The sequence below is a fragment of the Martes martes genome, assembly GCF_963455335.1.
Source record: "Martes martes genome assembly, chromosome: 2".
Taxonomy (NCBI): domain Eukaryota; kingdom Metazoa; phylum Chordata; class Mammalia; order Carnivora; family Mustelidae; genus Martes; species Martes martes.
The window spans coordinates 18,186,952-18,259,040 of record NC_137889.1 but is presented as its reverse complement, the minus strand read 5'-3'; the positions used below and the strand labels follow the sequence as shown (position 1 = coordinate 18,259,040).

Below are 72,089 nucleotides of genomic sequence, written 5' to 3'. Positions count from 1 at the left end.
CTCAGCGGGGAGTCTGCTTCTCCCTCTGAACTTCTCCCCTCTCATGCTCTCCATCTCTCAAGTAAATAAATAAAAATCTTTTATATATATATATATGTATGTATATATATACATATATATATACATACATATATATGGGAGAAATAAAAGGAAAGTAATAATAATATAATACAAAGGAACAAAAGGAAAAGACAATGAAGTAGACATAAAGTCCCACATGAAGGTCACAGCTACAAATGAAGGCTAATGCAGATGTTTCATATTGTCATGGAAAAGATCCCAAATCTGTGACAGGATTTTCTGAAATGGCAAGTAACTCTTAGTAAAGTAAATAAAATGAAATGATCTTCCCTCTTTTACATGGTAGTTGCATTCATGGAATTCAGTGTGTATTAAAACCACACAAAAGATATGTAGTGTTTCTGTGTAAAATGGAGTTGGGTTCTGGGCTCAGATAATCAAATACAGGGTGTTGGGTTGTTGGATTTTCTTACACAAATATCTGATGGGATATTCAAAAGTTGACAGAATTGTCCCATGCCAGCAATGCTACCCAAATATTGTGGTAAGTAATCCTCCCACCCATGTGGATTTCCAAAGCATCCCCTGGGATAACTTCAAAACATTCTACCTTTTAAACCACTGCTCTGAAAGGCAGACCTCTTACTCCAACAGGAACACAATGTGACTCCAACAGAACATAACGTATTTTATTCATTGACTTGAGATGGGAGTCAAAGAATAGAAGGCAAAGTTGCCGAAAATCAGACCGCCGTAAAATCACATGTAGTAACTTAATCACACTTCTGGTGGGGATTGAAATGACTAGTTTATTCATAAACAAAAAAAAGCTAGGTCTCTCCAAAAGCTTTTCTAAGCATTTTATAAATGCAGCTGGCCCCAAGGCCAGGTGATGCCTTTGAAGCTCAACCATGGGGAATAACGCTGGAGCAAATACAGGACCAGTGACGAGCTCCATGAAATGGGGGGAATGAGATGCATTTTTCTCAGCTTCTCCATCTCCAAACAGCTGCTTTCTGCAGAAACCATGTCAAGATGCCTTGAGCACAGCTTCCCTTCTACAGGGCTCAGGGCCTTTTGCTTATCTGGAAATAACATAAATCACAGGCAGGTCCTATATACCATATACCAAATACCAAGGGGAGATGTGCAGCATAGGAAGACTGGATCGAGAGGAAGGAGGCAAGGTGAACTTTCTCAATTCTGGCTGCACACTGGGATCCCCTGGGAAGAGATTTGGGTGTTCATCATCGTGGACCTCTTTTTCAGTAAATGCTAGCAACAAATGTTATTGGTTTTATGTCCTTATTTTGTATACTGTTTATCCCCAATGAGATTATTTCTGAGAATTAACTATCATTTCAACAGTTTTCTCTTTCTGAATTCATGGCTTAGGATACTTGTAACACATTTTGTTATAAAATCAAGAACCAGGGTGCCTGGCTGGCTCGGGGGGGGTGGAACATGTGACTTTTGATCTTGGGGTTGTAAGTCTCAGCTTCACGTTGGGAGTAGAGATTGCTTATTAAAATCTCAATTAAAAATTTTTTAAAAACCCTGAAAACCAGTGACTCTACATTTGTTTCATTATCTGCTACTCCATCCACTTAACCTCCCACCCATTGAAGCTAAAAGCTGACCGTGTAGTCCCATCCCCTTCTCTGTCTAGTTCACATTCTTTTTTTTTTTTTTTTTAAGATTTTATTTATTTGGGAGAGAGAGAAAGAGAGAGCAGGGAGCCTGATGAGGGGTTCAATCCCAGGTCCCCGAGATCATTACCCGAGTGGAAGGCAGATGCTCAGCCAACTAACTGAGCCACCCATACGCCCCCTCTCTAGTTCACATTCTTCTAACCATGAGTTCAAATTTACCATCACATTTTCAATGCAATGGTGGCCTCCTTTCCTCTTCCCATCTGAATCCATGCGGTTAGCTTAACTTGTTCTACAGTATCTACCCACGGCATTCTGACTTCAGTGGCTGGAAGTAGGACCACAGCATCAATTTTACAAAATCATCAGGTAATTCTAATGTGCAGTCAGGGTGGAGAATACAAACCTGGCAAATGGAAAGAAAAGAGGGAACATTTGTCCCTCTTGCCCGTGTGGAGTTTTTACCAAGTAATTTAATATATATGGATGCTTCTACAAAGGAGGTTTGGGCCGTGTAGTATGCATCCTGAAATATTATCTAATGGTAGGACTTTGGGTTGGTTAATTTCCCTAAGACTCAAGGTCTTAGAAAGAAGGTTATAGCACTGCCTGATGCAGGTGTGAGGATTAAATGAGATAAGATGTGTAAATAATACAGCACCATGTTGATAGAGAGTGCTCAATAAGTATTTCATCATCATCTTATTATCTAGTGGAATAAAATTTATTAGATTGAAGATTCATATACAACATATTTACCTCCATGAAGAAGTGAACATTTCAAGATGTAAGCAAAAACAAAAACAAAAAATCTTTAAATCATTTCCTTTGAACATAGATGGAGGGGGATTTAATAGATTTTCAGTGTCCATAAATGAATCTGTTCCCAGTCTTCTTTGGCATTCTCAGCCTTGAACCTCTCATTTCTGTCTATTTATGCTCTGCAAATGCCAGTCCCAGATGTGCATAGCCAGCGCTTTTTTCGCCCTAAGGGCTCCACAAAGTAGACTAGGACCTTCATGTATAATGCATAGCTTACTGGGTTGGTGTAAGGAGATAAGATGATCTGTGGTATTGAGATCGAAAGAACTGGGTGGGAGAGCCAGGCTCCTAATCACTTCTGTCCTTTCTTACATCAGGAAGAGAGAGAGAGAGAGAAGGAGATAACTAGATGGATGCAGACAAACAGATAGAGGGATTGGTGGGTCCGTAGAGAGGCAAGGGAGAAGGAGGGAGGGACAGGGAAAGTGATGGGGAGAGGCTTTTACTGGAAGCCTCTCAAGTGTGAGCTGGGCTAAATGATGTGGGTCTGGGCCAGAGACAAGTTCCAGGGGCTGCCTGTGACTGTGGGATGAGCAGCCTCTTGGGCCTCTTTTCCTCTAAGCCCAGTCCAAGTTGCAGCCTCCTAGCAACCTGATGTACCGAGGCAAATCTAAGGGGTAAAAAAGAGGAACGTCTTCCCACCTGAGAGCTACATCAGACTGCCTCTAATCCCCCCTCCCTTGCATCAGCAAGCATCTTGTTTGCAAGCAACAGAATGGCACCTCACTCATTTAGGAAGGAAGCCCATTACTGGAAGGCTATTTGGGAAAGCCAGTACAATGATGACACCGCCGCTACTATCGCCCATTGCGCAGTACTGAGGCAGGCGCGAGACTGTGCACCACCACAGGCATTACTGCCACCGCTTTGGGGGACTCGATGCTTCTCCCTCAGCTGCCACCAACCACTGATAGATGGTTTCACCACCACCCTGCTTCTTGAAGTGCCCCTGGATGTAAAGCTGGGTGGTGCAGTTGGTTAGGCATCTGACTCCTGGTTTCAGCTTAGATCATGATCTCACGGGTCGTGATCTTGGGGTGGTGAGACTAAGCTCCATGTCAGGCTCTGTGCTTAGCTCAAGAGTCTGCTTGAGATTCTCTCTCCATCTCCATTTGCCCCTCTGGTTCCTGCTCTCTATCCCTCTCAAATAAATAAATAAATCTTAAAAAAAAAAAAAGGAGGTTAAGCTTTAGTTAAATCCCAGCTCTATCCTTTTTTGCTGTATAGCCTTAGGCAAGTTACTTAACTTCTCTGTGTCTTATTTCCACATCTGTAAAATGAGAACAACAGATTTACCTCACTGGGTTGCTGGGAGAACTCAACGTAATAATTCATGGGTAACCAAGATGTTGGATAATTAAGAGTCAAGTGATATAATCAGAAAGAACCTTTATTTTGTTTCTCATTGTCTACTAAACATTTAGTCAGTGGGAGGTCTCTCTTCATTGAAAAATCCAACAGTTCCCTAATGTTTCTGACTACCTTTGGATAATAAAAAGTTATACAACCCCATTAAGTTGCAAAACCCAATCTTGTTTTGATGCTTACAAAGTCATGTTCTACATAATAATATGGAACATGTATGTTCCGGTTTCCTCCAAGTTCCCCGTAGCTGGGGTCCTCGACCAAGAAACCAGATACTGGGCACAAGTCTCCTCTACTTTTTTACCTTACCCTTCCGATCCTGCTCTCCCAATTTGATAACGAGGGTTTCTTATCAGCTGAAGTGGGAGGAAAGGTGAGGGGGTGGGCAGAAAAGTTCTTACTTAACTGATATTTTTGGAAGATGATTTTCTACTTTCTGGGCTTGGAAAATGTTAAAGGTGACTTTTTTTTCTTTTTTCCGGTGTTTCAGAGTGCCCCACCATGAAAATTCAACTGCACTTCCCATGTTGAGGGAAATGTATTTTCTCCTTGTTGCTCCCCCCTTGGCCACGCACGTGTGTGTGTGTGTGTGTGTGTGTGTGTGTGTGTGTTTTCAGTTGCTCACTCCACACAGAGTCTCTGCTGGAGACCAATTATTCCTCCAGGCACTCCCTTAGCCAGAATTCCAGAAGGCTCTAAGCCAGCCCTTCCTCCCTTCTGGTCCACATGTGGACTCTTTGTCCTGACATTCTGGGAGTGCAAGCTGATTTTAATACAGCAGCAACTCTATTCTGTTAATCGTACTCGAATCCACCCTCTCTCTTACCCTCTAGAAGCTCCAGATACCAGTCAGACAACCATCCACTCTGCTTCCTCCTTGCATGGAACACGTAGGAAGCTCTGGATGTTCCCAGGGGAAAGAAACCCTGCTTGACTGGAGATGAGGAAGGAAGCATCCCCACCATACTCCTTTGGTGCATATGGGAAAGGATCCAGAAAGTACCTCTCTCCAAATATATTTTATTCAAAATGTGTTCTCTCAATTTCAACTCTTTTATATATTTGACTTGGGTGACGTAGTCAAGGGTTGTATAACTAATTTTCAACTGAATCCTGGTTTGTTTTTTTTAAAAGATTTTATTTATTTATTTGACAGAGAGAGACATCACAAGTAGGCAGAGAGAGGGGAGAAGCAGGCTCCCTGCTGAGCAGAGCAGGGGCGGGGTGGAGAGGGTGGTGCCAGGGCTCGATATCAAGTCTCTGAGATCATGACCTGAGCTGAAGGCGGAGACTTAACCCACTGAGCCCCAGGCACCCTTGAATCCTGTTTTGAAAGCCCTTTAGGGTGGTGTGCCTTATAACTCACTTTGATATTTAATATCTATGGTCTTCATGCCTTAGTCAAAACTGGGAAAGGAAGAAACCCATTTTTATATCCTTTATGTGTACATAATGAGCATTTATAACCATGCTTAGTAAATATTAGCTATTACTACTATCCTGGATGGAAAACAAGAGATGTGGGTAGTTTCAAATAAATAAGTAGAACCAGAACAAAAGAATTAATCATATCGTCTTTTTCTAACAAATAGCCTTGGATAATCAATTTGATATTGTGGAGTATCTTTTCCAGTTTATTTTCAGAGTAGAAGAAATTTTCCTCTATCTGGAATGAATTAACTACAGTTTAACTTAAGCAGAACAATGGACTCATGACCTCTTAATTCTAGTCAGTGATGCTTTGAAATTGAACCACACTAGGCAAAGGTGTATGTGGTGGACTATGGCCAGTATGGGATAAGCAAGTGTATAGGGCTATGGTATATCATGCAATGAAGATGATGGAAAGATTGGGATCCAGCTCCTTTGTCAATACAGTGATTATCACTTTGGCAAATGTAGGAAGGAAATTGGATGGTGCTGACCATACTCTTGGAATCATTCCCTCATGGTTGACTTTTCTAGAGAAAAGGCTTACTGCTTTTTAAAATGGAAATATTTTCATAGATTGGGAAAGACATGATTTTTTTTTTGGTTATATAACTGCAGTTTCTTTTTTTATATTTTCTTTCCCGAAGAATAATAAAAAGCTTACTGGATTTGGAATAGGGGATATAGTTCTAATTGGACCAGTGAGCTGCCAGCTACGAGAGCCTGAGACAAATGTTCTCCGAAGCTCTTGGCACTTATTTTCCTCCTCCATCAAGTGGGACCACAGATCTGCCCTAACTCACAGAGCTGGTTTTTGTTTTGTTTTTTGTTTTTAAGATTTTATTTATTTATTTGACAGACAGAGATCACAAGTAGGCAGAGAGAGATGGGAACAGGGAGCAGGCTCCCTGCTGAGCAGAGAGCCCGATGCATGCGGGATGATGACCTGAACTGAAGGCAGAGGCTTTCACTCACTGAGCCACCCAGGTGCCCCTCTCACAGAGCTGTTTTGAAGGATTTGATTGGCAATATGTATAAAAATACCAACAGTACTGTTTCATCGTTACTGAAAGTATTTGCTAAGTACATCAAAGGAACAAGTTTTCCTGTTGTGTTTGGATTGAGATCTGCTAAAGATAAATTTTATACTGAACAGGGTGAAATAGAAAGCAAAGCCTCAGAGAGCCTGGAGTTTTCAAACTAACAGAAGCGCCGACATAAGAATATAATCAGTCAGTTGACATGTGCCTGGTGAGTTCATTTACCATAGTAAGCAAATTACAATTTCTTCAATCAATATAATCTACAGAACAAAAAAATTAATTCAATGTTTTTTATAACAGTGTGGTCATCGCTTATTTTGTGAAATAAGTGTGAAAATCACACTTCCAGGAGATTGAATGAGAGCTAAGTTTTTAAAAGTTAAGTATCCCATGGATTATTTTGAGAAGTTTGTTTCTTCTCAATAAATACAAGTGATAGATCCTGCAGGAGATAAACTTAAATAAGACAGCTGAGTGAGGAAACAGTAGGGCTCATGGAAATTGAGAGAGCATGGTGGGGATACAGGAATAAGCACACAGCTATATTGAAAATAATGGGAATGGGTTTTTGCCGTGGGAGTAAGAGATAACATATATGAGAGGGAGAGGTGAACTCTGAGGTGTTGGGGTGCCTGAGTGGCTCAGTGGGTTAAAGCCTCTGCCTTTGGGGGCGCCTGGGTGGCTCAGTGGTTTAAGCCTCTGCCTTCGGCTCAGGTCATGATCTCAGGGTCCTGGGATCGAGCCCCGCATCGGGCTCTCTGCTCAGCAGGAGCCTGCTTCCCCCTCTCTCTGTCTGCCTCTCTGCCTAGCTCTGATTTCTCTCTGTCAAATAAATAAAATTAAAAAAACAAAAACAAAAACAGACCTATTGTATTAAAAAAAAAAAAAAAAAGCCTCTGCCTTCGGCTCCAGTCATGATCCCAGGGTCCTGGGATCGAGCCCCATTGGGCTCTCTGCTCAGCAGGGAGCCTGCTTCCCTTTCTCTCTCTGTGCCTGCCTCTCTGCCTACTTGTGATCTCTGTCAAATAAAGAAATAAAATCTTAAAAAAAAAAAAAACAACTGGCAGTGTTGATGTGAACTCATAGTTTATATAGATAAAGATAGATAAACACAGAAATAGTTATATAGATTATGTGTATATCGTCTAGCTCTGTTCATGACAGGGCTCATACAGTGGAATCCCAGTAGAAATGAGTACATGGTTTCCAAATATTATTCTTCATTGAAATGAAGCAGGACTCTAATTTAGAGAAATGGCTCATTCCAAGGCCAGGGCAGGTAAATACATAGAGTACTTCATATATTTTGTTGCACAGAAGTTGGGAAAAACAATGGAAACATGCCAAAAAGAACAGAGAACTGGCTTAAAGGGAATCCTTTGGGCAAATGTGGGTCAATTAAAATTAATTAAAATTAAAATTAAAATTAAAAATTAAAATTAATTAAATTAAATTAAATTAAATTAAAAAGTTGATAGATTACAAACCCTTGAATAGTTGATAGTTGATAGATTACAACCCCTTGAATAAAATAGGAAGCCATGAGTTCCCAATGACATCAATAAACAAATACATCGGTTTGATACAGTCATGGAAAATAGTAACACAATATGGGTGTTCCTCAAGAAATTAAAAATAGGATTACCAAATAACCAAGCAATCCCATTCCTGGTTATATATCCAAAAGAAAAGAAATCACTATTTTAAGACAAGATGTGAGCGTGTCCTTGTTGGGGTACACATTGATGCATGGAGAAGTGCTGGAGCAGCTCCTCTGAAGCTTGCACTCACTGGCTCAAACACGGACTGAAGATTAAAGGGGGGGGGGGTGTCCCAGGTGGCTCAGTTGGTTAAATATCTACCTTCAGCTCAGGTCATGATCCGGGAGTCCCGGATTGAGCCGCAAGTTGGACTCCCTACTCAGCAAGGACTCTGCTTCTCCTTCTGCCCCCTCCCTGCTTGTGCACTTGTGTGCTCGTGCTCTCTCATAATAAAATCTTTTAAAGGGGAGGGGGGGATGAAGAAAGTGAGAGAAAAGGAGTGAAACTGGGGAATCTAGGTGAAGTGGAAGATGCTTCCTTTGCTTGAGCTTATTTGTTTTGATCTCCATCTTTTATGTAACAGACTCTCATCAGAAGTCTGGTAATCCTTTGTGGTCTAGTCAAGAGTAAGAGTGAGCACGTGAGTTTCACTATAAGGAGATGTTGGCGGGGAGGCCACTGGGGAAATCTTGATGTCGGAATCTTTAAATATTTTCTTTTTCAATGGCCAGATTCCTCCAGGTAAGAGTCTACTGATCTATCCCCTACAGGGTAAAGGTCTAACTGCTGCCTTCTGGGGATCAAGTTGGGGGAAAGCTCTCTTAATCCCCATCAATGAAAATAAGCATCCAGACTTCTGCCACTGTGAAGGAGGGTCTAGGGCTCTAACTTCTTCTCAAACAACTCTAACCTTGGTCTTCCTGATACTAGGTCTTCTCTCCATTTTACCTCCAGTCCTAGACTTGCCGTCGTAACTTAAGGGGCCTAGGAATTGTGCCCTTCGCGGATTTTGCTGTGTAAATACAGTTGGTTTCTCAGCTTTCTCATTGACAGCTTGGGATTTTGTTCTGTCACTTCCCAGTGACCCATCAGTTCTTCAGCTTCCAAAATTTGTTGCTATTGTTTCCTCTCCTACTTGCTTAATCCTTGTGGGTTTAGGTCTTAAAACAAAACACTTCCTATTTTTAATGTTTGCTCAAGAGGGAAGAAAATTAAATTCACATGTTCAAGCCACCACTGTAGCCTGGAAATTCAATGTGCCTACTCATTTTCTAAGGTTCAGTTCTTCTGTGAAACATTCTTCTCTTATTTGCCTTTAGCAGAGTTAATCCTGTCCTTCGCACTCAAATATTTTGTGTGGTACAAAACAAATTGGATCCTAATCCATTTGTTTACGTATGCCTCTTTCCCCAGAGAAAGTATAAATTGTAAGAGGTTAGGACCCCGTTTTTTCAAGTGCACCTATCAAAACAGCAAGCGCTCCAAAAATGTTTGCTATATTCAGGAATGTATAATTAGATTCCAGAAAGGGTAGTAATGAAACCTTTAAAAAACTTAAACACTTATTCCGATATATTTTCTACCAAATACATTTCAATTTCTCTTTTTTTGATGTCTTCCCAAACTAAAACTGAAAACCCTTTACCACCACCACAGCGTAGAAGCCGGTTCATACAGGTAGAGTAAATTTTGGATTGACCGCCCTCTGGTGGCATTTCAAGAAACTAACTTCTTTTACAGCCTGTGAGTCATCAAGAAAGTAGGAGGATGTTTGGTGCTATTGTTATTAACAACTCAATGAGATGCATGACTCTATTTTCTCAACTGAACATACATGAATTTTGTAATCAGAGAAAAGCTATAATTTTCAAAATAATATGATGAGTTTCTGATACAATATAAGGATATTAGGAAGTTAACAAAAGTACAAATCTATGTGTTTTTAGAATATAATCTGTTTCTGATGTTTACTATATTTTTATTATCTCTCAGTCTGACTCAGTTGAATTATGATAACCCTCAAATGAATTATTTATAGTTCAAATGGTAAACATCTGAAGTACTTCGTAATAGAAAATCTATTTTATTTTATATACAAAACACCCAAATTGATTTCCTTCTGCTCAATTTCAAAATAAATCTGAAATCTTTAATATGCATGCTTAGGCATGTTTATTTAAATAAAGACATTTGGGGCACCTGGGTGGCTCATGAGTTGAGTGTCCAAATCTTGATTTCAGGTTAGGTTGTAGTCTCAGAGTCTTGAGATTGAGCCCCACGCTGGGCTCTACACTCAGCACAGAGTCTCTTGGGGATGCCCTCTCCTTCGCCTTCTGCCCCTCCCATGCTCCCTCTCTCTCTCTTTCAAATAAATAAATCAATTCTTTAAAAAAAAATAAAGACATAAAATGTGCAATATAAACTTTCTTGTATGATCTGTTTAATAGAAGTGGCAAAATTTGTACATACCTCCCCTGTCACTGAGTTGTCGTGCAGGTCAGTTCTTGTCAGCAAGGATACACATCCCCATTCTGTGGGTAGAACAGAAGACCCTGTTTGCTTTGTACTCAAGATGAGACAGGACATGATTTATACCAGGTCACACAAATGCTTCTAAGTAATTACATGATACTATGCAAGAAGAAAAACGAACAAGGAATTAAACTATAAATTATATATATAAAAACGTGCATACATATATAAAGTATGCGTATGTATAAAATTATATGTTGTTTATGTACTGTATAAAGTAATTATAATTTGGGGTACCTGGCTGGCTCAGTTGGTAGAGCATGCAACTCTTGATCTAAGGTTTGTGAGTTCGAGCTCCATGTTGGGAGTAGAGATTACTTAAAAATAAAATCTTAAAAAAATATTTATTTGTCTAATAAATTATATAACTATATGCAATAATATATATTACATATAAATAACTTATAGGTAAAATATAATTTATTTGTATATACTATATATATGCATACATACATATTGAAACTGAATAAAATTATTTAAACTTCAAATTTTTTATATAGCAAAGGAGCTCTGTCAAGCAAATATAAGGAAAGTGGATATTATCAGATGGGAGTCACAGAAGATAAAGATAACAGAGACAACCCCCACCCCTCCCAGTCCTCCTAAGAGCAGAAACAGCACTTGCACAAGTTTAATCAATCTGGGCCCAGTTTTTCAGTTCCTGCACAGTCAAAATTGGTCATTTTTATGGCCCAGTGACTCTATGTTTTCCATTCTTCTTATTTTTCCAAATAAGCATTTTTATTCCAGTTATCCGGGTCTTGCTCCTACTGTTTTATACTGGAAATGGTCAGAGCAGATAACTTATCTTTTGGTTTTTAACTGGTTGAACCAAGTAGAGCCCCATCTGAGCCTGATAGACAGGACTGCACAACCCCCAGTCACTGTAAGCATTGAGGTGGATGCACTAGCTGAATAGGATCTGGGGGTTGTCTCCACTGGAAAAAAGATGAGTGTGCTTTATGTGCAAAGAAGGGTGTGCATGGATATGTGTGTTCACCAGGATTGTGGCAGAGACTATCAACTGACCAAATATTTGATCTCCTCTTTTTCAACAACCAAGACAATATTTTTGCCAGCCTCTTCTGTGACTAGTGTGTGGTTATCAACAGATGGCACCTAAGCATAAACAATATGCATGACTTCCCGTGTGACTTTAAAAGGAAATGCACACTCTCCCTCTCAATTTCTCCTTTTCCACTGGCTGGAAGGCACACAGAATACCAAGCCGCCTGGAACATGGGGATGAGGTCAACATACTCTGAATGATGGAGTAACAAGATAGAAGGACCCTGGGCCCTTGACATCTTTGCATTATAGAGCCAAGCTTGAACAACTTCTTCCCTTTTTTTTTTTTTCCTTAAGATTTTAGTTATTTATTTGAGAGAGAGAGAACATGAGTGTGTGGAGGGGAGGGGCAGTGGGAGAGGGAGAAACAGACTCCCCATAAGCAGGGAGCCTGACATGGGCCTCAATCGCAAGACTCCAGTATCACGACCTGGGGCCAGAGGCAGGCGCTCAACTGACTGAGCCACCCAGGCACTCCTTTGAACTTCTGAGAGAAATAAAATTTTATGTCATTTTAGCTACTGCTATTTAAGGTCTTTTCCTTACACAGTCAAATCCTTATTCTAACAAACATGCCAAGGAAGGAAGCAGAGCTCATAAAGGGAAGAATCTAACAAAGTCTGGAAACTCGTAGGAAACATTCTGGAGAGTGAAATTTAATCTCTAACCTAACGAATGAGAGAAATTAGCTGGAGAATCCCTGAGATGAGAATCAGCACAGAATACTGAGGTACTGAAAGAAGTTAAGTATGGGAAGGACAGAGAAGATATTTCATGCTAAACCTGCAGAGATAACCAGGTCATTCTGCGTTCTGTAGCCATCTTGATTAAGGGAGGTGAAGAAAATGAAAAGTCAAAAGTAAATCCCATGTTCCTGGTCAGAAAAACTGTGTGGATTGTAGAACCATTCATTGAGAAAAGAAATGACAAGAGAAGTGGCAGATTTTGGTTGGAAGATGATGAATTCACTTTTCGAAATGTTGAGTTTGATGTGTTTGTGAGTAGGTAATTAGTTATGTGGATCTGGACCTCAGAATTAAGGACTTGTGTAGAAATATAAGTTTGGGAATCATTGGCAAATGGACAGTAAATAAAGCTAGAAGAATGCTAAGAACACTTAGGGTGAGAATCCATACTGAGAAAGGAATATAAGAGAAAAGAAAAGGGCCTAAGATCCAACCCTGACAGAATTCCTGCTTTATTTCTTTAAGATTTTATTTATTTATTTGAGAGAAAGAGAGAGAAGGAACAGGGGGAGAGGCAGGAGGAGAGAGAGAAGCAGACTTCCCACTGAGCAGGGAGCTCTATGTGGGGCTTGATCCCTCTGGGATCAAAACCTGAGCTGAAGGCACTTAACCCACTGAACCACCCAGGTGCCCCAGAATTCCTGCTTTAAATAATTGAATACAAGAGAGGGGACTGACCAGGGATATTGAGAAGGAATGGATGGAGAGAAAGGAAGGAACCAGGCAAGTGAGTTGTCATAGAGACAAAGTAAGAAACTGTTTCAGTAAATAAATAATGGACAATAATTTTGAATGCTGTTGAAAGCTCATGTAGGATGATCTCCAAAAAATGCCTACTGGGTGGCTCAGTGGGTTAAAGCCTCTGCCTTCAGCTCAGGTCATGATCCCAGGGTCCTGGGATCGAGCCCCGCATCAGGCTCTCTGTTTGGCCGGGAGCCTGCTTCCTCCTCTCTCTGTCTGCCTCTCTGCCTACTTGTGATCTCTGTCTGTCAAATAAATAAAGAAAATCTTAAAAAAAAAAAAAAAAAGCCTACTGGGTTTAATTTAACCACAGGGCGAGAACAGGTGACCTCAAAGGAAAAGTAAAAACCCTAGACTATAATGGTGGAATCCAAACTCTGGAAGATTGTATAGTGAGTGGACAGTGTAGAAAGAGAGACACTTCTTTCAAAAGGTGTAGCTCCAAAGTGGGGGGGGGGAGAGAGAGAGAGAGAGAGAGAGAGAGAGCAGCAGCTGTAGGACTTCTCTGAGTTTGAGGAAAGTGTTTGGTTTGGTTTGGTTTGGTTTGGTTTCTAAGTTGGAAAATTTTTAGTTGAGTCCATTTAAATACAGAAGGGGAAATTTCACTTGCAAGGAAAAGATGGAAAATACAGAAGAGAGAATGGGTTATACAAAATTTAAACTTTCTGAGAATGGGTTATACAAAATTTAAACTTTCCTATCTCTGAGAGGAGGGGAATTCAGACAACACGTAGTGCTAATCACTCAGAAATTGAGGAAGGGAAGAATGGATGGATGGATTTTTCAGGGCTGGGACTAGGGAGAAGTAAATGAGACACTCAGTCACAAAATTTAAGGAAGCACCAAAAACTCAGTAATTAGGCTAAACATTATTTCAGTGTAATAAATAAAAATTAATGCAAAAAAATCTATGATGAACAAAATATCAAAATGTTAAATAAAGACAAGATCAGTTACGGTAGGTGAAGATTTGGAGGAGGAAAGCTAAAATTGTTTTCTTCAGAAGGTTTCCACTGTCTTTGCGAAGCAGGAGGTGAGCATAAGCAGGAAGTAGATTGGAGGTTGGAGGTGAGAGCAGAGGTTTACAGTAGGAGTTGTGAAGAGGAAAGGCAAGATGAGGTGAGAAACATGCTAGGGTTGCCAGGGAGTACTAGCACTCAGATGATGTGGCGATCCTTAATTTACCATAGCACTGATCTACCTGTTGTGTGACCTCTAAGGTATCTCTCAGAACTGAGAGCAAGTATGCAGAAGGTAGACAGATTTATCACCATGGGTTTTTTTTTTTAGGGAAATGAACTTAAGACATTGCAAAGAGATTTAATTGTGATAATGGACCACAGAACCTTAGGTGGCGAGGGAAAAAGTCAAAACATGAGAAATAAGCTAAACCAGAAGTGAAATTATAGCTCCAAAATAGAATGTAAATGCCATATGTTGTGGGCTGAATTGTGTATCCCCCAAATTCATATACTGAAGTCCTAACTGCTGTCTTTCAAAATGTAACTGTTTTAGGAGGCAGGGGTCTTTAAAGAGGTAATTAAGTTAAAAGAAGTTCATTAGGGTGGGCCCCAATCCAGTACATTTGGTGTGCTTACCAGAAGAGGAAATGTGGACATAGATAGTTACAGAGGAAGGACCATGTGAAAACATAGGGAGAAGATGGCATCTACAAGCCAAGGGGAGAGGCCTCAGAAGAAACCAAGCGTAGCACACACCTTGATCTTGGACTTCTAGCCTTCGGAATTATAAGAAAATATAGTGCTAGGGTGCCTGGGAAGCTCATTGGGTTAAAGCCTCTGCCTTCAGCTCAGGTTGTGATCCCAGAGTCCTGGGATTGAGCCCTGCCTCGGGCTCTCTGCTTGGCGGGGAGCCTGCTTCCCCCCCACCCCATCTTTCTGCCTGCCTCTGTGCCTACTTGTGATCTCTGTCTGTCAAATAAATAAATAAAATCTTTAAAAAAGAAAAAAAAAAAGAAAAGAAAGTGCTGTTGTTTAAACCACCCAGTCTGGGATACTTTGCCATGGTATCCCTAGGAAGCTAATACACTGTATATCTTAATATTATAGAAATAATGAAGTAGCTTCATAACTCATTGGCTTCCTTCCTTTCCCATGAACCCCAGAAAAATTCTAGAATTAAGAAAAATTCATGGATCTGAGAAATGAACAATCACAACTACAACAAAAGGAGAAATTCCTTGGGAGTCTGAAGGTAGTTTTGAGATGGTATGGGAGGCACATGTGTTTATTTGGTGTGGGGGGGCGTCATACTGGGGTACTGGGCAACTGGGAGCAGCCATGGAAGGCTTAGAGGACACCAGCAGCAACACCCTAAGCCTGCCCACGTCTTACATCAGGGTAGAAGTATTAGGGCACCTGGAAGGGAAACAGACTTGATGAAAAGAGGACATGCAGTCCAGCTCACTTGAGACATTGACTTTTTCACCCTTTCTTGCATCCCAAGTCCCAGAGTTGATGGATTATGAACTGGGGGGTTGGTCTCTCAAAGATATTTCTTCCCAAGAGATCAAAGGTGAAACTCTCAAAGAGTAGTTGCCCGGTGGAGTGGCAATAAGTGGAAGTGATTAGCACTAATTTTGTGGTGACTGGAGCTCAGTGACTTTCTTCTTATATTCACCTGGAGGGTCACACATGCCTCTTCCCCAACTTCACATTACCAGAAGTTCCCATGGGCACATGAGCTCACAAGCCCAAATAACTTGAAAAAGTTATTTTGGAGGAGCAAAGAGACCATAAAATGAAGATAACAAACTGAATCACACATACCAACTGAATTATAATTATTAGAACAGATGAACCAAAAATTTAAAATATGCATGATGAGTATACTTAAGGAGGTAAAGGAAGATATTAGCAATATGAATAAGATATTATTTGAAAGTGGAAATATAAGTTATGAAAAAAGAGAAATTCTGAAGAGGGAGATGGTGCAGCTCTGGCTTCGACAAGGTGGGGGTGCTGCCACAAAGACACTGGCAGGCATGACAGACGGCTTGGTATACACCCTCCTGACTCAAATTCTCAATGTTTTCTAAAAATCCATAAGCCACTAAAATTGTTCTCTTTGATTCTTCTATTGTTTTATTCAAGCTGCTGGCTAACCATATACCCCAAAACATGTGTACCAATCACTCTTTCCAGAATGTCTCTAGCCTTTTCCCTCTCTCTAGTATTTTAAGTTCAGTTTTTTGTTTCTTAGCAATAATCTAATGACTGCCTTCCTCATATAACTAAATTCCTGAAGCAAATTAACTGAAGGTCCCCCCCCCGCATTAATCTTTGACTAAATAGAATAATAGGAGGGAAAAAACAAAAATAGGAAAAATGGCAGGGTAGATGCAGCCGGAAAACAAGTTAGAGATTTGTAAAATCAGATTGAGGAGCTTTCTGAGAAGGCAGAGTAAAAATATGGATATTGAAAATGTAAAAGTAAAGATAAGAGATATGGAGGCATGGAAGTTCTTAGAAGCAGAATGCCAATATCCAGATATATTAGGAGTCCCAGACAGGAGGAAGGAAATGGATAAGAAGATAAATTTAAAGAAATAATGGAGGCTAGTTCTCCTAAATTCAAGAAAAATGAAAGGCCTCTGGTTGAAAGAAATCACAGAAAATGAAACAGACCAAAAAAAAAGAAAGAAAGAAAAAAGAAAAGAAAATCCTTACCTAGATTCACTGTGGGGGATTTTTTTTTTTTTTTAAGTGCTCCAGTGAGTGGTGGGTGGCAGAGGGGTAGAGGAAGCTGGAGAGAAAAATTTAGGCGGGCTCTACACCCAGCACGGAGCCATATTGGGTGGGGGGCTGGATCTCAGGGACTGAGCCAAAATCAAGAGTCTGAAGCTTAACCAACTGAGTCACTCAAGTGCCCTCATTGTGGAGAAATTTAAGAACATCAATGACAAAAAATAAAATATGTGAAGTTTCCAGAGAGAAAGAACAGATCTATTTAAAAAAGAGCAAGAATCATGTTGTTATTCAAGGCAACATTAGATGTAAGAAGAAAATAAAATATTATATTTAAAATATTGAAGGAAAAGACCTTGGAATCTGTAGAAAACATTATACTAAATAGAGAGGATTTATTTATATGCAATTCCCATGAGATCAGCACTAGTACCGTTACCATTAACAAATTATCAAGCCTCTGGCCAATGCCATAAGAAAAAGATAAAAGCAGTGCCAGTGTAGGACAAGTAAAGCTAAAATATTTTTTGCAGAAATAGTCATCCAAGTTAGAAAAAACCAATAGAATTTTGAAAAACTACTAAAATTCATAAAAAGTTTAGGAATTATAAAAAATTAGTAGGTTTTTTTTCACCACAAATGACCAACCCAAAGTAAAAAAAAATTATACCATTCATAATAGCAACAAAAATCATAATGTATCTAGGAATTACTTTAACCAAGAATGTAAAGACTTTAATGGACAAAATAAAAAAATTGTAAAGACTTATAAAATTATTTGAATAAATAGTTATCCTTTTGAATAGGATGACTTAGTACATCAGTTCTCTTCAAATTAATCTAGTGAATTCAATTTTAACAAAAATTTTTTGCTGAATTTTTGGGGAGCAATAAACTTGTCCTAAGATGTATGTAAAATATCAAAAATCCATAAATATCTAAGTCAATCTTGAAAAAAAGAGTAATTTCTTTTAGAAGATATTAAGACATTGCAGACCCAAGCCATAAAAACAGCATGGGAAAGGTCTAAGAACAGATACCACCAACAGAACAGAGAAGGGTGCTCAGATACAAATCTAAACATAGAACAAAAAATGTAACTTGTGGCACCAGGCAGCAATGGGCAAACAATTAATTCTTAGAATTAGAAACAATTAATTGTGCAAAGTTCACGTATTTAGTTCAGCCTAGAACAATTTATAAATTCCACTATCTAACAATACCTATACACAGATCTATCACTGACAGTGGGTAATCCAGGAGCAGGTACATTTTTTTTACTGGGGTTAATAAGAGAATAACCAACTCTAAAACCTCTCTTTTAGCTCATGCCATACCGCAAACATTCGGGGAGGCTTTCTTCCCTAGCTATCCAATATAGTGCATATCTTCTTAGGCAGAAGGCACTAGGATCACTGACATTTCTACCTCAGTGCTATGTGGAAAGTAACAGCAAAGTCAACATTTAAAAACATCTATGTCTCCTACATGCAGATATCATATAATCAAAGAAAAGTGTGGGACACTGTGGTATTTCTTGAACATTCCAGGCACATACTCAGCTCAGGGCCTTTTTACTTGTTATTTGCTATGCCTGAAATTCTCTTACCCAATATCCTCACAGTTCACTCCTTCATTCCTCACCTCCTTCAGGTCTTTACTTAAAAAGCACATCATCAGGGAAACCTCCCATAACCACTCTATTTAAAATTGCAATCACCAAAAAAAATAATAAAAATAAAATAAAATTGCAACCACCTCCTGCCCTCCACCCCAAGGACAACCCCTTGTTCCCCTTACCTGCTTAATTTTTTTCCATAGTGTAAACATTGTACTCATTTGTTTATTGTCTAATTCCACTCCTTGAATGTAAACTCCACTAGCGGATATATTTTTTTAATTTTTTTCAGTGCTCATTCCTGGCACATAAAAAGTGCTCAATAAATATTTGTTGAATAATTGAATGGTTATTGTATCTTATTCCCATACATACAGACAACTGTACTTAAGTATAAGCACCTCATTTGCAATGTAGATAAATTATTACTCCTTGGGGCACCTGGGTGGCTCAGTGGGTTAAAGCCTCTGCCTTCGGCTCAGGTCATGATCCCAGGGTCCTGGGATCGAGCCCCGCATTGGGCTCTCTGCTCAGCGGGGAGCCTGCTTCCTCCTCTCTCTCTCGGCCTGCCTCTCTGCCTGCTTGTGATCTCTGTCTGTCAAATAAAAAAAAAAATAATTATTACTCCTTGATGGTGAAACTTCTTAACAGCTGACATACATATTCCAAAAAGTTCAAGTGGAACAGTTTTAACTAGTGCTTATTAATGTTAATGTAACGTGGATCCTGTTTACTGCGTTTTCTTCTCCTTTGAGAGAAAAAGCATTTTCTAGGTGACAGAGGGATTAGTAATTTTCATCAATTTCTGCAGTTGTGTATCAGAACTCAAAAGTCATAATCTAAAGAGAAAATGAACAAATCTGGCAAAAGAATATTGGTTCAGTTGTATCTTAGACATCTTTATAATTTCTGAGTCTATAAACTTTAGCTTATAAACACAAAGGTAGATCTGCAGTCATGAGGAAAAACATGCAGTCCACGAAGGAGGAAGCTGGTGATATCAGAAATAAAACATTTGGAGTAGACTTCCAATAGTGTCCCTTTTTCTGTTAGGGAATTTTGTCTTCACCAAGGCCAAGTGACTTGAATTGATGCTGTACTTCAACTATTTCTATAATAATGCTGAATAACAAACCATCCCAGTGGCTTACAAAAAGGATTTATTTTTCTTCCTCACAGGTCTGCAAGATGGCTGAGATGACTCTTATTTCAGATGTGGCTTTCCTAGGCTTGTTGGAAAAAGTCTTTGTTTCACTCTGCTGAGTGTAGTATTCCAAGCTGACAGTTGGCTTTGTTTTTGCAATTTAAAGTTACCATTTAATTACTTTTGGTTTGTAGAGTTTCTAATGAGAAATCTATAAAAATTCTTATTGTGCTCTACACCTTTTTTTCTCTAGCTACTTTTAAGATTTTTCTTTTCATTACTGTTTTTACCAGTATGATTATGATGTGGCCTGCTGTAGTCTTTATATTTATCAGCACCTGGCTCGGGGGGGGGGTGGGTGGGAGAGGGTCCCAAACAGACCAGGTTAGGCCACTCACCACTGACAAAATCCAAAGGCAGAGAAACTAGCAGTGGTAAAAGAAGAAGGAAATTTATTTCAGTGAGGCCAACAGGGAGTCTTCCCAGAGTCTTGATGCCAGTGGACCAGCATCTCAAAGATGTCTTCCAAGTGCTGAAAATACTTCTAGGTTTATAAGGAAAATGTAGGACAAAGGTGGGCAGTGAAGGTCAAATCAACCACTGTCTTGGGGTCAATCATGGGTGGGGTCTTGCTGGCTCCAGGCAGTCCTGCTTGAGGGGGTACTTTCAGTTCCCACCAGAGAATAATTTGCCCTCAGGGTCTTCTGCCTGAGTTAAGAGGTAAGCTGGCAAGAACTTACTTAGAAGGTTTGAGGACAAAAGGGAGGCAGTTGAAGTCCTCTTCCAAAAATTATTGTTTTTTAATATTGTCCCATAGGTCACAGAGGCTCTGCTAATTTTTTTCCATTTATTTTCTCTGTGTGTCATTTCGGATTGCTTCTCCTGCTAAGTCTTCATTACTACTTTTTTTTTTTTTTCACAGTGCTAAATGTGCTACCCACCCTCTCTAGAGATTTTTAAAAAATTTCAGACATTATAATTTTCATCTCCAGAAATTCTATTTGCTTTAAAAACAACAACAACAACTCTTTCTCCTCCCATCATTTCCCCCTTTAAATCTTTGAGCATATGGGATGCATTTATAATAGATGGTTAAAGTCTTTGTCAATGCCACCATTTGTGTCATTTCTGGATACCTTTCTATTGCCTGTCTGATATATTTTGATTTATTTTCCTCCTTATTTGGGATGTCTATAAATTTTTAACTGGTGGATGCCTGATATTTTCAACTTAATGTTGTTGAGTCCTGAGTTTCATTGTAGTCTCTTAGAATTAGCCTCTGCTCAGGTAGGCAGTCAGGTGAGTTACTGAGCAGTTTGATTCTTTTGGGGCTTGAAGGGTCTACAACAGCTTTCACTCCAGACCCCAGAGTCTAAGGCTAGTTTACCTCACAACTAAGGCATGACACTTCTGGGGTCTCTTCACACGTATTCAACAGTTTCTTCACTCTGGCTGCGGGGCATTCAAACAAGTCCTAGTGCTGGGTGAGCTTTGAGACTTGTTTGGCTTACCGCTCCTCGTAACTGCTCTTTCTGGGCCTTGTGGAATGTCACATGACCTACCCACGGATTTTTATTCAGCTGAAGATTCAAGGGTATTCCTTGCTAGATTCTGAAGCTCTTTCTCCATGAACTCTGCCTCATACACTCCAACCTGCTTGGCCTCCCCCAATTCCCTAAACTCCGGTCCTTGTCCTTGTCCTATATATACACATATATATGTGTGTGTGTATATGTATATATAGAGGACAAGGACATATGTATGTATATATATATATATACACACACACACATATATATAAATAACTGGACTTAGTTAAGAAAAAATATATATATGTATATATATACACATATATATATTTTTTATATATGTATATATATATATATATATATATATTTTTTTTTTTTTTTTTTTTAACTAAGTCCAGTCCCATCTTCTTTTGCCAGATGCGGACGTCTTAACCTCCTCATGGAAAATGTAAAATTGTTGTAGAGATGTTTTTTGCCACGGTTAAAGTTCACCTCTCTCCACGGTACGCCTCGTTTTTCTCCTTAGGAAATACGGCGATGAGATCGTATACTCCGGCGGTATCTTACAGTGACTAGTCCAGGCTCTTGCGAAATGGGAAAAGACACTCGCGGGCTCGCCGCGCGGCGACACCAACACCCGTGCCGTCCCGCGCGCGCCTCCCTCACTTTCTTCCTCCCTCCCGCGTCGGCCGACGCGCGAGCGTTCCCCGCGCGCCTGCTCACTGCGCCTGCGCGGCGTGTGGACGCCACACGCTCCCGGAAGTGGGAGGTGTCCGCTCGAGTTTGTGTGGCCGCCGCCGCGGGAACGCGAGCCCGGTAATTTTTCAACGGAGAAAGGCGAGGCTTTCGGGCTTGGCCGAGTGAGAGTGAACGAGTGTCGGGCTCCAGCCCCTCTCTTTTTACGTGACAGCCGGCATGGAGCATGAGCGGAGCAAACAGCCTAGCAGCGAGGCCGTGGTTCCCGCGCGGCTGGAGTCGCCCCGGTCGGAGTGTGGGGAGGAGCCGCAGCATCCGAATCCCGAGGTGAGTCCGCCCGCGCCCGGCAATCGGTGTCCGGCCCTTCCATATGCCCGCGTCCCTGTCTTCGAGGGTGTCCCGCAGAAACCTCAGGCTGCGTGCCCTTCCACCCCAGCCCCGGCAGCTTTCCCTGTCCCCACCTCCGGTGCCATGGTTGTCACTGAGTCCCCTCTCGCCCGAAATACCCTCAGGATGTGAGGAAATAGTCAAGAAGAGAAGTGTGTGAACTGTGGTTTTATAAGTTCTGCTGGGAATTCCGCTCTGATATTCCGTGCGCACTGTTGCTGTGGTCATTCTCTCCAGCCTTATAGGTAATTGATAGGTTATATTTTAAAAAGCGCACCCTGTGCTCTTAGGTATGTCATTTCTTAAGACCTGAAGCCCATTGCCTCCCAGACTTCACAGAAGGTGGTTGTACCTGTTAGTTGGAGATTTTGCCTATTTGCTACTATTTCATATCGATTTATCGTATGACTTATTTTCCATAATGATTTTGACAACTCATTGGTAGATCTTAGTTACAGAGCAAAATTGTGAAGACCGCCTTAAAACTTACTTATTCGTCCTATTGGACAGAGATAAAAATTATTGTTGACCAGAGCTGCAGATTGTAAATAATACTAAAATTGGTTATTTCATTTCAGGAATGTATTTTGAGCACTTCCTAGAATGGGTAGTTGCTGGAGGCGTCCTTGTTCTTGCTCTTGGATCTAGTTAAGGTCTTCATATAGCGGCTAGAATGATCTTAATAAACATAAATCTGACTGGGTTTCTTCCCTTCCTAGTTTTCAGTTTGCTGTCCTGCAAGACCTGGCTCCTGCCCCCAGGGCTGAATGCATCTCACACAGTTCTTCCCTTTTGCTCTCAGAGCCCCTGGCTTCATTGCTTTTTTTTTTTTTTTTTAAATGGTGGATGGCCTTTTTCGTTAAGGATCTTTGTGTTTTCCCTTTGCCCTGCATGCTCTTTGGGATCTTTGCATAGTTATTGCATTCTCTTTAAGATACTCCTTTCAAAGAAGCCTTCCAGGCCCCTTCTCTCTAAAGAAACACTTTTCCAGCCACCTCCCTCTTCAATCTGAGATCTTCATCATGTAAGTTGGCTTAGAAGTAACTGACTATACTTCATTATATTTGAAAGTCTTAAAACTTTGAGATATAGCGACTTAAAACTTAGGTCTATGTTCCAAATTGGTTTTAGTGACTCATATTTGTTAAAAACATATTGTTGGATACCATTAATAAATGGTGATACAGGTTTTTTTTTTTTTTTTCAATCTCAGAGTGTTTTGTTGGAACTCAGCTAAGTACATTTTCATTTTCCCTAATATCGGTGGTTTTTGTAAAATAATAGGGGTTGCATTTTTATGTTTTTAAGCAAGTAGGTTCCAATTTCATCAGAACTCTTCTTTTGGAAGAATTTTAATCAAGCTAAATTATACTTCTAAGGTCTTTTTTTGTGTGTGTAGTTGCAGAAGTTTTTTTGTTTGTTTTGTAGATAATGCAGTTTTGGGCAATAAAATAATGAAAACATTCCCAAAATAACTATTTTAAAAATGTTCTTGCCACAGAGAAAAGTTTCTTTTTATCTTGTTATTAAAACATACTTTATTTCATGTTGAAATAACAAGTTGTGTTTGTTAAAAGGAATCTTCTGAATTTCAAACTATTAATCCCTTTCTCATCACAGAAAATGACAGCAATTTTGGAATACCTGTCTTGTAAATGAAAATATGTCACTTGAAGTCGAAAAACATTTTTAAGTACTTAAGGCAAGGTAGTAAGCCTCTTTTTGGTATAAAAGATTTTTATAATCATTTCCCATAATGTAAATATCTTCTTATTTGGGATAATATAAATCATACAGCCATTTACTTGAATACAGGAAAGTTGCAGAATGCCACAACACCGAAAGTGAATATTCCTCCCCATACTATGGAATCTGTCCACCCTTTCCTCATTGTATGTCCAGGACTTTATGTGAAGTGTTTCAGGTGGACATAGACATTGGGGAGTATCAATCTATGTATTATTTAGTATCAATCTATGTATTATCAATCTGTGTATTATTTAGTATATCAATCCATGCATTATTTAGTATCAATCTATTATTTAGTAAACTAATTATGCATTTTAGTAGATTAATAATACAGATGAGATTTTTAATATTTTCTTTCTGCTCCTTAGTGGATTGACTTGAGCACCTTTGGAAACCATTAGTGTAGACCTTAAATTTGGGAGAAGGCACTGATCACTGAGAACTGGACCCTGATGCCCTGAGCTTCACTGAAAGAGCTCGAGTTGGAACTGGGAGAGGAAGCAGATCTTCTGTTACAGAAATCATGATTTATAGCAAATTTACAAGAGGCCTTAGTGTTATTTGTAGGTAATTTTTGTAGCTACAATCTTAGATAAGAATTAAGCAGGTGAATCAGAGAGAGAGGACTTAGCCAAAGAGTAAATTTGCTTAAATTGACTGAGCCTTCTGTTTTGGTAGACAAACTGTTAACTCGCTGTTGACCTAAATTTTAACCTGACTGAAGATGAAGTTTAAAATTCAATGTAAATTTAAAGACACGAGATAAATTATCTTGATTAAATTCTAGTGATAAAATAGCTAGGTATTATAAATTTAACAGATCATCAAAAGCTAGTTATTTCCTCAGTTTTAGTCAAAGATCAGTGTAATAAAGTTTTTTAAAGAATTTGTCAACAAGGAACTTCAATATAGTTACTCTTATTTATGGACAATTCAGATATTGGGATTGCTGATATCTTCCTCTGACGAGATAGGAGTAATTCTTGAGTACTCTAGCATAATACCAAACATTGCATTTCTAGTAAATGTGTGTTATACTAAATTGAGAGCTTTGAGTGGGAAATAGTTCCTGACCATTAGGATTAGTGCTAAGTAGGGTCTTTGGCCTGTCTATGGCTATCCCTTCTTAATCTGTCATTAAAGTTCATGTGGGGACAATGTGGTAAATTATAACTAAGTTAACAAATTTTAATATGAATTAATGGTAAGTTCCAAAGTCTTTTTGAAAATTCTGAAACATACCTAATATTTGTGACGTTGCATTTGGAAAATAATTAACTTATAAATGGAACTCTGTTACTTAACATATTAATAATTTGGGACTACCTGGGGAGTGATTATAGTTGAGTCATGTTTTTTCATACAAAGATTTTGATTTAAGGAGAGAGGGAGGATTTATGATACAGTAACTAGTTCTTCTGAATAATTGGTACAATGTGAGTTTTAGAAATTGTGTTTTGAAACCAAATACATTTCCTCCTTTGCTTTGGGTTCTAGAAAGTTTTGAGCTAGATTTCTATCTAGCCCATTTTGTTTTTATATTGGGCAATTTCTGTTAAGTTAGTGAAATGAAGTCAGGTTAAAAAATTCTGTGGGGGCACCTGTGTGGCTCAGTCTCTTCAGTGTCAGGCTCTTGATTTGGGCTCAGGTCATGATCTTAGGGTTGTGGAATCAAGCCTGCATCAAGCTCTGTGCTCAGCAGAGGACTTTGCTTGATATTCATTCTCTCTCTCCCTCTGCCCCTACCCTTCTCGCACATGCTCATTCATGCTCTCTCTCTCAAATAAATAAAATCTTTTTAAAAAAAATTCTCAGGAAGTCACTGACTTACACATGCATAATGCTGTAAAAGGTCATTTAAAATTTTGTTTGTAAATTTTAGATTGTCATTTGTGAAAAGGTCTGTTCTATAGTCTATGATACGGTAATAAAATTTCCATTAATTGCACAGTGGGTATGGTGTTGGGAGCTGATATACATAATCTCATTTAATCCTTATAATAACCTTGTTTATTTTAAAACAGTTTTTAAAGATTTTATTTCTTTATTACAGAGAGAGAGAGAGCTTAAGGGGGAGGGCAGAGGAAGAGGGACTAGCAGACTCCCTGCTGAGCAGGACACAGGGGAGCTGAAGTCAGATGCTTAGCCGACTGAGCTACCCAGGTACCCCTATAATAACCTTGTTTAAATACTGTTTACCATTACCAAATGCCAAGTGCCACTTAGAATAGGTATTATTATTATTATTATTCTTTATTTTATAGATAAGGAAACTGAAGATCAGAGACTGATAAATAACTATCCAAGGTCTTGCTGCTAGTAAATGGTCAGCTAGGGCTCTGTTTTGAAGTGCTCCCAATACCAGTGCTATTTTTACTTAGCTTCATTTCCTTTAAGAAATCTCATGACTCAGAACAGCAGGGTAAATTGTATTGGAAACACGTCTTTCTTCTTTCTATGTACTTTTCATTGCACATGTAGCATGAATAGGCCTCAGGAGTTTGAATCTTTAAGTTGTTTGTATTAATTATATGCTGTACCTTTTTTTTGGTAGAAAAAGCAACGATGTAGATTTGATGGCCAAGAAACAAAGGAGTCTAAGTTCATTACCTCCAGTGCAAGTGATTTCAGTGACCCAGTTTACAAAGAGATTGCTATTACAAATGGATGCATTAATAGAATGAGTAAGGAAGAACTCAGAGCTAAACTTTCAGAATTCAAGCTTGAAACCAGGTAATTAAAAACAACTTTTTAAAAATTTAAAAGTAGTACATGTTCATTGTAGAAAATCTTGAAAACACTGAAAAACTAACAGTCATCTGTAATCCTACCATAAAGAGATAGTCATTATTAACAATTCAGATAACAGCTATAATTTACATTCTTAAAGTATATTTATGTGCAACTCTGATTACTTCTGACAGTCTCTTAGGTGATAGACTAAGATTGCTGAGTTGAAGTCTGAATATTTTGACAATCTACCAATAATGTGTAGGAGTAGCTGTCTTATTACTACATATATTTTAAATCTTTTTAGTTACTCATTTGGTTAATTTGGTTAATTTGGTACTCATTTGGTTAATTATATCTCATTAATGCGATTGGGGATGTGAGTGTGTGTGTGTGTGTGTGTGTGTGTGTGTGTGTATTATTTTGTGTTATTTTTATAAAGAGGGTTTCTTTGAAACCAGGTAATTTAAAAAAATCACTTACCAGGAAATATTTTTTTTCTGTTTTAGTTTCTGAAAGTATGCAGAATGATAGTATACTGTATATACTGTATGTTATATTTTAATATAACTGTATATTAAAAGAGAAAATAATGCAGCTTAGCCAATTTTTTGTGTGTGTGTGTTCAGTGAGATGTATACATACTCAGTTTTTTTTTTAAAGATTTTATTTATTTATTTGACAGAGAAAGAGATATCACAAGTAGGCAGAAAGGCAGAGAGAGAGGGGGAAGCAGGCTCCCTCCTGAGCAGAGAGCCCAATGCGGGGCTCGATCGCAGGACCCTGAGACCATGACCTGAGCTGAGGCAGAGGCTTAACCCACTGAGCCACCAAGACGCCCCCATACTCAGTTTTTAGTAATTTTTTGCAAATTAAATCACTTTATTTCAACTTGGGGCATGAGGTAAGAATGAGCTTTGGAATCCAGAAAAGCATGCTTATTTTTGATGGACAATTCAGTTGTCAGGCATTAATAAAAAAAATTGACCGCATGCAATAAATGTTATTTTTTATTGCATGCAATAAAAGTTATTGTTTCTGGGTCACCTGTATCCTTTTTCTCTTTTAGGCAAGATTCCTCTTCTTTGCTTTGAAATAGAGCTTCACTACTTTTCAAAAGAGCACACATGTACTTTTTTCCCTTTTAGATTGTCTACATGATAACTTGTGAAGAAAAATTTTACTTCATTTCCCCCTGACTCTATTATGAAGATATAGCTTGTGAAGATTTTCAGAGCAAAATTCTTGTCGTTCCTAGGAGTGAAGATCAGTTGCTTACTTGTGACCTTGCACGGCAGTTAGAGATCTAATCGTATGTTTGTACATTTATTCAGCAAGCACTTACTGATTTCTAAGCACTACACTGGGCATTAAAGTTATAAAAGTAACATGGATATGTATATCCCCCATTTTGGAAAGCAGACAGTCTTTTGGGAATATACACAGACAATCACAATACAGCGTGACCAGTGCTGTGTTGGAGGTCTGGTCAAGCACAGCATGCAAATAAAGAAGAGAGTCTGTCTTAGGAATTCAGGAGTGATGATCGAATTGATAGGCCATACAGAAAAGGAATGGAGGGTAATTGAGGCAGAAGGAACTCAAAACTAATTCCTGTAGGTATGTTTTCTGCTAAATAATCTTGCTTTTTCATCAGCTGTTGTATGACCAAAGTTACAAAACAAGAAAGCGTATCACATATTAGACAGTGGCTCATGCAGTGTTTTGTCTGCAGTGTTCGATGTACCACGGGGAGTGGGAGCATCTGAAGATGATACAGAAATGATAGGTCGTAGGCAAGTTGTGAAGGAACTGTATGCTGAAGTCTGTTTAATGTATAAGCACAAGGGAGCCACTCAGGGTATTATAGCAGGAAATTGGCATTAGTGGATAGTTCTAAAGTGGGGTAAAGAATGAAAAGAAGGGTTGTGGCATTACAAGCATTTGACAGAGTCCAGGGAGCTCATGGGAGCTACACCAGAGCCAATTCAGGAGAAGCAGATTCTGAATTTTTTTCTGAGTTAGAATTGGCAAAAGTGGTGATTATTTGGATGTGGATGGCAAAGGAGGTATTAAAGGTGACAAGTCTCTCCCTGGAGCACCTGGTTATTGTTCCTGTTGCTATTAGGTTTGTGGGCACCCCTTAAAGTAAGTGCAGCTTCTCCAAGAAATAGAGAGAAATTAAGATGAAGGAATCCAGAGCTGCCCCATGCATGACACAGAGGTCACTCACAATACCTTAATATGAAGGGGCTTAAGGGATTTCCCTCCTAGATTTTGGTAATTTAGAAAATCTCAAGCAAATAAACATATTAAAACGTTTTGCCTTAAAGCAAATATTGACAACTCTGGTTGTCAATATTCTCATGAATAGGATTCCTTTTCATGGATAGTTGAGAAAGGAAAATAAAAGATTAAAAAATTTTTTAATAGTCACTAATCAGTGATGTGACTAAAATTCCCGAGTTGTCGCTATGCACTAACTACAGTTTAGATCCTCTTATTTTTCCTGTCATTTTGTATTTGTGAGCTGTTAATATAAGGATTCAAACAAGTAACACTGAAAGAAGTCAGCACTGGTCATGGCTTTTAATTTTTAGAAGTACATGTAGTTTGAAGAACATGACCACCATTACCAACCATTGTTATCTATTTAGAGCAACCCTTTTTCCACCCACCAGTTGTGAAACATATATTTTGAAAATACCCATAATCTCCTGAATTAAATTCTACTCATGGTAAATGAAGAAACCTACCTCCAGTTAAGAAACTACGGAGTATGACAAAGTTCTTCTAGAAGTGGTTTACACTAGGGTATCTTCTAAATGAGTTTTCCTAGTTAAGTAGCTAATAGACATTCAACTTTACATACTAGGCTCGTAGAGCTTTCATATTCATATGGATATCTTAGTTGTATAACCTATAAAAGCCAAAAGAAAGGTATGAGACAACATAAATGTTCCATATACCTGAATGTTCTTACTCTGAAATTTGTGTTTGGCCCATAGAATAGTTCAACATTAATTTCAGTTTTTGTAATGTGTATATTATCTTGGTATATAAGGCAATGTGGCTTTATAGGTGGTGTATGCTAACAAGATTTATGGTTTGAAATACTAGAATAGGAGAAAGCTCTTATGTACTACAAAGACAAAAAGTTACTTGGGAAGGAAAATACTGATGCTGTATTACATTTGATTTTAATTCTTTGCTAATTTAGCTTTAAGTCTTGCTTTCTTTACATTTATTTTAGCTAATGTTTGCTAAATTATGCCGCGACTGCCAGTGGTTCATCCCAGTACCAGCAGGTAAGAGTTCAGATTCTTGATTGTAAAATTCACATGAGAGTTCATTTTCTTCTTCTTTCCTTAGAGGAGTAAAGGATGTGCTAAAGAAAAGGCTGAAAAACTATTACAAGAAGCAGAAGCTCATGTTGAAAGAGGGCAGTTGTGCTGACAGCTACTACGACTACATTTGTATCATTGATTTTGAAGCCACTTGTGAAGAGGGCAACCCACCTGAATTTATACATGAAATAATTGAATTTCCTGTGGTTTTACTGAATACCCATACCTTAGAAATAGTAAGTGAATTGTTGTATTTCAGTTTTATTCTTAGCAGCAACTATCCTGGGGTTCTCAGTAGAGCAGGCATCTCATTTGCTGTTTTAAAGCTAGAATGAGAATTCTGAAGTGGGTTGTTTGCTCTTGTGTACCTCATATCAGCTTGATTGATAGAAAAGCTGTAATGAAATAACTTCAGAGGCTACTTCTCTCCTTTTCCAATAGCTAAAATTATAGTGTTTTTTTTTTTTTTTCCTGTTTGCTTGGAACACATACTTGGCTGGCTGTAAGAATCTCCTAGGGAGGGGGGAAAAATGCCTGGCCCTCATCCCAGAGGTTCTGATTTAGTTGTCCTGTGGTGGAACCCCTGATATCAGCATGTTTTTAAAGCTTCTTAGTTGACATGCAGTCCGGGTTGAGAACCAGTGCTATAGATGACTGTATGCTGTGATCTCTAAAAATAGCAAATTACGGAAATCACCTGTCAACTTAGTACTGGCCATCTTTCTAGTGAGAAGTCTAGGGTGCGATGACACTCCTAAACCTTGGCCCCAAGACCTATAATGTATGTGCTTTACGTACTTGCTGTCACTGCAGTATTAGTTCAGGAAGCCAGCAGGAATTCCCCAGATACTACTCTTTGCCGTGTAAAATCTGAGCAAGGGTGTATCAGCATCTCATCCATCCAGAAGTTACTTCTGTGCTGTTCCCCAGTTGGCACCAACGCGTTGGGAGCAAGTATAAAAAGGCTTATGTATTAAAATGCATAGATCTTTTTCATAGTGTTGTTCAGAGCCTCTTAGTTATAATCAGACTATTAATGTAATTTCCTTGTCCAAAGAAGATTAAAGTCAATAAGTTAAAAGGAAAGATGACAGCTGTGAAAGTAATAGTCTTGTATAACTCACCAGATTCCACTTTCTCTTTCTTACTCAAGGACATTGCTCTTGCAATTCTTTTCTCTCATTTAGACAGTAGTGATTTACTGCTTTCTACTGTATTGTTCCCACCACATACAGACCTGTTACTTTTCACACCATGAAAAGCTTTCACTCTATCCCACTTCCCTGCCAGCTACGCTATGCGTTTGTTCTTTGAAAAAGGTACATACTGCTGTCTGTTTCCTCTCATTCTCTCTTAAATCCACACTGTCTTCAATCCCATCACTCCATTAAAATCACTCATTAGTGTCATCTTGGATCTCTACCTAAGTCCTGGTGTAAGAGACCACTCTGTCCTTGAAACATTTTTTGCAAGTGACTATCAGTACACCTCATTCTCTTGATTTGTCTCCAGTGTTACTCAGTTCAAAACCTAGGAATCATCCTTGACTCCTGTTTCTCTCGCATCATACATCCAGACCAACAGCAACTCCCGTTTGCTCTGCCTTCAGAATACATACAGAGCCCAGCCACTTAACTGCAGTGCTATGACTGTAGTCTGAGCCCCCATCCATAATTTCTTGTCTGGATTTACCTTCAAACCGGTCTCTGTTTCCTTCCATGTCTCCTACAGCCAATTCTCAACATAGTGGCTAGAGTGATCCTTATAAAAGTCAAATCATTTCCCCTCTCTGCTTAAACCCTTTAGTGGCTTTCCATTTAACTCAGTAAAAGCCATTTTCCTTAACATGAGCTATCTTCTCATTACCTCTGATCATGCCATATTGACCTGCTTGCTATTTCTCAGAAATGCCAGGCATGTTCCACCCCCTCACCTTCCAGGGCTTTAGTTCTAATTCCTTTCCTCCAGAGGTCTTGCTGCTAATTCCTCCCTTCCTCTCTTCCTTCCAGGCCTTTCTTAGTTCTCACCTTCTGCATAAAGGTGATGACCTATTTAATAGAGTAGCTGAACCACACCCCCATTTTTCTGATCCCACTTACCTGCTCTACTTTAATGTTTAAAAACCCTTATCACCTGTTAATTTACTATGTAATTTACTTAAGTTATTGCTAAATATTTGGTTAACAAGTGCATAGTTCTTCTCTATAGCATCATTCTGATAAAAGTGTTAAATACTGACTAAAGTTTTATTAATAGTGTGTTTAATATTACCTGCCTGCATTGGTAAGGGAAGTTGCATATTTTTGAAAGGTTTTCATTGAAAATTATAAAATATTGTATAAATATATAAATATAAAATATTATAAAATATTGATACTTAAAAAGATAAAGCTTTCATTTATCTGTGAAACTCAGTTAAGTAAAATTTTTCCTTCTGCAGTGTGTTTGGTAAGTAAAGAGCATCTGACTTGAAGTTCAAACATTCTTTGTTCTTTAATTTTGCTCTTTTACAACAATAATCTTTATAACTCATTGGCTTCATACACTTGTGTGAAGAAAGAATTTATTATTGAGAAATAATTAATAATCTTAATTTTTAAATTTTCTGTCACAAGAAATATTTTTTGTCTTTTTCTCTGCATCTACCTGGTATTAATGATTGCTGCCTTTAGGCTTTGAAATTGTCATTAAGTTTTAACAAGTGACTTAGCATGTTCTAGATTAGGGAGGCAGTATTAGGTTAGAGGAAAATTCGCACTTTGAGATCTGAGCTTGGTGATAACAGTACTGGCCTACGAGTTCATAGAGTTGTGATTATATAATGGGAAGGCAAGCGTGAAGGCTTCTCAAAGAGGTTAAAATTGCTACAAAAATATAATATTATCACCCTTTAAACTACTCCATCTCATGTTTAATTTTGGCTATTCAGTATTCAGTTTATTAGAATCAATATAAAAATAAGGAGTAGTCAAGAGAAAATGGGAGTAGTAATCTAGAGCTAATTTTTTATAACCAAAGATTGGCATTTCCCCAAAGAATTTATTATTATTTAAAAAGCTGTAACTTGAAGTTGAGGTTGCATTATTAAGCTTTACGATTTCAAATATTACGAGCAAAATTATTGACATTTTGCTCCTCAAGAAAATATTTAACCTTTGGTTTGAAGACTTGCTTTTAGATACTTGCCCTATCTTAAAATTTTTTTTGAGATTTATTTATTTTAGATAGAGAGTGCACCCATGTGCACACACAAGTTGGGGAGGGGCAGAAGGAGAGGATCTCCAGCAGGCTCCGTGCTCAGCGTAGAGCCTGATATGGGGCTCAGTCCCACGACCCATGAGATCATGACCTCAGCTGAAATGACGAGTCAGTTGCTTAACAACTGAGCCACCCAGGCACCCCATCTTAAGTTTTTTTTATTTTTTGAAGATTTATTTATTTGAGAGAGAGAGTATGTGCGCACGTGAGTGGGGAGAGGGGCAGAGGGAGAGAATCTCAAGCAAACTCTTCACTGAGAAGGGAGCCCCACTTGGGGCTGGATCTCATGACCCGTGAAATCACGACCTGAGGTGAAACTAGGAGTTGGATGCTTAACTGACTGAGCCAGCCAGGTGCCACTCTTAAAATTTTTTAAACTATAAAATAATTAAAATTAAAGTGTTTTGGGAGTAGAGAATTATCCTTAAATTGTTAAAATTCTAGAAAAGGCTATACCATGAGCACCTATGAAATTATAGTCTTCTGTAGCTTAATGTTTCATGTATTTTGTGTCCTGTTTCTGAAGTCATAGAAAATACTTGAACTTGTTCTCCTTGTTCTTCCCTTGTAGGAAGATACATTCCAGCAGTACGTGAGACCAGAGGTTAACACACAACTCTCTGATTTCTGCATCAACCTAACTGGAATTACTCAGGTTCTAATTCTATGTTCCTTTTTCTAGAGTTTGAAATAAGTTCTGAAATTAGATTTTATTTCATAATTTAAAAAATCATTATTATTGTAAACAAATTAATATGGTACTTTCCTTACTTGGTAAAGATTTTTCAGATTATACTATTAAAAAAGTAGAAAAGCAAATTTTATACCTGGTAAAATCTTTCTCAGCCTTTCCTCTTAAGGACTTGTAGTGATGAAACTAAAGGTTGCATTTATTTAGATCATTAGTAAAGCAAGTGTTACCCTGATGGACTTGGAGAGGAAGTTTGGAAATGTATCTCTTTATAACCTGACTGGATACATAGCTTAATGTTTTTTTAAGTCTCTGACTTTTTATTGTATTCTAATTGCTCTTTGTTCATTAATTTGGTTTCTTTATTCATTTACTCATTCACTCAACAAGTATTTCAGTGCCTACTACAGTAGTTGCCAGGGTACTGGGGATACAGAGGTGGTCAAGTCAATCTCCTTGGCTCACTCAACAATTTATAATCAGGAGGACAGACACACTAAACCAGTGGTGACAATATGGTTAGAAAGACTGACAAGTCAGTGTTTTATCTGGGTATTATGGGTATCTTATGGCAGAGGAAATGGAGAGCTGGCTAGTGTCAGACTTCTCAAGTTAGTGAACTTGGGCTGAATCATGATAGGTTAATGGGCAGGAAAGCATAGCTAGGCATTTCGGGTGTACACTACTGATGGCTCAGCTGTGTACGGGCTGGTAAGAAAGTGGTTGAAAATAAAATGGTAGGCAGAGGGAGGCCACACCATGAAGAGTCTGTGTGTCTTATCCTGAAAGCCTTGGGGGATGTTTGGAGGATTTTAAGTATGGAAGTGATGTGATGGATCAATTTAGGAAGATCAGTCTGGCAGCGGTGTGTCATCTGCTGTGGAAAGATCTGAGCTTTGAGATAGGAAGACCATGTTAGTGGGCCATGGCTTTTAGCTGGGAGATTTCCCTTTTTCCACTCTGGAGAAATAGTAAGCCACTGGATTGAGATCTTAAAAAAAAAAAAAAAAGAAACACCGGGGATGATCTCAGATCTTAATTTTGGGAGGATTATATACTTCAGTTGAAAGCGTCCCTAATGCCTGGCTGTGAACAATTTTTTATTATTTTAAAAATGAAATGTTAGGTGGACCTCAGCTAAGGAAATCATGTAGAGTTTAAAATATTATAGATAAGACTTTCTCTTACTTTTCCTTTCGACGTTTCTGTTTGGGTATTTGCAGGACTACATGTAGCTACTCTTATTTTTATAAATTTTACTTTTATATCCTCAGGATCAGGTAGACAGAGCTGATACCTTCCCTCAGGTACTAAAAAAAGTAATTGACTGGATGAAATTGAAGGAATTAGGAACAAAGTATAAATATTGCATATTGACAGATGGGTGAGTATTTAGGAAAATTATCTTTTTTATCTACTTTTTTTAAAGATGAAAGATGTTCATATCCATTTAACTTTTAGAATAACCACAAAGAAATATTTTCTGGTAATTCTGGGGTCTCCCACAAAAGACCATATTTTTCCTTTCACATTCTTATTTCTACTTAAACTTTGTGTTGTTTTCTTTTTTCTACTTAAGCTTTGCATCCTAAGGATCAAAAAAAGAGGAGGAAAAGAATGATAATAGTTTAATTCAGAACTAGGGAAAAATAAATATTACTGTGTAAAACTAAAATGACTTTACTAAAGTCAGTTTTTATCGTGTCACTTCCTTGCTCAAAGAAGTCCAAACTCTTCAGTCTGGCTTTCAGCATTCTCTCAGCGAATCCACCCACATGGGTAGCCTGACCCACCTGCCATTCTTGTCCACTCTGTGCATGCTGGCCATGAATCACGTGGTGTATCCTTTCTCTGCGCACGTACTCATGCTTTCCTCTCTACTGGAAGGCTCTCTTCCTTTCCTACGTCTTCATTATTATTCAAAGCCCTTCTTTTGTTTTACTCCACATACTACAACTCACACTGATCATCTTTTTTTTTTTTTTTTGATGTCTTATATTCTGTATATCTGAGCCATTCGTGCTGCCATCTAAGTATTCTGATATCTAAACTTTATGTAAGACTTGTTTGCAGGGAGATTAAAAATCCTTTCAGAGTAAGAGCTTCTGCTACTTGATTGTCTTCCCTAATGCTTCCTATAGTCCGGACTCAGAACGTGTGCTCAGAAGCATTTGTTCGATGGAAAGCTTAGAGGAAAGATCAGGAGGATTGAAACAAGGATTACAGGCACTGTGCCAGGGCAACTCCTATACCAGAATGCTATTAAGATTGGAGAAGGAAGTCCTGGTCAACTTCTCTGTCAAACTGTGGATACATTTATACACTAAAACTGAGATGTCACTTAAATCTCTTACATCACTTGCAGTTTAGTGACCCTTACATAGGAAAAAAGCGTTGAGTGTAGTCACATTATAATTGTGTTTAAAAATAGAAATCTGGGAAACTGTTGGTGGACCTCTTTGGAAATCTGTTGATTTTAAATGTGAATGAACAATGTTCCTGGTCAGGTATATAGGTGTTGCTGTCATAACACAGTATGTGTGATTCTATAAATTATGTATGTGTGATTCCTCACATTCTGGGACATAACTCATACCTCCAGAAATCATTTGGACAGCTCAGAGTTAAGGGAAGTTACCTCAGAGAATATTATAAATGCACAGAAGCAGTAGGATCCTGGAAACAAGCACTCGTTTTTAAATTTTTTTAAAAATAGACCTGAAAGTACTCTCGTTGGCACTGTAGAGCTGAATTGAGAACTTTTTTCTTTCCTGCGGAAGGTTATAATTTGTACGGCTGTTGTATCACTTCCCTTCCCTAGGAAAAAACCATGTATAAACCAACACAATTTCCATATTATACAATCAGTATTTTCCTACTTAACTACGTAAGTTGATTAGTGTTACAGAAACATAACACTGTAACAGAGCAAAGTGTATTCTCACCATTTAATACCAGCTACTTTCGTCTTTCAAATATTTTGTTCATTTGTTTTTTATTTGGTTTCAAAGCATACCCTCAAAAAACTTCCTAATACAATAAACCTGGCATTAAAAGTAAGCTTAACAGTGTTATTTTAGGATTGTGAAAAAATAATTAACAAGATAAAGGTCTGCCCAAGTAATCAGAACCTTGCAAGTGATCATGATTAGCCTAGTAAGATTTGTTTATGAAAAAAGTTTGATATACCTGACTTCTACTTTCCTTTGTTGTTTATTTTTGAATTAGTATTTTGGAAGTAGGTTAATTTTGTAAGCTTGATGATATGTGTGAATATCAGAAAGGTGACATGTAAATAAAAAACAATTAGAATGACTTAAAACAGTAGAACAGTAGAGCATTTATTTTATCATTTTTCTACCCCTGTTTTTGATTTTACAAGTTCGTGGGATATGAGTAAGTTCCTGAACATTCAGTGCCGGCTAAGCAGGCTCAAATATCCTCCTTTTGCTAAAAAGTGGATCAATATTCGAAAGTCATATGGAAACTTTTACAAGGTAAAGTTTCTCTATTTTATTGTTTATACTGCTCTTAATGATAAATTTATTACATTTTGCTTTTATGGTAAGTTGTGATTTACTAGGTGCTCTTCACAGGAAAAGGCCATATACTTCAGTTCTAAGTTTTTATAATCCAAACACGAGGATGATTATATGAATTTAGGAAGTTGAGCTATTTTTCTTTTAATCCGTTACCTTTATTTGAATAGGTTAACTGTTAAGTACATGATCTTCAGGAGAGGCTTGAAATTGTGGGGGTATTCAGGATGTGAATTGTTTGTGGAACAAACACTGAACTTTAATTTTTATCAAAGTTAATATATATGTATAGTGTAAATTTTTGAAGTAGTGCTACAAGGCTTATGAAAAAGGGCATTCATCCACTATGGCCCTCACCAGTACTGGTCCTTATTCTCCTTACTCTCCTGAGGCAAACACTTTTCAACTTTTTGTAGCTATTTCTTCCAGTATTTACCTTCATACTTCTAAATGATATGTTTATCCTGTTTCTTGAATTTTCAGTTTGAGATATATATGGAGTCCTACAATGGAAGATGAGATTTAGCTCTGTGTGAAAGCCATCATACCTGCATGTCCTTCCCCTCTGCGTGTCTTCTTAATTAGTTACATTATCTTTATAAGCAAATCATTATTCAGTACTTACATTCCTGTAGCAATGGAGAGTGTTCACCACTTCTCCCGAGATTTTTACAAGTGCCTTCAGTTGTTTTCTTATCCTGTTACTTTCCATTCAAACTGTAAATCTTTCTCCGTATTCAAAACACTCAGTGGTCTGTTTTCTTTCTTTCTCTTTTCTTTCTTTTTCTTTTCTTTTTTCCTTCCTTCCTTCCTTCCTTCCTTCCTTTCTTCCTTTTTTCCTTTTTCCTTGGAGGCTACCTTTCTATAGCTTTTAATCCTGTTCTAATCTGAACTATTTGTTCTTTAGGCTTCTTCTAAAGTCATCCTAAGAGATTCTTTTCTTGCTTCTCTGTCATGTTTTAGACTTTGTGTCATCTGCTTCCTTTACAACCTCATCTTGGTGAAGCAAATCCTAAAGTAATTTCATGAGAAAAGGTGCTTTCCCTTAAAAACATTTTTTGTAATTTTCCCATTTTTTAAAGCTGAGAAATATACATACAGAAAAGTGGAGTTTGGTTGTTTTAAAGTGAAATCCCTTGTAACTTCCACTCACTTAATTCCTTTCCTTTCCTCCAGAGCCCTCTGTGCACCCCGCCCCCCAAATGGTTCATACTTTCATGGAAATCATTTTCTTATCTTTCCTTAAAGCTTTAATATTTATGTGTCTATCTTATATAGTTTACTTTTGCTTCTTTTTGAACATGGTATAATTAACATTGTACTGGCTGTGTTGTTCATTTTGCTTTTTTTCTCAAGATTGTGTTTGAGATTCGTTGATGTTGTGTATGTAGCTGCGGTTTATTTTATTGCTGTGGAGAATTTCATTGTATGGATTTCATTGTGTGTTCTCCAGTTCATTGGAGAATTTCATTGTTTATCTGTCCTACTTTGGCCATTTTGGGGACTTTTAGGTACAGTGTTGCTATAAACATTCCTGCACATGTCTTCTGGCACCTTTGTGCTCATTGCTCCAGGGTATAAACCTACTAGTAGAATTGCTGGTTCATAGGATATGTGCATCATTGCCGTTAGGTAATGCAAAAATAGTTTTCTGATTTGTACTCTCCCCAGAAGAGTGGATGAACTTAAAATTGCTCCACATCTTTGCCAGCATCTGGTATTGCCGGACATTTTAAATGTTCATAAATCTGGTGAATGTGGGATGCCATCTCATTAAGGTGCTAATTTGCATTTGCCTAATTACTCATGACGTGGAGCCTGAGCTTGTTTTCTTAAGGTTCTTAGTCATTCAGATTTATTTTGTGAATCCCTGTTTAAGTCTTCCCATTTTAAAAAATTGGGTGGTCTGCCCTTTTGTAATTGTAGGTTACAATTTGTGATTGTTTATAGATAATTTATCTTGGATACTAGTCTTTTGATTATATTTGGTAATTTTTTTTCCTTTTTTGTGAATTTATCTTTTCGCTTATTTTGTGATCTTTTTCAAAAAAAAATCTTTTATGGATAATTACAAATATATGCAAAAGTTGACAGGTGTAATAAGCCCTCATGACCCAGTTTTAACAGGACAGTTTTTTTTTTTTGTTTTTTTGTTTTTTTTAAAGATTTTATTTATTTATTTGTCAGAGAGAGAGAGAGAGAGAGCGAGCGAGCACAGGCAGACAGAGTGGCAGAGGGAGAAGCAGGCTCCCTGCGGAGCAAGGAGCCCGATGCGGGACTCGATCCCAGGACGCTGGGATCATGACCTGAGCCGAAGGCAGCCGCTTAACCAACTGAGCCACCCAGGCGCCCCTAACAGGACAGTTTTAATAGGTATAAGTTCATGGCCAACCTTGTTTCATCTGCATCTCTACCCACTTTTCCCTTTCCTTACTCTTTTGAAGCCAATCTCAAATGTTATTTCCTATTTTTTTTTTTAAAGATTTTATTTATTCGACAGACAGAGATCACAAGTAGGCAGAGAGGCAGGCGGAGAGAGAGGGGAAAGGAGGCTCCCCACCTAGCAGAGAGCCCTCAGGGCTTGATCCCAGGACCCTGAGATCATGACCTGAGCCGAAGGCAGAGGCCCAACCTACTGAGCCACCCAGGCGCCCCTCAAATGTTATTTCACTTGATCTGTAAACGTTTCATTATGTAGCTCCAAAAAACAAGGAACCGTTTTAAAAAACATAACCATCACACTTAGAAAATAATCAACCATAATTCCTTAATATCATCAAATGGTTATAGCTTTCTTTTTAAATTTAATTTAATTAGTTAATTTTAAAAATTGAAGTGTAGTTGACATTTATTAGTTCCAGGCATACAACATAGTGATTGGACAGTTCTGTACATTATGCCATGCTCACCACAGTGTGTTACTGTTTGCTAGCATATGTTATTACAGTTATTGACTGTATCCCTGTGCTGTACTTTTCATTCCTGTGACTTTTTTTATAACTGGGGTTTATACCTCTTAATTCCCTTCACCTCTTTTTTTTCCCTTTTACCTTTTGTGATTTGAATCCGGATCCAAATAAGGTCCACACATTTAAAGTTGGTTGACATGTCTCTTTTAAGTTTTTTAATCTCTAAATTCGTTTTCCACCTCCTTTTTTTCTCTAGCGATTTATTATTATTATTTTTTTAAGAAATGGAGCCATTTTGGGATGCCTGGGTGGCTCAGTTGGTTAGGTGTCTGCCTTTGGTTCAGGTTCTGATCCCAAGGTCCTGTGATCAAGTCCCACAAAGTTGGGGAGGGGGGTCATTGCTCAGCAGGGAGCATGCTTCTTCCTCTGCCTGCCACTCCCCCTGCTTGTGTGCTCTCTCTCGCTCTCTCTCTGTCAGACAAATAAATAAAATCTTTAAAAAAAAGAAAGAAAGAAATGGAGCCATTTTTCCATTTTCCCAGTCTGGATTTTGCTAATTGTGTCCTGTGTTATTAATTCAAATGCCTCTACTCTGTTTCTTTCTTTCATTTAAGATTTTATTTATTTATTTGACAGAGACACAGCGAGAGAGGGAACACAAACAGGGGGAGTGGGAGAGGCAGGCTTCCCGCCAAGCAGGGAGCCCGATGTGGGCCTCAATCCCAGGACCCTGAGATCATGACCTGAGCCAAAGGCAGATGCTTTAAGACTGAGCCACGCAGGCACCCCATGTCCTCTGTGTTTCATGTAAATTGTAGGGGCTCAGTCATCTTTAGGTTTGCTTTTTTTTTTTTTTTGCTATACCTCCCAGGCAACAATGCATTCTTACATTAGGGTGTCTTTCTCAAACCTTTAACTATTTATTTTAAGGATAATTACTAATAATTAATAAAGCCATAAAATAATTTTTAAGTCTGCATAAAAACATCCACAGCTCACAATACATCACAATACATGGAGTGTTCAGAAAGTTGTAGATATATAGTAAGGCAATAACATTGTCAAGTGCTCTTTTGAGTATAGTATTTTTTTTGTGGATCTGTTTATGTTGACCAATTTATTAGGCTGCTCTTTTCTTTTTTAAAGATTATATTTATTTATTTGCCCGAGAGAGAGCGAGCGAGCAAGAGTGCACAAGCAGAGGGAGCAGCAGGCAGAGGGAGAAGCAGGGTCTCTCTGCTCAGTAAGGATAGGATGCTCTTTCTATATGGTTTTCCCGTATTCATAATAGTTATCAACTTTAATGCCAGTTAGTGGAAGTTGAGGAAACGTAACATTTTTCTTTTTAAAATGTTTCCTTCTTTTGTTTTGTTTTGCTTTCCTTATTTAAGTAGGCCTAAAAGTCTTAACACAAATTTTTTCTGTATAGGATGCTACCAGTGTATAGTCTGCAGTATGTACAAAAAGTATTCTTTCTCCTTTTTAAAACTAGAAATGACTTTTTACCTGCTCTTTCTTGGGAGTGGAGATAGATCATTAAATTTGAAATTATCTCTTTCCTTTTCATATGTTTAAGAAACTTACAGGGCAAGCATAATACTTTTCTCTTTAATAGCTGGCTTAAACTTACAGTGGGTTTGATTTTTCTGTAAGTAAGCTGAAACAATATGAATAAAAATACAGGTTACAGACGCAATTTTATACCAGATTTTAGAAAATAAACTTACTTATCTATGGCATGATCATACTCAAATGTAGGTTCAGCATTTACAAAATTATACAAACATGTTTATTTCTTTAGTAGTTCTGTATATGCATTAAAATGTCATTTTTGAAGTATAAATAAAGAATGAAATATGCTTTGGGAAAGCGAAAGATATGTTTGTTTTTGTTCTTTTGTTTTTGTCTTTTTATTTTCCTGTACAAATACTCAGTTCTGGGGGCGCCTGGGTGGCTCAGTGGGTTAAAGCCTCTGCCTTTGGCTCAGGTCATGATCCCAGGGTCCTGGGATCGAGCCCCACATCGGGCTCTCTGCTCCATGGAGAGCCTGCTTTCTCCTCTCTCTCTCTGCCTGCCTCTCTGCCTACTTGTGATCTCTGTCAAATAAATAAATAAAATTAAAAAAAAAAAAAAAAAAAAAACAAATACTCAGTTCTGGGTTGGATTTGAGGTAAGTTCTCATGGATTTCGTTTTCCACTGAAAATAGAGAACTTCTGCCTGTGCTCTTCATCTTGTTAAATAAGAGGCTTACTTACACATTCAAAAGATTGAAAGCTATGGCAAAATGTTCATTGCTTTTCGGTGAGTGACTAGACCCTCTTCTTTTGCAGAAATCTGTAGCTATTCTAAAGGCAGATCAGGAAATCTCATCTCTAGAGTATGAACAGACTGTACATTACAAAGCTCTTTTCAGAGTCAGGTTCTGTGGCTCAGCAGAAGATTTTGAGAAAGGTTTTTTTGTTGTTGTTGTTGTTGTTTTAAATTTTTTTTCTTTTTTACCTAGCTGTACTCTGTGTTCAATGGGAAGAAAAATCCTGTCTAATTTTCTACAGTTTTTCCAGATGGCTTTCAGTAGGTCTTGAGACTTGCAAATAACTTTCTCACTGCCAAGCCCAAGCAAAAGTGTGAACATTCCAGATTTTTTTTTTTTTTTTTGCAATGTGATTTTTCCAAAGACTTAATTTTCTTCAAAATCCAAGAATCTTGTCACTGGATGTTAAATGTTTTCTACAGGGTCTTACAGAGATTTCTGCAATTGGTTTATGTAATGAAAATGTCTAGGCTAGTTCTTATAGCCCTTCTTCAAACCACTCAGCAAATTTTGGCCTACTGTTTTCCTACCATTCACTTTTCAAGTCAGGCATCTTGCCGGGAACTTTCCCTTGCCAGGCCAGAGGAAGTGTGAAGTTCATGTGTTCTTTATCCAGGTTTTCACACAGCTATTAAATTTTAGACATGATTGAGTGAATTGGTCTTTGTTTAACAGAGTTAATCACTTTGCTGGCACTGTCCAGGACTTTTCATGTTAACTCTGATTCATTTTGTGGTAAAATATGCATAACAAATTTACCATTTAGCCATTAAGTACACAGTTTAGTGTCAAAAAGAACATTCATACTGTCATGGAACCATCACCGCCATTCATTTCCAGGGCTTTTTCTTCTTCCAAACCTGAAACTATACCTTTTAAAAAGTGACTCTCTGTTCCCCCTTCCTTTGGCCCCTGGTAACCACCATTCTGCTTTCTGTCTCTGAATTGTACCACTCTAGGTATCTCATGTAACTGGAATCATACAGTATATTGTCCTTTTGTTCCTGGCGTATTTCACTTAGCATAATGTCTTCAAGATTCAGACATGTGGTAGCATGTGTCAGAATTTCCTTCCTTTGTAAAGCTAAATAATAATTCCATTGTTTGAGAAGCTCCTTCCTTTTGAAGGTGGAATAATATTTCATTAGATTTATATCCCATTTTGTTTATCCCTTCATCTGCTGTAGACTCGTGGGTTCTTCCGCCTTTCGGCTGTTGTAAATAATGCTCCAGTGAATGTGGGTGCGCAAATAACTGAGTCCCTGCTTTCAGTTCTTTGGGTACATACCCAGAAGTGGAATTGGATCATACAGTAGTTCTATGTTTAATTTTTTGAGGAACTTCCGTGTCACAGCTGCAGCACCATTTTACATTCTCACCAGCACTGCACGAGGGTTCCAGTTTCTCTGCATCCTTGCCAACACTTAGTTTCCATTTGCTTGCCCCCCCCTTTTTTTTTTTTAAATAATGGCCATCTAATGGGTTTGGAGTGGTATCTCATTGTCGTATAAATTTGTACTTCCAGAATGATTAGTAATGTTGAGCAGCTTTTTGTGAACTTATTGGCTAGTTGTACTTATCTGGAAATATATCTGTTCAAGTCCTTTGACCAGTTTGAAATCAAGTAGTTTTTTTTTTTAACTATTATTGTTGAGTTTTAGGAATTCTTTTTTTTTTAAGATTTTGTTTGAGAGAGCAAGCATGAGCACTGGCAGTGTATAGGGAGAGGGAGAAAAAGACTGCCCACCAGGCACTGAACCTAAGGCCAGGACTAAATCCCAGGACCCTTGGGATCATAACCTGAGCTGAAGGCAGATGCTTAACCAACTGAGCTATTCAGGTGCCCAGGAATTCTTTATATATTCTGGATATTAATCCTTTTTCAGATCTATGATTTCCAAATATTCTCTTCCATTCTGTTGGCTGCTTTTCTCTATTGATAGTGTGCCCTTTGAGATACAAAAGTTTTAAATTTTCATGAAGTCCAGTTTATCTGGTTTTTCTTTTGTTGCCTCTGCTTTTGGTGTTATATCCAAGAAACCATTGCCAAATCCAGTGTCATGAAACTTCTCCTGTAGGTTTTCTTCTAAGACTTTTATAGTTTGGACTTAGGTTTAGGTTTTGATCCATTTTGAGTTAATGTTTTATTAGTGATTGCTTTGAATTTATAGATTATGTTAGATTGATAGCTGAACAATACTAAATCTTTCAATTTATGAACACAGATGTCTTCCCATTTATTTATACTGTCTAATTTCTTTCAGTAACATTTTTTAGTTTTTGATGTACAAGTCTTTCACATCTTTGGTTAAAAAAAAATTATTTTTTTTTCTACTGAAATGGAATTGTTTTCTTAATTTCCTTTTTGGATTCTACATTGTTAGTTGATAGAAATGCACCTGATTTCTCTGTGTTGATTTTGTATCCTGTGACTTTGCTGTCTTTTTGCTTATTAGTTCTGACAATTTTTTGATGGAATCTTCAGGACTTTCTGCATATAAGATCATGATAGCTGCCAACAAAGATCACTTTACTTCTTCCTTTCCAATTCAGATCTCTTTTATTTCTTTTTCATGCCTGCTTGTTCTGGTTAGAATTTCTGATGTTATTTTGAATGGAAGTGGTAAAAGTGAGCATCCCTATCTTGTTCCTGATCCTAGAGGAAAAGCTTTCAGCCTTCTTAACATTGAATATGATGTTCACTCTAAATTTTTTTATATATGGACTTCATTATTTTGAGGTAGTTTTTTTCTATTCCTGGTTTGTTGAGTATCTTATCATGAAAGAATGTTTAATCTTGTCAAATGCCTTTCTGCATCAGTTGAGGTGATCATGTGTTTCTTCCTTCATTCTGTTAATGTGGTTTGTTACATTGATTATTTTTTGTATGTTGAACCATCCTTACTTTCCAAGAATAAATCTTACTTGGTCGTGGTGTATAATTCATTTAATATGCTGCTGAATTTGGTTTGCTAGTATTGTTGAGGATTTTTACGTCAATATTTATAAGGGATAGTGATCTCAAGTTTTCTTGTAGTGTCTTTGGCCTCGATATCAGGATAATGCCAAGCTTATCAAATGATTTAGGAAATGTTTCTTCCTCTTCAGTTTTTTGCAAGAGTTTGAGAAGGATTAGTGTTAAAACTTATTTAAATGTTTTTGTAGAATTCACCATCGAAGCCATTAAGTTCTGGGCTTCTCTTTGTTGGGAGGTTTTTTTTTTTGTTGTTGTTTTTTTTTTTTAAAGATTTTATTTATTTGACAGGCAGAGATCACAAGTAGGCAGAGAGGCAGGCAGAGAGAGAGAGGAGGAAGCAGGCTCCCCGCTGAGCAGAGAGCCTGATGCGGGGCTCGATCCCAGGACCCTGAGATCATGACCTGAGCTGAAGGCAGAGGCTTTAACCCACTGAGCCACCCAGGCGCCCCTGTTGGGAGGTTTTTGATTACCAGTTCAGTCCTCTTTCTGTAGGTCTGTTCAGGTTTTGTTTTCTTCAGGATTCAGTCTTGGTAGGTTGTGTGTGTCTAGGAATAGTCCAGTTCACCTAAGTTGTCCAACATGTTGGAAAAGCACATTTTTCTAGGTGATACTTAATGAAAGGACCAGAATGCATTATGGTATTAAAGTTTAGGATAATTATTAATTTTTATCATGGTGCTTTTATATCATTTGCTTTGTGATTCTCCCAATAACCCAGTGAATAAGGAGTATAACTGTTAGTCTTATTTTACAGATGAAGAAGCCAAGACCCTAAGGTGTATAGGTGACACAGCTATACAAACTACAGAATGTAAAACTTAACATGTACAGTAGATAGAATAGTGGTTCTCAAAAGTGGAGGGGCATATTGGAATTTGGGGAGTGAGATTTTTACATTTACCAAATTGGATCAGGTGTTTAAATAGGTTGAAGAATACCACATGGTAATTTCTTTCATGCTGGATCTTCATTATCTTTAGTCATAGAAAGGCTGAAGTTTTGTTTTTTTGTGTTTTTTTTTTGTTTGTTTGTTTTTTTTGGTATATCTAAGGAGTCTGTCAATACATTATACACCATATATATATATATGGTGTATAATACATTATACACTGTAATACATTATAGTAAAATACCATGGAAAAGAATGTTTGGGTTAAAATGGTAGAGCTTTGGGGTGCTTGGGTGGCTCAGTTGGCTGAGTGTCTGACTCTTGATCTTGGTTCAGGTCTTGATCTCAGGGTTGTGAGTTCAAGCACCGTGTTAGACTCCACACTGGGCGGGGAACCTACTTTAAAAAAAAATGGTAGAGCTTCAACTTAGATATCCAGAACAATACATTTCCTTTCATAAATGTGATTTGTCAAATTACAGAACTGCAAACTCTTTAGATGTCTTGAGGATTCTACCTATTTATGTGTATTTTCATTTATAACTTGAGAATTTTTTTAAAATTCTGAAGGTTTAAATTACTTATTTGCTTCATTTGACTAAGAGTACTTGCCCTTTGCCTAACTTTAGCTGTTATCATTAATTTTTATTTTCTTCTTTTTCACAATGGCTTACAGAAAACTAAAGAATTATCTACTAAACTGTTTATTTTCCAGGTTCCTAGAAGCCAAACAAAATTGACAATAATGCTTGAAAAGCTAGGAATGGATTATGATGGACGGCCTCACAGTGGTCTTGACGACTCTAAGAACATTGCCCGAATAGCAGTTCGAATGCTTCAAGATGGGTGTGAACTCCGAATTAATGAGAAAATGCATGCAGGACAGCTAATGAGTGTGTCTTCTTCGTTACCAATAGAGGGCACTCCAGCTCCACAAATGCCGCATTCTAGAAAATAACAGCATTTTTGTCCTTTGCCCACAGATCATTCACTCTAACTGGAGTTGCTACAAAGAGGTAGCAGGTGGAATACTTATTGAATTAGTCCTGTGGTGCAAAATTTAAGCACCTTAAATATTTACAGTCTTACTACAGTTATATATAAATGTGTGTGAACAGATTCTGTGGGGAGGGCGTATTGAATTTTTTGTCACCAGCACTTTTGATATGAGCAGTATTTGTTACACAGTAACAGTTCCTGCTTAGAATTGACTTTTATAATTTAAGGTGTCCAAGACGTGTTCCTTTTGGTTTTAAAATGCAAAGGCTTACTGGCACTCTCCTTGAATGTAATATCTTATTGATGTTAAGATATATAATGTATTTCTACATTAACATCATTAGATCAAGTCATTTCTTACAGTGCAGGAAAGATTGGAAAGCCTTATCTAGGCTTTGGGTTTTAAGACTATCACAGTCCTTTTGATTTTTGAATTCTATATGTGAAGTTCAGATGTGCATGGTGAATTTCATAAAGTACTTGGTACACATATCTGCCTACATTTCTTTTCAATTTGTAGTTGGAAGACTTGTGGTAGATTTTAGGGTCTTGTTAAGAAATCAGTTACTGATGAGGTTAATGGAAAGTCAGAAGAAAATACCATTTAAAGGAATATAAGGGCTGTAGCTCAGACTTTATCATACATAAACATATCACTGGGGTTCTTTGGACTTCATTTTTTGATTCCCCTCCCTCTTGTGACATACATCTGCCCTAATTCTTAAATCTAAGAGACCGTGCTTTGAAATAGACTAAGAATAGGGTCGCCACTTAATTTTGCATTTGTATTCAACATTATGAGTAAGGTTAATAAAGTCAAATAATGCTTTTTAACATATCTTATGTTTTTATTACAGGTTGATATTGCATAGTGAGTGACCACTAAATCTTGATAGTTAATTCTTAACTAATTCTAAAAACATAAGTGGGTTTATGGAGTTGAAAAAGCAAAACTCTTACCTAGATGCTAAAAACATTTTCTGAATTGAATTTCCCCCTATAGCTTTCATGAACAATTTGCCTCTTCTCTTTTCCTTTCTATTAGTAGTTGCGATGCTACTTTATTTTAATGATTTACATAATAACTAAATGACTTTTATAGAGGCTTCCAACCCTGGTGCATAGGAAAAAAGGAGGCATTTTTCTTGGTCTGAGAATTTTCTCCCCAGTGCTGTAAAAAGAATGAATTTTGCCTTTGAGCGGTAGTTGTAGAATAAGAATAAAGACTAACAAGTGGATAACAGAAGACACAAGGGATGTGATGCCCTTAGACAAACTGATATGGATTATAGTAAAACAAGGAAATCTAGATGTTTTATATTTATGCAGTAAACTTTGGGGGCGAAGTGGATGTATGCTGAGATTTTTGTGAATCCTAAATAGCACCATAAGATATACTGTAAAGTATTGCTGTAAGTTTCAAAGAATTTCCTTCAAATCCTTACTGAATTGCTGGGCCAGGGCAGAGCTGTAGAGAACAGCAAATCACTGTTGAGATGTGGATGCCAGAAAGTCCACTGGCACTCTTTTTAGGCGATTTTTTTCCACGTAGCCACCTTAACCTTAGAATTCAAATTCATGCCTCAGCAAAACCATTAATTATCTGTTGCCAGCTTCTATCGTTGCTAATTAACAACTGAAATTGCAGTGGAGAAATGTGAAAATGGCAAGGAAATACTACATCTCATGTTGTTTGTTTTTAAATCAGACTTCTAATTTCTGCGCCAATTTGTCCTTTTTATGAAACAACCCAAGTACCAACACCCAAGTACCCAAGTCCTATTGTATTTCTTTATAAGATCTTCAGCCTTACAAGCTGTCAACGTCCTTTTGACTCCGTCAGGTATTTTATTTGGTGATGTTTTACTGTTCTCATTTTATAAAAAACTACCGAGGAATAATTGACAAATGTAAGTGTACATATTTAAACTATTTAAAGTGTAAATGTGATGATTTGAAGTACATTGTGGAATGATTATCAAGATCACATCACTTCATATAGTCAACTTTTTTTTTTTGGTGGTGAGAATGCTTAAGGTCTACTCTAGGCAACTTTCAAGTTTATAATACCCTGTTATTAACCACCGTCAGCATGGCTGTACATTACATCTTCAGAACTTACTCTTCTTATTACTGAAAATTTGTACCCTTTGCAACCACCATTCTGTTACATTTCTATGATATTAGCTTTTTTTTTTTTTTTTTTTTTTAAGATTCTGCATCCAAGTGACACCGTGTAGTATTTGTTTTTGTCCATCAACCTTAGTTCACTTAGCTCTCCAGGTTCATTCACACTGTTGCAAATGGTAGTATTTCCTTTTTCTTCATGGCTGGATAATAATCCATTGTATATGTACTATTTGTTTCAAGACATTTTTTGAGTTCTCTTGATTTCTCCTGTGATCCATTGGTTCCTCAGAAGTGTTTTGTTTAATTTCCACGTATTTGTGAACTTTTCCAGCTTTCCTCCTGTCATTGATTTGTAGTTTTATACCATTGTGGTCAGAAAAATAATTGATATGATTTCAGTCTTCTTTAATTTTTTGAGACTTATTTCATGAGCTTATATATGATCTCTCCTGGATAGTGTTCCATGTGTGCTTGAGAAGAACATGCATTCTGATGCTGTTGGTTGAAATATACTGTATATGTCTGTTAGGTTCATTTGGTCTAAAGTATCACTCAAGTCTGTTATTTCCTTATTAGTTTTCTGTCTGGATGATCTGTCCATTGTTAAATGTGGAGTACTGAATTCCTCTACCATTATTGCATCGCTGTCTATTTTTGCCTTCAGATCTGTTAATAATCATTTAATATATTTAGGTGCTCAATACTGTTATATATGATTGTTATATCCTCTTGATGAATTGGCCTTCATTATTATATAATAACCTTTTTTGCCTCTTGTTACAGCTTTTGAGTTAAAGTATATTTTGTCCAGTGTAAGTATAGCTATTCTGTTCTGTTTTGTTTTCCATTTGCGTAGAATATCTTTTTCTATCCCTTTACTTTTAGCTTATGAGTGCCCTGAAAGCTTAAGTAAGTCTCTTAATGGCAGCATATAGTTAGGTCTTGTTTTTATATCCATTTAGCCACTCTTTCTTTTAATTGGAAAATTTAAACCATTTACCTTTAGTGTAATTATTGATAGCTATGGACTTAGTATCTCCATTTTGTTAATTGCTTTCTGATTGTTTTGTAGTTCCTTTTTTCCTTTCTTCCGTTGATGGTTTTTTATAGCGGTGTGCTTTCTTTTTATCATTTGTATATCTATTATAGGCTTTTGCCTATATAGGCTTTTGTGATTACCATGAGGCTTTCATAATATACCTCAGTTACAACAACAGTCTTGTACAAGCAAGCTGACCACAACTGAACTCAGAAGTTAAACACTTCTTTAGCATTTCTTCTAAGGCAGATCTAGTGGTGACAAATGCCCTCAGTTTTTGTTAGTCTGGGAAAGTCTGTATCTCTCCTTCATTTCTAAAGTATTCTTGGTTGACAGGTGACAGTTTTTTCTTTGAGTACTTAGACTATATCATCCAACATTCTCCTGGCCTGTAAGGTTTTTGCTGAAAAATCTGCTGGTATCAGACTTTTTTCTTTTGCTGCTTTCAAAATTCTCTTTTTATTTGATTTTTGAGATTTTTTTAATTACAATGTGTCTCAGTAAAAATTTCTTTGGGTTGTATCTGTTTGGGGATTTTTGAGTTTCATGTACCTGGGTGACCATATCTCCTCAGATTGGGGAGACTTTTAGCATCATTTCTTTAAATCAATTTTCTATTTCTTTCTCTTTCTCTTTCCTTCTGGGACTCCCATAAACCAAATATTGTTCCAGTTGATATCCCATAGTTCAAGTAAGCTTTCTTTACTCTTTTTTTTTTAAACGTGTTTATATGAATGATAGTTTTTTTAAGGTTTTATTTATTTGAGAGAGAGAGAGAGTTGGGGGTGGAACAGAGGGAGAAGGAGAATCCCAAGCAGAGTCCCCACTGAGCGTGGAGCCCAACGCAAGGCTTGATCCTAGGATCCTGGCATCATGACCTGAGCCAAAATGAAGAGTCAGCTGCTTAACTGCCTGAGCCACCCAGGTGCCCCTATAAATGCTGTTTTTTTTAGAAGTGGGGAGCACCATTTAAACCTGGTGAGGAAAGCATTAACAGTGGTACTTGCTGAATTGTGAAGCTAAAGTGGCTGAACCAAAGACATTCTACTGTTTGGTAGGAATCAAATCCAGGTCTCCTTTTCCAAGTTTTAGGGCTTATAAGAACATAAAAGTTCCAGTCCTTCAGTCCTGTGGGCCCAGAGCAGGGGCATCCAGGGGTTGCTGGGTGTGGGTTGCAAAGAGAAGGGCAACTTGCACACTCTGAGATTGAGGGTGGAGAAGAGGCTCCCGCTTCTCCAAAGTCCTTGGTGCCCAGCTCTAGCAAAGGAGGTGGGGGCGGGACAGTGAGATCCAAATGGGAGAATCCCCAGTGCAGCAGCTTCTGCACCTTGTCCCTACCTAGCACAGTGCGCACACCAGTCTGCACGCCAAAGGGTTCTGCACTCCCACCACATTCTGCTCTGTAGCCCAGACCCGCAGGCCCTTGTACTGAGCTCAGGAGCCTGGAAGGGAGGACATCTGGCCCAAGGTGGTCTGAGGAGGGCAGAGCACTCTGCTCGGGTGCCCGCCTGGGTGCAGGGTCGCTGAGACGGCTGGTCCCTGGTGGGCAGTGCCGTCTCCACTGCAGGAGGAGGTGTAGGTTGCCTAAACTATGAACTCCAAGCATCTTTTCTCTCCCCAGCGGCGGTGGTCCTTGCTAACCTTCCCCCTGTGGGTGATCCTGCCATCCAGCCCACAGGTTCTGTCACCCTCTGCTGGGATGAGTCTGTGCTGTCCTCTCTCCACTCTTTTTCTGCTAATGTTTTTATTCTCTGGATAGTATCAGGAGACCTGTCTTCCAGTTTTCATTTTTTTTCCTCCTGTCTTACTGAGCCTGCTGTCGGAGTTCTCTATTGCATTTTTAATTTTATTCGTTGTGTAGTAGTCCCCCCTTTGTCCACTGAGGGTACATTCTAAGAGCTCCAGTGAATACCTGAAACCACAGATAGTACTGAACCCTATATATACTATGTTTTTTCTTAAGCACACTTACCTATGATGAAGTTTATTTTCTAAGTTAGGCACAGTAAGAGATTAGCAACAGTCACTCATAATGAAGTAGAAGGAGTATAACAGAGTACTCTAATAAGTTATGTGAATGTGGTCTCTCTCTAAATACTGTACTCACATTTCTTCTTGTGATGATGTGAGATGATACAATGCCTAAATGATGAGATGAAGCGAGTTGAGTGACGTAAGCGCTGTGACATAGTCATAGCCACCGTTGGCTTTCTGACAGTACGTCAGAAGGAGGATCATCTGATTTGGGTGATCCCGAATCATTGAGCCATGACAGTGTCAGTGGCTCGATGTCAGGAGCAGACAAGGTCCATGGTTGGGGATCCTCCATAGTTGAAGGGTTTTTTGCTGAAATCTTTTAGAAGAACATTATAATCAGAAATGGTTGTCTTTGTAACTCATCAGAGTATTGCTCAGAGGTCGTAATCCTTTGGTGATCATATGGGTGACTTGAATGCTGCATTCTGTCTGAGTATTGTATTCCATAATTTTATCTTTTAATGTTTGTGCAGTTCGATATACATCAGCAAATTTTGGGAATGTCTACATTGCTGGTTTCTGCTTCAGTTTCGTCTTCATCTTCCTCTTCTATACATGATTCCAGAAGTTCTTCTAATTCCTCATTTGTTAACCCTCCTTGATGGCCTTCAACATGTTCTTCCACTTCGTCAAGAATGTTGGCGGTTCCTCTCTCTGTGTGAATGATTCTCCTAACTTCTTCATCAACCCCTGGGAAGCCTTTAAAATTGCCCACGACTTCACTTGCTAAGTTCTAGGAGGCATATACAGTTTCTGGTTTAATTCATCCACTGCAGCTTTGATGAATGTTACTGCATCAGTAGTAGTGCATGATTTCCAGCCCTGCATCATGTTCAGATTAGGGTCTGCACCACCTGATGATTGAGTGCAATCAAATATAAGGCAAGTGTGTGCAGCTTTCACAAAGCAAATGATGCCCTGCCCATGGGGCCTGAAGCTGTGAGATATTTGGAGGTTACAATTCAACTTCAGCATTTTCATTTTTATAGCAAACAGATTCAGGGTGGCCAGGTACTGGCACTGTTATTAATAGGACTTTAAATTCCAGCCTTTCCTTTTCCAAGTATTTTTTCTCTTTCAGGATGAAGCACTAGTGGAACCATTCCAGAAAAAAGGTGGCTGTTACCCATGCTTTCTGATTATGTTGCCAGAACATGGGCAGATAATTTTTGTTTTTGTTTTTGAGAGTGCATGTGTTCTTTGCTCTGTACCCTCGGCCTGGGTGTATCATATGCCTTGTATCAGTGTACTAGGTGGGTACAGAGTTAACCTGCCCTCCTATGTTTTATGCCCTGGTGCCTCTCTTGCACTTTTAAGAAGGTACGTTCTTTTGGGCATCTTCTTCCAGAAGAGCCTGATTTCACTGCAGTTGAAGGCTTTCTTTGGGTGGCATTCTTTCTCTTTTTTGGGGGGGCGGGGTAGAGGGCAAAGGAGAGAGAGAATCTTAAGCAGGTTCCACGTCCAGTGTGGAGCCCGATGTGGCCCAGTCTCATGATCCTGAGATCATGACCTGAGCCAAAATCAAGAGGTGGATGTTTCACTGACTGAGCCACCCATAAGCCCCAACTATCCTTTCTCTTTAATCAGCTACTTCAACTCTGCCAAAAATGTAGCAGCTGCCTCTTCAATGGTAGTCTCAGCCTTTCTAGTAATTTTTCTATTTTTTAGTCCAAACCTATTCTTGAATCTGTAATAACCATCTGTTACTTGCAGTAAAAGGCTTGGTGTTACTTGTTTTAAGAGATCCCCCATCATTGGAGGGGCCAGGCTCCCGCTGTTCTTTCTACAGAGGTCCTGGGGGGCAGTGGTGGTGAGGGCTGCTGGGATCCTCAGAGGCAGAGGCTGCTGGGGTCCTCCAGGTCTCCTGAAGCCTTCTACAGGCTCGGTGCTTTCTGGTGCAACATGCCACCGTCAGCCAAAACCTGCTTTCTGTTCATGTCCTCCACCCATGAACTTGATGCCTTTTCCATCTTAACTGAGCACTTGTCGCACACCGTGGCCGCAACATCTGCAGTTTCAGGTGCAACAGCAAAACTAACACAAATTTCTTGTTCCTTCTTCACTATTGTACGGATGGAAGATTCACTCTTACCGTAGATCTTAGCAACTTCAGCATATTCTTTTTTCTCAAGTTGAAAACTTTCCCCCTTTCACTTAGGGAAGCACTTTACGGCTTTTCTTTGGCTTCTCTGAATTGCCACTGTCACTAGTTTTGCCCTTTGGGGCCCTTAATAAGGAAAAATAAGCACTACTCAGTGACTAATGGACAGGTAGGGTGTACCATGTGGCTACGTTGGACAGAGGGGTGATTCACACCCCAGACAGGACGGAGCAGGACAGCTCACGATTTCATCACACTGTTCAGAACAGAGCACAATTTAAAACTTAGGAATTATTTATTTCTGGAATTTTCCATTTCATATTTTTGGACTGTAGTTAACTGCAGATAATTGAAACTGTGGAAGCAAGACCACGGATAATGGGGGACTACTGTATTCTTCAGCTCCAGAATTTGTTTGGTCCTTCTTTATGATTCCCATCTCTTTGTCAAACTGTTGTTCATGTGTTCCTTTCCTGAGTACATTGAGTTACCTACTTGTGTTCTCTTGAATCTTGCTGAGCTTCCTTAAAATGATTATTTTGAATTCTTTTTCAGGTCACTCAGATCTGTATTTGGGGGGCTCAGTGACAGGAAAGTTTTCGTGTTCCTGTGGTGGTGTCATGTTTCTAAGCTTTTTCTTGTTTCCGATGGCTTTGCATCGAGGTCTGTGCATTTTGAAGGAGCGGTAACCTCTTCCAGCCTTTTTTTTTTTTTTTGGTGGCCGGTTTTGGTGGGAAAGACTTTTCACCTAAAGGGCCTATGAGCACCTGGCTAGCTGGGATGCAGTGTCTTTGGTTCGTGGAGAAACACAGTGCTTTCCCTCCATGCAGCCCTGTTAGCTGAGGTTAGTGTTGGTGTGGACTTGAGGAGGTCTTCTGTGGCCAAGACTGCAGAAGGTCCCGTGGGTGGCGAGGGCTGTTGGGATCCTCATAGGCAAAGGCTACTGAGGTCCTTCGTTCTCCTTTTTTGCCCGTGGGAGAAGTTTCTAGCTGAGGGGCTACCTCCTGGCACTTGGCCTGACATACTGGCCCTCAGAGCAGTAGTGAGGTGGGGTCCTGGGGTCACGCGTGTATGGAACTACCACGGTGCCTGGGTCTGCGGGCACGGGTGTCTGACGTGCAGATACAGGCTGCTCTGTGAAACCAGACTGTGAATCTCTCTGGCTCCTCTCAGTGACTCAGGTGGAGTGGTCGTGGGAAGATAGAGCAGCACAGGCCCAGGGATGACAGGGTGCAGAGTGGTTTAGGCCCAAGGGATAGTGTGCAGTCGCAGCGCAGTCTGGGGATGGGCTCTGAGTCCTCCCTCTGGTCCCGGGGAGGAGTCTCAGAATAGCAGCAGCGCAGTCCTGTGGAGGCCCACTAAAGCCACATGTCGGGACCCGGGGGGGAAGTTGCAGATGAGTGGGAGCTCGGTGGCGACAATGATGTTAGAGCTGTGAGTTGGGACCTGTGGGGACGGGTCTCGGTAGTGGCAACCTGCCCCCAGGGGTGGCAGTGGAAACAGTGCAGTGGGACTTTGAGGGCAGGGCTCAGAGCAGCAACGGGTGTCCCAGTAATGGTGGGACAAAGTTGTGACCCTCAAGATGGGGTTTGCACAGAGCAATAGCTGCTCTGGTCCTATATGTGACGGGTCACTGTGGCATCCAGATCTCTGAGAATGGGGCATCTGGGGACAGGTCTCACCGCAGCCACCACACCAGCCCCGAGGAGGACATGCAGCTGCTGGAATCCGCATTGGTCAAGACTCTGGGGTCCTCAGTAGCCAAGGCTGCAAGTGTCCACAGCAGTGAGGCTCGCTGGGGTTCCCCTCTCCTTCCTGTGGGGTGAAGACTCCGGGAATCCCTCCCGGCACCCCGCCGCTCTGGAGAGGGAGAGGAGCTGCAGCTGAATGTGACCTGTGCCTCTCCAGGCGGCTTCCCTTGGTTTTTCAGCACTGCAGGGGTTTTGCTGCTGTTTTGCCCTCCAGAGTAAACAGAGCTTTCCTATTTTTGTCATTTTGTAGTTGTTTATCATTTTTGTTGTTTTTTTTGTGGAGGAGATGAGCCTGGGGCTGCTCCTGGCCCTCCCGGCTTGCAGACACCACCCCTTCCGTAACCATTTGTAATTGCTCTCTGGTCAGTCTCCACCCTCCTCTCCGGTGTGATACTCCTCCCATCAGATGATCAGACGGACTTTGTGTTTGGATTTTGCTGAGACTAATCCTGCCTGTTCCGATGAGATGATCTTAAACACCAGGAGTACTGCTTTCCACTGTTTGAGTTTTGTTGTGTTCTGTTGTCTTTGAGGTATTCAGTTTTGCTAATTCTTGCAAGGAAAATGCTGAAGAGGTGAATGCCATTTAGTATTCCCCCAAATCAGCAATATTAGTAGTATTTTATTCTTGTCATTTTATTATTAGTAACATTGTTTTAATATATACTGTCATGATAATTAATATTTATTAATAATTATTATTTACAAACAACCCTGTGTTTTTTCCTTAATCATTAGCTATGTTAATTTCTTCACTTTCTGATTTCCACTTGTTAGGACATATTGCCATACTGGTTTCTGCTGTATTATTTCAGATCCACAGTCTTTAGAACTGAGATATATGCCAGAACAACTGTGTTTTGTGTTTTATTTGTTTCATGTTCTCTTGGATAAAACACTTCAAAACATATGCTTGAAAAAGTGTTTTTCTGAAGTGTCATTTTTGCCTAACGATAGTCCTGTTTAATCTGCCTCCTGGGGACAAGTTGTACCTGGACTGAAATGAAAAACCATAGGAGCCACTAATGCATTACCTATTAAGGGGGAGATGTATCATTGAAGACTAGGTTAAGCCATCATTTTTTATAAAGATAGGACGAGTTGACTTGCCTTTTTTAGCACATCATCATGACTGTTACCCCCAAAGTGGTCATGCAAAACAGTAACTTGGGGGAGAGGGAAGGAGTGCGTGTTGAAATTATTGAGAGGAAGCAGTAAAGACAAACTGCTGTTTGGTGTGGGCTGCAGGAGGGTCACTGAAGAAACTGCTTGCTGTGAGCGCTGATAGGATGTGTTGTGGTTTGAAGGCAGACTTTTGGTTTGTAAGCTACTGTGGAGAAGTACAAACTCCTTGAGAGCAGGAACTGGGACGTCTCCATTTTTGATTCCAACACAGTGGGAATCCCACAACTGTTCTGCACATAGTTGAGTCCAGTGTTAGCCAGTGAATGGCAGCATTCGTTTTTTTTTTTTCTTCTACTATACTTAGAAGTCCCCTCTTTCTTCTGCATCACAAACCTATGTTTCAAAACTCCTCGCCCCCACAAAGCTTCCAAAGCCCATAAACTTCTGAGCCTAGAGCAGGGGTTGGCAAGCTTCCGTCCATGGGCCAAATTCAGCCTGCTGCCTGTTTCTGTATGGCCTATGAACTGAGTACAGTTTTTACATTTTTAAATAGTTGGGGGGAAAATCAATATTAATTTGTAATGTGAAAATAATATGAAATTTCGGTTTCTGTAAAGCCTCACTGGAACACAGCTACCATGCTCATTTGTGTCCATATTCTCTCGGGCGGTTTTCGTGTTGCACTAGCAGAATTGTCAAGTAGCTGGAATAAAGGCCATCTGGCCAGGAAGGCTGAAAATATTACTGCCCGGCCCTTTGAAGAAGAAGTTTGCCAGCTCAGCCCCCCTGTTCTAGAGAAATGTGTACATTCCATCAGTCCATAAGAAATCAGCTGTGGTAACATGATAACCCAGAGCTGGATGGTCAGGCACAGTGAGAATCGCACCTACCAGTGACCACCGTGAAAGCACTTTAATCCATTGTTGATAAGAATCCTGTAGGGTAGGCTTGATCATCTCCATTTTACAGCTGGAAAAGTTGAGGTTTAGAGAGCTTACGTTGTTGGCCAAGACTAAGTAGCAGGAATTTCACACTTAGGCATTCCAACTGCCCCTCTCTCTTCTCTGCCACCTCCCCTTGGAGACCTCAGCTCATTTGAGACTCTAAGAACAGAAAGGTTATCCTAGATAGTATGAATGTCCCCTTGCTGCAGTTTAAACTAGATGTTTTCAATATTTCCTGATAAATATTACATGCCAGGATGGCATGTACGAAATACTGTTAACTTCAAAGGTAACAAGCTTCCAAGGCTTGTTAGGGGTGGGGGTCAGTGGGGGAAATTAAAGGTTTTATTTTGAAATTTTTTCAATGTGTTCTCAAGGTGAGGGCTGTAATGAGGCTGGTGAGGGGCTGAGAGGTAGAGGTAATTGTTTTTATGGATCCTGTATTAGTACTTGAGTAAAAGGCTGATGATTCTGAGACTTTAAGTTGAATCTGCTTCTGAACTTGTGAGTGAGTGTTATCAGGGAAAATTTGTCTGGATTTCTTTAGGTGAATATGGAAAAATCATTGTGGAGTCACATAGTATGATCCACAACAAATTTAGAATGAGTCATTTTTTCTCCTTTTGAACGAGAAAACAAAATAGGAGAAAAGGTATGCTTCTCTCTGTAGCCAGTGATGGCAGAAGAATCAGGGATTGGACCCTCCCCTCCGTGTCTCCGTTCCTGCTTGCTGACCCTGCTCCTTCGAACATAAACCTTTCCTTTAGGATTTATTGTTGTCAGTGGATCCATGAATCTCCCAGTCATGTAGGCTTGAAGCCTTGGAATTTCTTGTTTCCTCTCCCCACTTAGCATTATGTCCTTTGAATATTTTCCTGTCACTGTATCCTTACCCCAGTCTGCTTTCATCCTAGCCGCCCAGACTGTTGCTAAAATTTAACAGACCCTTCTCTCTTCCTTTCCCTTCCTATGTACTACTGTCATTAAAAAGGCTTCCTAAAATGTTGCACATTGGTCTCAGAAACCTTTCCGTGTCTCCTAGGGTACAATGCAGGTCTCCACTGGCATTTAGGCCCCTCCACAGTGTGGTTTCCAGCTACCTTCCAACTTTTTTAGCAGCCATCTGCTCTGGGCTAATCACTATTCTACTCACCATCATACCTGCAACACACTTACACCAGCCTGCTTCAGTCCCCAGCAAATGAGCCCATCAATCTTGTGCTCTCGCTTCTGGTTTTTTTAAAGACCTACCTTGATTCCAGCCTTCTCCTTCCCCCGACGACCCAGACCTTTGGCAATAAGTTCCTCTATTTGTTCCCTCATTGCACAGATTCGTATTTATCTCCATGTTTTTTTTCCATTCCTCCAACAAGATTATAAATTATTCAAGTGCAGATTCTTACTTATTATAGCCCCAGAACCTAACACATAAGGGATGCTCAGTTAAAAATAATGAGTGGTGGTAAACTGCATCCCATAAGATCAGTAACTTTTGCTGAAATTGCAAATGGTGGACAGTTTAAGTGTTGACTGTTCTCTGAGAAAGGAGTTGCCGTGTAGATGCAGACTTAGAGACATAAGCTGTTCCCTTCCCTGTTACTATGCACCAGAAATACATGTTCAGAGACCGACTCAGTAGCAGTAATGGTTAAGCCCTGTCTATACTCGGCTTTCCCTCTAGGTGCCAGGAAAAGCAAACGAATGTTAAGCTGTCCTTCCTAGTTCAGACCATGCACTGCTGATTAAAAAAACGTGCTCCAACTATCTTTGGCTTTGAAAAGGTCATTGCTTACTTTTTCCTTTGTCTGGAGCAGTGATTTTTCAAACTTTTATGCACAAGTACTCCCTAATACTTTTTTAAGAGCTAGTTTTAAAAGGAAACTATTAACACTGTATATTTAAATCTGTCCCTAACTTTAAATGTTGGCAAAGGGATATAATTCCCAATACAGTATAAATATTGACATTTTAAAATAAATGTTCATCACTCTTTCAGAAATGCCCAGTGGAGTGGAGACATAGAAATTCAGTACCATCAACCACTATAGTAAATACACAAAGGAAAATACACAAATATTTAAAATTTTAAATCTTTCTTTTTTCTTGAACATGTGTCTTCACTGCAATTTCCTCACAAGGTTTTATCATAATGCAACACAGCAAAACCCTACTGTAATACCTAGATGGGACCCCAAAAAATGGAATTGTGAAAGTGTGAGATCATATTATTGCAATAATAATGGTTGTGAGGGGAAGTGTATGTTTTAATCTGTACTGTCACACAGGACAAAAGTAAAAGTAATGAGACTTGTACAAACTGCCCGATCACTAAGCAAAGTCCCAACTGATCACAAGGCGATCACTTTCTAACCACCAGCACCAGCACATGCCTTCCCCAGAGCAGCTTACAATGTTTGGGAATAGGAGGCTGGTTTGAGGAACAGGGGTCAATTCCATTAGATCAGATTTTCATATTCCTGCAGTTGGTTGGTTGCCTTAGGATTTTACTATATATTCTTATGCTTGAAAGTCATATCGATCACACCGTCATACATCTTTGCAACAAAAATAAGTATATATGCTTAAATTTTTATTTTCTTATGATCTTAAAGCTGTGCTAAGTTTCTGCTGTATTGAGTTTAGTTTATGTAATTGATCAAAATATAAATACGTTTAAAATTTGATACTTATTTAATGTAAAGTTTACAGAAGTCCTCTTTTAAAAGATTATTTTTCTGATTAGTTTGTTTATCCTTGGATAAATGGCATTGCTAGAATGAAGGAGGGTTCACCATTAATTCTATTTCCGTCTTTCATTTCTATGTCAATGCTGAGAACAGCCCCTAAATAAAGAGATGTTCTGGAAATAAATTTCCGGAAGTAGCTTTATTAAAACAAAGTCACTCAGTTTTTAAAATTCCATGCCGAAAATCACATTGTGGTTTTATTTACTTATTTATTTTAAAGATTTTATTTATTTATTTGACAGAGATCACAAGTTGGCAGAGAGGCAGGCAGAGAGAGAGAGGGGGAAGCAGGCTCCCCACTGGGCAGAGAGCCGGACGCGGGGCTCGATCCCAGGACCTTGGGATCATGACCTGAGCTGAAGGCAGAGGCTTTAACCCACTGAGCCACCCAGGTGCCCCACATTGTGGTTTTAATCATCTTTCAGAACTGACAACATGATTAGTTTATTGTTCATTTTTTGTTGAAAACAGAAAATTGTTAGCTGCCTGACATTTAAAAGAGTTTGTTATTCTCAAATTTGGGGATATAAACGCAGAAGGCTTTACCAAGACTATCAAATGACTGTTAACTGTAATTTTTACTCTTTAATTTAGAAAAGCTTTATTTAATTTAGTATATTTAACCTAGTTGGGAAATCCAGTCTGTTACTTTCAAAACACCTTTCAGATATATTCTTTTGATAGAATTAGTGCTTTAAATATATTTTCATTTCACATTTCATTATGTTTCATTAAATAATATATGTTTCATTAAATATATAGTTCATGAAGACCTTGGGACTGCAGATTTGATCAGTTTATGGTGAATGTCTACTACATATAAATTCAAGTCAAAGATCTACCATTTCATCATTAAATCAAACAACCAAATCAGATTTCCTTTCTGTCTGGAAAAGTCTGACTTGAAAACTCAAATGTTGTATTAATGAATTTTGAAGACTGTTATAAAAATTATCAAGAACATCACTGAACACTTATTGTAAGAGATTACTAAAAGTAGCCAAGGCTTAAAATCATATAGATTTAACATAATGTTTAAGAAATAAGATAAATATACTATTTCTCATTATTTAACTTGTAGCAATCATAGTTATCTGTAAGCTAAAATTAAAAGTTACACATAATACCATAGCAAGGAGGGTGATAAGATATTCTTTCAATAAACTGTGTATATTGAACGAAGGTAGGTGTTTGGCTTTTGGTAGAATTAGGAATCAAAATGTAACATTAAATTTATTAGATAGGATCCGACCTCTCTTGTAAAATGTTAATAGTCTGCTAAAAACTAACTGGTGTGGCAGCTAGAATCTATTTTGTGTTATGGGTGGTAGGAAATAATAATCATCTCATGAGATTAAATAAATTGAGGTTTGACTATATTTGGAGTAAATATTTCATGATATGATCAGGAGAAGTTTTCTTTGCCGTCTTTTATTCAGTGCATTGTGAAAATTCTAGTCATCCTGAAAAATATTTCAAGTTATAATTAAAACGATCAGCATCACCAAACTATTCTTGTTTTGATTTCTCAAAGGTACTTTACTTTCCAGTCAGTGATTGTTCTAAAGGAGGGTATTTTAAATAGCAAGAAAGGTTACTCGTGTGAAAATCTGTAGCATTCAGCGTTTCTTACAGGTACTTCCTGCTTTGCTGGTGGGGCTTTCTAGAAGAATCTGTTTCTTCCTTGGCAAGAATCGGAAGATAGAAAGTGGCCAATTTGTTAAATCAAAATCCTCCTTATTTTCACTGTACCCCGCTTTTTACCACATATCCAAATTTTGAACACATTCTGATAATTACCCAAATGCTCTGTCTCTAAATCTCCAACAGAAATATAGAATAGGAAAAGTCAGGAAGCCCCAAGGACCAACACTGTGTATGTCTTAGACGTTAATGCCTCAGGGTGGTACAGCCTGATGTAGGTGGGGAAGGTGAGTGGTGTGCCTCTAAATGGAAGAAATATAGTGGACATAGTATTTTGTTGCTTTTCAGACTGCTCAGTTTGAGGGAAGGGTATGTATGAGAGGAGAGAATGTGGAAGAAGATTCCTTTAAATTACCCTTGCTCAAGGACCCCTTGAGAAGTTTTAGGGTACCCCTCTTCAGGTTAAACATAGCCCGTATGAAGGCCTCTGGTCCAGAGTGTTGAAAAGTTCTACCCTTATATCTACGTGTTTATAAAATGTTTCCATCAATGATACTGTGGGGTTTTTTTGAGTCCACATTTGATAAAAGTTCTTATTTAGGACTTCTTAGTGAGCCCGAGAAGACTGGGTTAATCTTTTGTTAGGGGGTGTAAAACAAACTAGCCTGCTTCTTGCCTCATTAATGTCATAAAGCTTATCCATCAACCAGCCAACACCAAGCCTTTTGAGTTCCCTTTATCAGATAATGTCAAGAACACCTGGGTTAGCGTTCTTCCCACCTCAGTCTAGTGCTTATTCAGTCCTGAGCTGTGTTGAAACTGCACACACACTAGGTAGAATGTTATGAAACAGTTTTCAGTGCAGACAGCTGAAACCCGATCACTTTCTCTGTTGAGTGTTTGAGCGATTGCACCGTGCTTCTGCTCGCTTGCTTAAAATGTATAAGGGGCCCCTCAGGGAACAATGACCATGACTTTTGTTCATTCTGTGTGTAGAGCGAGAAAAATGTGGGAACTACAAACAGTCACTTAATTATGATTCAAGAAATTCAGGAAAGACAGGTAAAATGTAATAAATTAAACATTAAGTCTAACATTTGTGCTAAATCCTGCATTCCTTATACAGGCGACTTCCTTGTGTTCTGTCAGGGTTTGGGGAGACATTATGGGAGGGGAGCTTTTTGAAAATTAGGTGTAGTAAAGTTCCAACTTGCAATTTAAAACATTCACGTAAGCGATTTTTTGCTCAAATTATAAGATCAGTGCAATAAGAATCTTAAACACTGTCTCAGATACCATAGTTCGTTCTTCTTGAGAAAGGTTATTAATCCATTCAAACACTGCCCTCTACTACAATATTTTTTATGGCCTTGCTGAGTAAAGTCAGCAAGGCTCTATTTGACTGTCAGGTTTGGGGAGAAAATTTACTACTATTGCTCAAGGTAGAAGGGAAGAGAATAAGAGAAGCATTAGGAATTTCTCAAGGCTAAGAGGAATCTCTATGCAAAGAAGAGGAAAAACTTGGGGACTGTACAACCAGAATGCCTCGGCCAGTGTCTATTTCCCTAAGCTTGTGTCCTTGGTCCTCACCTTGCTTTACTGCCTCCCCGAGACGCACAAGATTTTATCACCTCCCCGCCAAAAGTTCCTAAAATCTATTGCCCTGACCTCTCCTTTGAGTTCCAGAAGTTCTTTACCAGCTTGCTGGGTATTTCATGAGTGTCACCAGCATCTTAAATCTAATACATTAAGAAATAAAACATGGTTATCCCCCCATCTCTAGCCTCCAGCCTGTGCTCCTGTCACCTGCTTATCACTCACATTCCAGATCGGTGGCAAAGCTGCCGGTTCCCTGTTCTTGGTGCTTGTGGGGATGCTCCCTTTGTCCGCGCTGCGGGGTGCTCCGCCTTTCTGCCCTGGGAGGAAACCTAGATGTGATTTCCCTTTGCATCTAGAATGAAAAGTTTGCTAACGAAGCTGGAAGAAAATGTTATGCTTTTAGGAGGTGGCACCAGAGCCTACTTGAAGCAGCCCTTCCCTGTATTGCTCCCAAGTATACAGGGTCGTGTATCTGCCCCGTGCATCTGTCATCTCTACAAGGCTCTGGACTAGTTCGCCGTAGCCCCTGGAGAGAAAAGGCTTGGCCACGGGCTCCTTGCCACCTACGTTTCATCTCATTTGCTGGAATAGATGGGCTTTGTCTCTACTCCTTTTTTAAGTTTTTGTTTAAAGTCTACTTAGAAGCACCTGGGTGGCTCAGTTGGTTGAGTGTCAGACTCTTGATTTTGGCTCAGGTCATGATCTCAAGGAGGTGGGGGCTAGTTGTGGAATCAAGCCCTGCCTCGGGCTCCTCGCTCAGCGGGGAGTCCACTTGAGATCCTCTCTCTCCCTCTCCCTTTCCCTCCGCACCGCCCCCCCCACAGCGTGCACATGCTCTAAAATAAAATCTTTTTTTTTTTTTTAATTCCAGTTAGTTAACATGCAGTGTAGTATTTGTTTCAGGTGTGCTTTATGTCCAGTCCATCTCTTGCTTGAGCGTGGAGGTGGTACATAATTCTGATTAAACTTTCTTTCTACTTCCTCAGGTATAACTAGCACAAACGCTTTCTGATAGCCCCTAGATCTCTTGTGTCCTCTTCTCAATCCCTCCTTTAAGGCAAATGATGCTTGTGTTCTTGTGTGGGCTGTCCGCTGTGTGGATGGTATGTTTGGGGGACTGTGTATGCAGAGCTCCCCCCTGACGGCCCCGTTTCAGGCTTGGCTTGTGTGACTCTCATGAGTCAGTTATGATGAATCTTCTGAGAGTTGTCGCTAGCCCCGTCACACTGTCCTCATCCAGCACTCACACAGACCTCATGCAGACCCTGCCACGTGGGGGCCACACCTGAAAACCAAGAGCTCCGGGGAAGGAGGGCTTCCTTGGAGTTCCGTTGTTCTGTGGACAGCAGTGGAGAAATCTTCTCCTCAGCCGTGTTCAGCAGAAGAGGTGCAAGTAAGCAGAGTCTCACGTTTATTGGAAACTTTTAGATAAATACTTCTAAAAAATTATTCTGTACTTGATAATTGATAGGCTAGCCACTTTTTATTTAAGTTCAGATCAGTGATGTATCATCCATAATTGTGGATATTCAACCAACAAATACTTACTAAATATTTCATTCTAATTCAGAAAATAAGGCATAAACGTGGAAAGATAACTGACTATGTAAAATAAGTAACTAGCTAGCCAAGTGGCTAACTGTGAAATAAGTTTCAAAGGACAGCCTGGTGTTTAAGAACAGAAGGATTTGAGGGGCCAGATCTGGGTTTTGATCTTGCTTCTGACATTGGTGGTGTGGCCGAGGCAGATTACTTCACCTTTCTACTCCCAGTTTTCCCATAAAGCTTTCTTTGTAGGCTTGTTGTAGGAGTTAAATGAGCTAATATCTGAATCATGCCTAGTGAATTATGGCTGATTTAGCTCGAGTATCATGAGTAAAACTCAAATAAAGCATCTTTGGAATTCATGATGGTGCTTAAGGGTGTCTTAAGCATGGCCTACTGGATGCAAGGCTGCAGGTTTAGGGCTTCTTAATTTTCTGACTAAGGGATGAGTGATCCCAGAACCTGGAATGGCACTGAGATCGGCGGCTCTGACTGTTAAAATAAGGGGCATGCAAGGGACAGAAGGGAAGCCAGGGGCCAGATCAGCAGACACATGGCTACATCCGTTCAGTAGAGGCTGGTTCACACCAACCCCCAGAGAAGTAAATTTAGTAGCAGACTTAGTTACCCATGATTTAGAAGTAGATTTAGTTACCCATGAAGTGGAGGTGATGGAGAAGTTACCCGGTTACAGTCCATGCTATGATCATGGTACGTAGAAGATCTTAGAGGAGCAGAATCCAAGATGAAAAGACTACGAGCCAGAGAAGACTTCCTCTAAGTGGAAACACAAGTGAAGTCTTAAAGAACAAAGCAATAGACATTAAAAAAGAGAAGAGGTAACAGTTCATCAAACGGCAGAAACAGCATGTTGTAAGAAACAAAAACATGGGAACCAAAAACCAACTTGATTCCCTAGGATGGTGTTTGTTCCCAACGGAGTTCTATTTTTTTCCCCTAGCATGAAGTTCTAGGTTTTAAACCTGGTCCGGACTCTCATACTCATCACAGTAGCTGCATCACAGGCTTGGCTATCGCTGACCCAGATTATCCCTGGTCAGAAGGGTTCTTGAAATTTTGTCTCAAAGTCCTGACCACAAAGCCTTTAAAAATGGTGATACCAGATCCAGCCCTGAGCTGTCTTCTCAGATTTCCACTAGACTGGTTCTGCAGCAAGCGCTTGTAGGGTAGGGAGTTCCCCATCCCGCTCACGTATATTCGCACTGAAATGAATTGCTCTCTCTAGCCTCCAACAAACAGCAGATAGCTTAAAAGGCAGTCTTTCATTAGACCTTTGTAGAAAGATTAATAGATACCAGAGAGTTCTGTCCCAGTGGCTCTCAATCTAATTTATCATCAGAATTGCTTGAGGAATTTTTAATGCAGAGTCCCAGGCGCTACACCTACAGGTTCTACAGTGAATAGGTTCACAGTGGAGCCTGAGTCTGTTTAAAAAAAAAAAAAAAAAAAAAAAATCTCCCACCAGGAACCCTAGTTGTCGGCCGGATCTGGGAACGTTGGTTGAGAAGACAGCCCCTGGGTTATCTGTCCACTGACCAGGGCTGATAGAATCCCATCAGTCACCCTTCCTGAGAATCGGGACTGCAAGCCACGAGTCACTTTGGGCATGTTTTGCATGGAAGCGATGAGCGCCGTGCTCGGGGACAGCAGCATTTCTGCTTGCATGCAGAGGTGGTAAAAACCAGTCTGCAGAGAGACAGGAGCTGCCAACACCCAGAGCTTCGGAGAGGAGACAGGGCAGAAGCGTGCTGGCAGCTTTCCATTCCCCCTGGCTCCCTGAAGCCTAGCACCCCCTGTCTTTGCTTCTATGAGGTGTTCCTTTATGCTGGAATAAATTCCCCTCTTGGGCTAAAGCCAACACAAGTTGGTTTCTGTTACTTGCAGCTGAAGAGCCCAACGACCACCAGTTGGACGAAAATTGCTTCTCTGATAGAACAATCAAAGCGCCCACTTCAAACACACCGTGGTATGAAATCTCAACTTTCTTCCCGAATGCGTCTGGAAATGGATTCAGGGGAGGAAAAAACAAAACCCGCTTACTGTCGAGTAGCTTATTCAGTGATTACCTTGGTACAAGGCGTACTCCTTCACGAGAAAAAGAAAAAGACACTGCCTTGATTGGAAGAAATGAAAGGCAGCGGTGGAAGGCACACGAACAAGCAGGGCCCAGATGGGCCTCCCTAAGGGAAAAGGAAATTTGGGGGCCCAGATGATCGCTGAGGCAGAGCCAACCTCAGTGACACCCACCCCAGTGCATACCTTCTGCCTCCCCCTCTCCGAATCAGCCCGAGGCTTGCAGAGGTCTCTGAACCGGGCCAGGGTTTTTGACCGGTTGGGTTCAAACAATCAACACTGCCTAAGAAACAAATAGAGCGGGGCGCCTGGGTGGCTCAGTGGGCTAAGCCTCTGCCTTCGGCTCAGGTCATGATCTCAGGGTCCTGGGATGGAGCCTCGCATCGAGCTCTCTGCTAGGCAGGGGGCCTGCTTCCTCCCGCCCCCCTCCCTGCCTCTCTGCCTACTGGTGATCTCTCTGTCAAATAAATAATAAATAAAATCTTAAAAAAAAAAAACAAACAAAAAATGAATAGAGCACGGCTGTTCTCAAACGGGAAAACAGGCCCCTACTCTTTCCCAGAGAGAGCCATCCTTGCCAAGCCGGGGCTCCATGAGAGTGTCCCTGCGCAGGGCGCTTCACTGCTCTTCTCCTCTCGAACAGGAATCACGTTCAGCCCTCCTGGCCACCACCACACACCTAAAAACCAAACGGAGACGTTCACCCAGCCAGGGGACTGGGAATGTCGCTCACTCGTCAGCCTGAGGCCTGGAAGGCCCCTTGGACCAAGCAGCCTTGCATTCCTAGGGCTGCCTGCCGGTGCCGGGTGCCTACTGCTGAAAATGAGATCGGAAATGGGCCAGTGCCGTTCTGAGGCAAAAAAAAGCCACCCCAATGGAGTAAAATTGGGTTCAAAGTGTCGTTACACGCCATGCTGGTGGCCTTCAAGTTATGTCCCAGAATAGGCGGTTCACAACACACTGGAAGAAGAGAGTGGGATCTGAGTCTCCTCCCAGCCCTGGTCTCCAGCAGAGCAGTTCTGCCTTTGTCTGTGTACTTGCTGGGCTTCCCGCCCTGTCTGCAGGCCGGCTGTGGAGCTAATGGGACTGAGAGCTCCTCCCGAGCGTGTGGGCGCACGAGGGCACGTAGCCACATGCACAGCAGACACTGCTGGCTGTTTCGGAGGCCGCAGCTTGATTCCATCCAACAAGTCCGAGGGGTAGATTCTGTTATTATCTCCGGAGCATAGTTGAGGAAACAAAAAGGGTCTTGTCCAAGGTCACAAAGCTACGCCGTGGGAAAGCCAGGAACTGCATCTAGCTCCTTCAGACCTTGGAGCCTTGACTGAAACTGCCCCTGGGATAGACCTCGGGAAAAAACCACCAGAGGGAGGAAAATAAAAAAGGTGAGCCTTTGGCCAGAGCGGTCATTCTCAACCTTGCCCGCACGTTAGAATTACCCAGGAAGCTCTAAAGATGGCGAATGCCAGGCTCTCGCCCCTGGAGATCCTGATTTAATGGATTTGGGAAGCAGCCTGGACATAGGGATCTGTTTTTAAAGATTGAGAGCCACTGCCTTAAAGAAACAGTGATAGGAATCCAATAATTAAAATTACATGTCAACACTGATTTGAGAGTGTCAAAGATAGGAATTTCCCTCAGGGCAGATTACTCAGTTGATGGTATAAAAAGTGTCCTTTAAGAAGTAGAAAGAAACATTGTAAAACTCTAGCTCTAGAGCAAGGCAGGGAGAAGACTGGTTTTCTCCTGCACAGCCCGCTATGAACTTGAGTGCACTCAGTGGTCGCTTACTTGATGGGGCTGACACAGAGGGTAGTGACCACGTAGAGGAGACTAGGAAAGATGGGGAAACCGTAAACTGGAGATCAGGGCCACCATCTGTGATTCCACTTTTATGTACTCAGTCCAGGATAAGCTGAGGTGGGTGAGGCCTTGAGCACAAAATTTAAGGGGACTCAGAACAAAACCAAAAAACTCATCCGTTATCGAGATAAGGAATGTTTTAGTGGCATATTTTAAAAAAAACGAAAATCCGTGCAGAAAATATCCATGGTGAACAAAAGGTCAAGAATTTCAGTACAGACAGGATCCCATAGGGCTGCGATGGGGCCGGGGTGGGGCGGGAAATGGGGGTTGGAGGAAGTGGTACAAGTAAGTTTAGGGTTGGATCTCCTGTCTTTATTTAAAACGGAATTTGGGGCATTGGTCTTGAGTTTTAAAGTCTTTGCATGAAAGCATTATTTTTCTTAAATTTTTTTGCCCCACCATGAGTCCCAGTAAACATTCCTGCAAGGGGAGTAAACCTCTTTTTGGCTTATTCAGATGTTTCTGAATTGAGGGAGGAGAATATCACAGAAGCATCAGAACACTAGTCTCCCAGAGGCCTGATGTATTTCCTGTACCAGGAAGACCTCCCCAGAGAAAGAGCCCCATTGTTCGGAGCCAGCAGGTAAGGAGGGAGGGGAGAGTGCAGAACCCACGGGGAGGCTCAGGTCAGCCCCTGTGCTAAGGGCAGGCCTGGTGTTCCTGTCTGTTGACTCACTTGGCTGGGAGAACACAACGCCCTGTCACACAGGATTCTAACAGTCCCCTTGGTCAGTTAATCTGTTTAACCTTCAGATCCCTTATCTGTAAAATAGAGCTAATAATACATCCCTCACAGGGATATTTTGGGGATAGATGAGGTAATATCTATAAAGAATTTTGCATGCTGCCTGGTACATTCTAAGTGCTAAAACAGGGCATTTGTTAGAAGATGATGATTCCATTTTCTAAGTCTGTTCTCGGAGCTCTAATTCTTATCTCAGTCCACTTTTGGAACATTTCACTGCTCACTGCTAACTCATCAGAGGGTAGGCCAAATCAGTCAGGTTTGTGGCTTGTTAATAAATCTGGGCAGTTATCACTAACATGGGTCAGGATTAGAGAAGGCCTGAAGAGGCCTAGATTCTAGTCTCCTGGTAGGACTTGCTAAGTGTGTGGACTTAGGCCTACCCTTTCGCATCTCAGGGCCTCTTTCTTCCTTCTTTACTAAATGAGGATTATAATAGTATCTTTCTTATTGTTCTCCTCTTGTGCGATCAAAGAGGTGATGGTGCAGAAGTGATTCACAGTTGCACACTCAGGTGGAAATAAGCTTTAAGGTGTTATTCTTTTTTTTTTTTTTAAGATTTTTATTTATTTGACAGACAGAGATCACAAGTAGGCAGAGAGGCAGGCAGAGAGAGAGGGGGTAGCAGGCTCCCCACGGAGCAGAGAGCCCGATGCGGGGCTGGATCCCAGGACCCTGGGATCATGACCCGAGCCGAAGGCAGAGGCTTAATCCACTGAGCCACCCAGGTGCCCCTTTAAGGTGTCATTCTTGAAGTGAGCTCATTTCTTCGGCCTGGTTGACATGGTTCTGGTACTGAACCTCACTAAGCCTCAGAAATAGATTCTTTATTCAGGACTCTAAAATGACAGCAGGAAGGATCGAGAGGAACAAAATTTGGACTGTGGAGTGAACTGCATATTATCTGCTAAATTTTTACTTCAAACAGAGAGATAAGACCTTAGCTCTGGTACTCTTTTACTTCCTGACAGGGAACTGGGAGTAAGTTTAAGAAGCATGACTTGGGGAAATATCTCCCTCCTATCCTGCCTAGAACTACTTCTGTTGTCCCAAGTTTGGGTTTTTCGTGTATTTTGTTGTTGTCCCAAGTTTGTGTATCTTCTCAAATGTCCCATGTGGCTACACATCCTCCCTGGGTACGTGTTCGAATGATCACTTCTTTTTCTCAAAGGTCCTTCATTAATTCATGAGAAGTTTTTGTCATTTTGACTGGAATTATTTACAATTCAAACTATAAATGCAGTCACTTTCTAGTCATGGTTATGGAGTGAGTATAATG

At 39.6% G+C, this 72,089-nt stretch overlaps 1 protein-coding gene across 1 annotated transcript; it reads left to right on the top strand.

Moving 5' to 3' along the window:
- The first annotated feature begins 21,715 nt into the window (after positions 1–21,715).
- Positions 21,716–49,437, top strand: ERI1 (exoribonuclease 1). Its single transcript, XM_080797084.1, has 7 exons — positions 21,716–21,983; positions 26,347–26,525; positions 29,895–30,105; positions 33,699–33,782; positions 35,093–35,202; positions 37,201–37,315; positions 47,160–49,437. The coding sequence occupies exons 1-7, from the start codon at positions 21,876–21,878 to the stop codon at positions 47,400–47,402; spliced, it is 1,050 nt and encodes a 349-aa protein (XP_080653210.1). The 5' UTR covers positions 21,716–21,875; the 3' UTR covers positions 47,403–49,437.
- The last annotated feature ends 22,652 nt before the right edge of the window (positions 49,438–72,089 follow it).

Coding starts and splice junctions, on each gene's coding strand:
- ERI1 (XM_080797084.1), top strand. CDS start 21,876: ATGGAGCATGAGCGGAGCAAACAGCCTAGCAGCGAGGCCGTGGTTCCC. Junction 26,526..29,894: donor GAATTCAAGCTTGAAACCAG/GTAATTAAAAAC, acceptor TTCTTTCCTTAG/AGGAGTAAAGGATGTGCTAA. Junction 37,316..47,159: donor CATATGGAAACTTTTACAAG/GTAAAGTTTCTC, acceptor TTTATTTTCCAG/GTTCCTAGAAGCCAAACAAA.